The sequence below is a fragment of the Oncorhynchus tshawytscha genome, linkage group LG33 (assembly GCF_018296145.1).
Source record: "Oncorhynchus tshawytscha isolate Ot180627B linkage group LG33, Otsh_v2.0, whole genome shotgun sequence".
Classification (NCBI taxonomy): Eukaryota; Metazoa; Chordata; class Actinopteri; order Salmoniformes; family Salmonidae; genus Oncorhynchus; species Oncorhynchus tshawytscha.
In genome coordinates this window covers 25946068-26018156 of record NC_056461.1, presented here as the reverse complement: position 1 = coordinate 26018156, position 72089 = coordinate 25946068, and the positions used below count along the sequence as shown (strand labels likewise).

At 42.4% G+C, this 72089-nt stretch overlaps 2 protein-coding genes, 1 long non-coding RNA gene and 1 pseudogene across 12 annotated transcripts; 3 read left to right on the top strand and 1 right to left on the bottom strand.

The window, feature by feature from the left end:
- Nucleotides 1-9488, top strand: part of LOC112233452 — a 25986-nt pseudogene extending 16498 nt beyond the window's left edge.
- LOC112231044 (bile salt-activated lipase-like) lies at nt 2611-9488 on the top strand. Its single transcript, XM_024397559.2, has 11 exons — nt 2611-2694; nt 3253-3403; nt 3594-3713; nt 4162-4359; nt 5274-5404; nt 5975-6082; nt 6180-6294; nt 6474-6660; nt 8498-8698; nt 8809-9018; nt 9165-9488. The coding sequence occupies exons 1-11, from the start codon at nt 2623-2625 to the stop codon at nt 9337-9339; spliced, it is 1668 nt and encodes a 555-aa protein (XP_024253327.1). The 5' UTR covers nt 2611-2622; the 3' UTR covers nt 9340-9488.
- A 25027-nt stretch (nt 9489-34515) lies between these two features.
- On the top strand, nt 34516-64487 carry LOC112233464 (glutamate receptor ionotropic, NMDA 1). 10 transcript variants are annotated; one of them, XM_024401110.2, is made up of 23 exons: nt 34516-35212; nt 38836-38970; nt 39316-39492; nt 42436-42498; nt 43203-43300; nt 43560-43681; nt 45107-45281; nt 45390-45534; nt 45769-45855; nt 46987-47125; nt 47683-47810; nt 48431-48595; nt 48737-48855; nt 49223-49335; nt 49587-49735; nt 50002-50159; nt 50672-50833; nt 51098-51207; nt 51569-51714; nt 52019-52075; nt 57068-57094; nt 57883-57996; nt 61360-64487. In XM_024401110.2, the coding sequence occupies exons 1-23, from the start codon at nt 34964-34966 to the stop codon at nt 61426-61428; spliced, it is 2907 nt and encodes a 968-aa protein (XP_024256878.1). In that variant the 5' UTR covers nt 34516-34963; the 3' UTR covers nt 61429-64487. The 10 variants fall into 10 exon arrangements, with proteins under 10 accessions (XP_024256878.1, XP_024256877.1, XP_024256882.1 ...); XM_024401109.2 differs by having other exon boundaries at nt 46987-47137; XM_024401114.2 differs by lacking the exon at nt 42436-42498.
- A 3226-nt stretch (nt 64488-67713) lies between these two features.
- On the bottom strand, nt 67714-71787 carry LOC112230574. Its single transcript, XR_002950356.2, has 3 exons — nt 71532-71787; nt 68652-68698; nt 67714-68534 (listed from the first exon to the last, which is right to left on the bottom strand). It is a non-coding gene; the product is annotated as an uncharacterized LOC112230574 (long non-coding RNA).
- Between the last annotated feature and the right edge of the window lie 302 nt (nt 71788-72089).

Genomic DNA, 72089 nt, shown 5'->3' with positions numbered 1-72089 from the left:
TATCTGGTGCAAAACACAGAGACAGGAACAATCACCCACAAACACACAGTGCAACCCAGGCTACCTAAGTATGATTCTCAATCAGAGACAACTAATGACACCTGCCTCTGATTGAGAACCATACTAGGCCGAAACATAGAAATACCCAAATCATAGAAAAACAAACATAGACTGCCCACCCAACTCACGCCCTGACCATACTAAATAAATACAAAAACAAAGGAAATAAAGGTCAGAACGTGACACCCTGGTTAATTAAAAAATGTCTTCAAGGTCCAGATTTGAACTTGAGGGTAGACTCTAGTATGAATGGTCATCTTGAACCAGTTGAAAATAAACATGTCATATACCAGGGCCCACCATGGAAGCTACAATGACAATGTCCCTCCCATATTTATGTTACTCTGTTCCCAACTGTCTGGGTAGAGGGGACGAAACTGTATGCCTCCCAGTCAAAACAGTTGCCACATATATTATGGCAAAATTTTGTGACGTTTTTGTTAGTTTTGATCTTAAGCAGGTTTCTTTTCATCAGTTCGTGCACACAATTTTTTTTCTTGAAGCAAGTTATTTGTTTTCAACAGGACAACGACCCAACACACCTCCAGGCTGTGTAATGGCTATTTGACCAAGAAGGGGAGTGATGGAGTGCTGCATCAGATGACCTGGACTCCACAATCACCAGACCTTAACCATATTGAGATGGTTTGGGATGAGTTGGACTGCAGAGTGAAGCAAAAGCAGCCAACAAGTGCTCAGCATATGTGGGAACTCCTTCAAGGCTGTTGGAAAAGCATTCGTCATGAAGCTGGTTGAGAGAATGCCAAGAGTATGCAAAGCTGTCATCAAAATAAAGGGTGGCTACTTTGAAGAATCTGAAATATAAAATATATTTTGATTTGTTATCACTTTTTTGGTTACAACATGATTCCATATGTGTTATTTCATAGTTTTCATGTCTTCACTATTGTTCTACAATGTAGAAAATAGTACGAATAAAGACAAACCCTGGAATAAGTAGATGTGTCCACAATGCCCCTTCGTCGGTGATTGTTCAACACTACTACTCCTAGTAGGAGTAGGAACTATGGACGGGGTATGTAAATTAAGTGTTTGCTGTCAGTCAACGAAGGACTTCTAGTCTTGCACATTTTTTCACTTCAGAAATAACATTTACATTTCTTACATTACTCATATCACATGTATTATACTGTATTTTATACCATGTATTGCACCTTGCCTATGCTGCTCGGTCATTGATCATCTTTATACTTATATGTACATATTTTCATTCACCCCTTTAGATTTGTGTGCATTAGGTAGTTGTTGGGGAATTGTTAGATTACTTGTTAGATATTACTGGACTGTCGGAACTAGAAGCACAAGCATTTCTCTACACTCGCATTAACATCTGCAAAGCATGTGTATGTGACAAATAACATTTGATTTGATTTGATTTGAGAAAGTGGAAAGTTTAGAGTTCCTCGGCGTACACATCACAGACAAACTGAAATGGTCCACCCACACAGACAGTGTGGTGAAGAAGGCACAACAGTGCATCTTCAACCTCATGAAGCTGAAGAAATTTGTCTTGTCACCTAAAACCCTCACAACCTTCTATAGATGCACAATTGAGAGCATCCAGTCGGGCTGTTTCACCGCTGTTTCACAACTTATCACCGGTGGCAAACTACCTGCCCTATAGTACACCTACAGTACCTGATGTCACAGGAAGGCCAAAAAGATCATCAAGGACAACAACCACCTGAGCCACTGCCTGTTCACCCCGTTACCATCCAGAAGGCGATGTCAGTACAGGTGCATCGAAGCTGGGACCGAGAGACTGAAAAACAGCTTCTATCTCAAGTCCATCAGACTGTTAAACAGTCATCACTAACACAGAGAGACTGCTGCCTACATACAGACTCAAATCATTGGCCACTTTAATAAATGGATCACTAGTCACTTTATACAATGCACTTTAAAAAATGCCACTTTAGTCATGTTTACATATGTTACATTACTCATCTCATATGTATATACTGTATTTTATACCATCTACTGCATCTTGCCTATGCCGCTCGGTCATCGCTCATCCATATATTTAGATTGACATATTCTTATTCCATCCCTTTAGATCTGTGTGTATTAGGTAGTTGTTGTGGAATTGTTAGATTACTTGTTAGATATTACTGCACTGTCAGAACTAGAAGCACAAGCATTTCGCTACACTCACAATAACATCTGCTAACCATGCGTATGTGACCAATAAAATGTTTAAAAATTAATTATTTTAATCTGGGTTACAACATTCAACCCACATAATGCATAACACATTTAATTTAAAAAATAATAATTTAAAAAAATATATAATTGAAATTGAAAACTGTGAAAAGAATGTCATAATCAAACCAAAACAATCTCAAAAAGCGCTAATCGCTCAGCTCTTGCGAGCACAAAAACGTTCACTTTTGCCTCACCGAGTTCTGCTAGGAGCAGTAAAAGCTTCACCTGCAGGCACCTTTATGGACTTGAACAAAAGTCAACAAACAAAGCTCTGTGATGGTATAATATGGGAGGGGCCTCCTCCTGTATAAAAGGTGTGCTGACAGGTGTCTTTGGATGACCGTTATGAAGACGCTGGGGATTTTGGTTTCTGCTGCCCTGTTCCTGGGGTCCGCCTCTGCTGCCACTGTAAGTCCATTTGAGTTGATTTGGTATATATCATTTGATCTTTACTGTAATTGAATAAATGATTAGCTTTTTTAGTAAAACACATTTTCCAAATATCATATTTGTTAATGTAGCTGTTTAAATGTAGCCATGTTTTTTCTTACTATCTGTGGTTTTGATCAGCTCGTTGAGGTGAAGAAGATACTATAGAAATGTAGTTGGACAAAAAAAAGTCTACTAAGTATAAAATAGTTTCTACTGAGAAGGTAAACAATAGTAAAACACAAAGGCTTAAAACATCAAAGAGTTAAGAACATCTCCTGCGTTTGTACTCACGCTGCAGGTTTTTTCACATCTTTATCCGCAATGGGTTGACAAGCAGTGTGAATTCAACAGCTGAACTTCTTTTTTGCAACAGTTCGTACTAATAAACAACAAAAAAACAATGACACTACATCCATAAAACAGCATTACTGAATAGATTGGTGCCTATTATAAAAACTGTTTCACATTTTACACATGCACATATTACTGAATGTTTAATGAGTTAGTATCTGTCCTTTGGGTGTGGATGTGTAGCTTGGAGTGGTGTACACTGAGGGAGGCATGGTGCAGGGGAAGAACATCAATTCTGATGGACTGTTCCGCACCATGGACGTCTTCAAAGGAATCCCCTTCGCTGACAAGCCCGGCAAGTTTGAGAAGCCCAAGCGTCATCCTGGATGGGATGGTGGGTACCAAAAAACGACATGCCTCAGATGTCTATCCATTCAGCAAGAAATAGCATATTATTTGTACAAAACAATGTAGTAATACTGAAGCAGATTGTCAAATAAATACTGGACAGGCATGTATCAGACCGTACTCTTACTAACACGCATCTCAGTTGACTGACTGCTTCTCCCTGTGTCTCCTTCCAGGTGTTCTCAAGGCCACTAAGTTCAAACCGAGGTGTATGCAGCTGAACCTGCTCCAGTCAGACACCCGTGGCCAAGAGGACTGCCTCTACCTGAACATATGGGTCCCTCAGGGCAGCAGCGGTATGTATTATGTACAAATGTAGGATCTTAATTTGATCACCCAGTTGCAGTAAACTTAAACTTGTAATCCATTAGAGGTTAAAAAAGCTTTTCAAGTTTGTAATTTCCACGTTGAAATTTCAGACTTGATTTTCTCTTTTGAAAATTGTATTTAACCTCAACGAAAATGTCCATTGACTGTAATCCACATAAGAATTTAAATTTGCTGTTGCTGCAGGATTATTTTCCCGCTGAAGCAAACTGGCTCAAATTAAAATCCTACACCTGTTCCTGTGTCTTTACCTGTCACTAGAGTAGGACACCAGATAATAAGGTGTCAGCCCTTGTCTTTCATCCACATATCAAGACATCATACAGTATGACCTGCTGATGTGTAGTAATACTAATAATGATATGACTATATGGTGTAATTCTTCAAATGTATTGAAATATCCCTCCTTTCTTTCAGTCTCCACTGGTCTGCCAGTAATGGTGTGGCTCTATGGAGGTGGTTTCCAGGTTGGTGGCTCTATGGGCGCTAACTTCCTGGATAACTATCTGTATGACGGGGAGGAGATTGCTAACAGAGGCAATGTAATCGTGGTGACCCTGGGTTACCGTGTGGGCACCCTGGGCTTCCTCAGCTCTGGAGATGCCAGCGGACCTGGTAGGTGTCAACCAAGGCTTTGCCTGGCTGGCTGGCTGGCTGGCTGGCTGGCTGGCTAGGTGGGTGGGTAAATGGCCGTGGCACAATCGGTGTCACATCAGCTGATTGACCTTTTCTTCATGTACTGATTCTCAGGTGACTGAATCCACTTTATGAGAATAATGTTTAAGAATACTGTGTTTGTTTAACTTTTAGTAATCAACTGGCTCTTTCAGAAACTTGAGCCATTCTGTTGGAGACCGATGTACAGTATGTTAGTAGGTAGATAGTCTCTCTTAACCCAGAAGTAAAATCTTGAGTAATTTGGTCAGCGTCGTGATTGCTTTAACTTCGTGTCCATACTGTATGCATTAGAAATTGAAACTTCCATCAAAAACAAAGTCTCCAACCTCGCAAAAGGTAACTCAAAAAGAAACTCTACCCATTTGGCCATGGTGTGGAGAGACTTTTTTTTTCCAGTTTTAATGCAAATTTCCTGAATTTCTACACATTTAGCCAAAACTTAATTTATGCCATGTTAATGATATCTGAGTGAGAGCGACAAACAAAATCAATGGGGGCCCCCTGAAGGTCAAGTCCCCTGGGCACATGCCCTGCATGCCTAATCAGTATTCGGCAATGATAGCTGTCTAGACTAACTTACCAATCAATACATTCTTACCTGACATGGCTAATTGAGTGACTGTCAGTAACTGACATAACAAGAAAAAAACTGCTGATGCACAACAATATTTTGAAATCACACCTCATGTAATCTACTACTCAAACTCTCACCAGTAAGATAAGACCCCAGACCCCAGAGTTCCATAAGCGACCACTTATGCCTGGAGCCGGCCCTGACATGCAGAATCTACACATGGTAAATTAGTAGGTAGAGTACTGCTGCTTGCTCACAGAGCTGTCTTCCATGTCAGGTAACTATGGTTTGTGGGACCAGCACGCTGCCATTGCTTGGGTAAACAGGAACATCCGTGCCTTCGGAGGAGACCCCAACAACCTCACCATCTTCGGGGAGTCTGCCGGCGCTGTTAGCTCCAGCTTCCAGGTGTGGGACTAAAAGAGGAGAGTAACAGTTCTAATACAGAGCTCTCAGGGCAAAGATAGTGATGTCAAAATACAAAGAAAGTCTAGTGGAATGATGTTTCTTCAGTCTCAATGTTATAAACTCTTCATTAAAATGTCATGATTATTGAGGGTCTTCCTGCCATAAAGCATACGTTAATTGTCAAAGTGTCTAGTTTCTGTTAACTGTTGTGTCTATGAAGTTAGTTGATAATGTGGTGATACATTTAACAATGAGAACAGTGAGATTTCCGCTTCTTTATTTTGGACCATGATGTCCTGTACGCTACATAGTCAGCTGTTTGTCACAAGTTCCTGAGACCTCGGAGAACTCTGTGTCCTGTGTCTAAAAAGGTTGATGGAAAACACTTGTATTTCAGACCTTTTTAACGTTGAACTTTTTAGATAGTTGGATATGTGTAAGCATTAAGCAGGGTTCTCCTGTTATGATTGGAAGTAAATATAGGTACAGATGTACTATGTACTAATGTACTAATTTGAGTTTGATTGCAATGTACTAATTCGAGTTTGAATGTACTTTACCGCCACACAGACACTCTCTCCCCATAACAAAGGGCTGATCCGCAGGGCAATCTCCCAGAGTGGTGTTGCTCTCTGCCCCTGGGCTATCAACAGGAACCCCCGTGCCTTTGCAGAGAACGTATGTGTACTTCTGTAACAATGAGGTAGAATATGGACTGACAGAGAGGGATATTGGCTGTTAAAGGGATGTCTCATCCCCCTTTCTGTCTCTTTAGGTTGCTGAGAAGGTGGGCTGCCCCAAGGATGATCAGATGATGGCCTGCCTGAAACTCATTGACGCTAATGTTCTCACTCTGGCCGGTACCACGGCCCTGGGTGGTTCTCCCTCCAGTGAGTATTCACTGAGATTAATGTACAGGGCTGTGGCACGGTGTGAGAAAGACACCGAGGAGGATGTGATTTGCATGCGTTGATGCCTGTAATGATACCTGTATAGATGACAATTACACAGTAATTTGGTGATGGCCATGCCCTGCCGATAGCATCAAGAGGTATGTCTGTCTCTCTAGCCCCCATGGTAGACAACCTGGTCCTCTCCCCTGTGATCGATGGGGACTTCCTGCCTGATCACCCAGGTAACCTGTTCCACAACGCCGCTGACATTGATTACCTCGCCGGGGTCAACAGCATGGATGCCCACCTCTTCGCTGGCCAGGACATCCCCAATATCAACAATCCAAGCGCAAACGTCCCCGTGTGAGTGGATATGCTATGGACTGGGAGGAAGAGGGCTGATTGGTTACTTGGGAGGAAGAGGGCACTCTGTTCGGTGTTGGCCATGTGCATGGTGTAGCTTAAATGGGACTGCAGATTTTACAGAACCAACTGAGTCCAACAAGTAGTAGTAGAATCAAATAATAAAGGACAGGGTTATCAGTTCAGCCAGGTCCCTAACACAGTGAGATTCAGAAGGGGTTGATATATCTGTTGGGCCTTATCTCTAGGGTATCCAATCAAAAATGCATATTTTGACCAATGGGTAAAATAATGTGTCAATTTTGTAGAAACTCCTCTAAGAAAACCAATCGACCAATGGTCGAAACCATCATCCGTTCAAAAGTCATTGATGTTTTTACCCTTGTAGGATGGCCAAAATTAGGATGACTAAATCAATGGAGGAAAGAGAAAAAAAAGTTATAAAAAATAAGGAATATTGCACAGCATCGCATTAGCTAGGCTGGGTGCTATGTATGAATGAAAGCTACCTGGCAGGGTCACATTCCTGTTTTATTCGTCATATTTCTTCACGTATCCGTGGGACATAAAACATTATAGAGATACACTACACGACCAAAAGTATGTTGACATCTGCTCGTTGAACATCTTATTTGGGGCGGCAGGGTATCCTAGTGGTTAGAGCGTTAGACTAGTAACCGGAAGGTTGCAAGTTCAAACCCCCGAGCTGACAAATCTGTTATTCTGCCCCTTAACAAGGCAGTTAACCCACTGTTCCTAGGCCATCATTGAAAATTTGCCTAGTTGGTTGCCCTTTTGCTGCTGTAATAGCCGCCGATCAAGTTTTTCCAACTAGATCTCCACAAACCATTTCTGGTTTTTCGGAACCCGCATGGCCGGGATAGTCCAACCTCACTTTGTGCACAGGGGTATTGTCATGCTGAAGCAGGAAGGGGCCTTCTCCAAAATGTTGCCAAAAAGTTGGAAGCACAGAATTATCTAGAATGTCATTGTATAATGTAGTGTTAAGATTTCCCTTCACTGGAACTAAGGGTTTTTGCCCCGAACCATGAAAAACAGACACAGACCATTGTTCCTCATCCACCAAACTTTACAGTTGGCACTATGCATAGAGGCAGGTAGCGTTCTCCTAGCATCCATCAAACCCAGATTCTTCCGTCGGACTGCCAGATGGTGAAGCGTGATTCATCACTCAAGAGAACGGATTTCCAGTGCTCAAGAGTCCAATGGCAGCGAGCTTTACACCACTCCAGACGACGCTTGGCATTGCACATGGGGATCTTAGGTTTGTGTGTGGCTGCTCGGCCATGGAAACCCATTTCAAGAAGCCCCGGATGAACCATTTCTCGTCCTGACATTGCATCTAGAGCCAGTTTGGAACTCAGTAGTGAGTGTTGCAACTAAGGACAGACAGTTTTTACACGCTGCGGGCTGCAGCACTCGGCAGTCCTGTTCTGATTGTGTGGCCTACCACTTCGTGGCTGAGCAGTCGTTGCTCTTAGACGTTTCCACTTCATAATAACAGCACTGACAGTTGAGCGGGGCAGGTCTATCAGGGCATAAATTTGATGAACTGACTAGTTGGAAAGGTGGCATCCTATCTCCATAGACAAACATTGACAATAGAATGGCTGTGCCACAATGGAAGTCACTAAGCTCTTCAGTAAGGCCATTCTACTGTCAATGTTTGTGTATGGAGACTGCATGGTAGCATGCTCGATTTTATACACCTGTCAGCAACTAGTGTGGCTGAAATTGCCAAATCCAGTAATATCAATGGGTGTCCACATACTTTTTTTAATATATAGTGCATCTCTCTTCCTCTTTCTCACTACAGGTCAGACGTGAAACTGCTCTTGAGTTCTTTGACTAAGAAGGGAGAGGCCGCTACAAACAACGCTTTCGCAGAGTACACGGCTGACTGGGGAGATGAGCCTAGCCAGAAGACAATCAAGAAGACCGTTGTTATGATCGAAACTGACTACATCTTCCTGGTTCCTACCCAGGTTGCTCTCTACCTGCATGCCTCTAATGCCCGGTGAGTCTTCCTCATCGTTACTGTAGCACAGCCCTTCTCACCCAGTTTGTTTCCCATCCTAGAAATACATCTGATATCTAATCATTCCTCCTCTCCTTGCTCCACCCCAGATCTGCACGCACCTACTCCTACCTCTTTTCAGAGCCCAGCCGCATGGCCGGGATAGTCCAACCTTACCCCAGCTGGATGGAGGCTGACCATGCTGATGACCTGCAGTATGTGTTCGGCAAGCCCTTCACAACACCCCTGGCATACTGGCCCAGCCACCGTGACGTCTCCAGATACTTGATTGCCTACTGGACCAACTTCGCCAAGACTGGGTAAGAAAGAGCTGCAATGCAATCATGTTTTTGTCTCCCCCACTGGATGGGATTACTGTATAAGGGATGTTATCCTCACGAAAACTATATATATCTAATGTTCTCACCATTATGTTTTTCTTACCATCAACCCCTTCCCACCACAGAGATCCCAACAACGGGGAGTCGAAGGTGCCTGTGACCTGGCCTGCATACACCACCTCTGGGCAAAAGTACCTGGAAATCAATGCCCATATGAACAAGAACTACGTCCATGAGAAGATGAGGGTGCGCTTTGTGAACTGGTGGTCTAACATTTTTCCCAGCCTGCCCTCCGTCTGAGGAAGCTCTCACTGAGCACAGGCTCCCTGATGCATCATTCACAGCTATACAAATTGTTCTTGTCATGTCACAAATGCAAGTATTACCAGATGCATTTCTGATTGTATTTTTTTTATTGACAAATTAAATTAATGCAATTAAGAAGTCTGCCCTGTTTTCTGTTTTTAATACTGTCCAGAGTATTTTGTTTGTATTTATCAAGAAATGATCTTATATGGACATTATGAACTCCTACCAAGTAATATACAAATTTTTATCAAATCCCGATGGTGAAAGAAACAGTATGTTGGTGTAGACCTATTCCTCAACGCTGTATCATCAGAATTTACCTAGAGTTATATATATATACTTTGTATGTGTATATATATATATACATATAAAATATCTGGACACCCCTTGGTGGCATACCACTGCTGGCTTGCTTCTGAAGCTAAGCAGTGTTGGTCCTGGTCAGGTCCTGGATGGGAGACCTGATGCTGCTGGAAGTGTTGTTGGAGGGCCAGTAGGAGGCACTCTTTCCTCTGGTCTAAAAAAAAATATCCCAATGCCCCAGGGCAGTGATTGACACTGCCCTGTGTAGGGTGCTGTCTTTTGGATGGGCTGTTAAACGGGTGTCCTGACTCTCTGAAGTCATTAAAGATCCCATGGCACTCATTGTAAGAGTAGGGGTGTTAACCCTGGTGCCCTGGCTAAATCCCCAATCTTGCCCTCAAACCATCATGGTCACCTAATAATCCCCAGTTTACAATTGGCTCATTCATCCCCCTCTCCCCTGTAACTATTCCCCAGGTTGTTGCTGCAAATGAGAATGTGTTCTCAGTGAACTTACCTGGTAAAATAACAAATAAATATAATTATGTGTAGGCCTACTGCAGCTAGGGCAACATTTCAGATACATGTTATAGCGGGGCACATATCTTTCTTGTGTTTTTATACAAACCAATGGTTGAAGTACACGGCTACATTTCAGAAAAAATTTAACAGTTATAGGACCAATCTACCTTGTGTTATTAGGGATCTAAAGCAATACTAGTTGTTGGATTTGAAATGCCTCCTCAGGCATGTCATCCTAGAGCTGGGCCTGCACACACACACACACACACACACACACACACACACACACACACACACACACACACACACACACTCAAACACATGACTCTAGACAGCTTGATACATTTTTGTTTGTATTTCATTAAATAAATACAAAATTAAAAAAAGATTGTTAAAGGGTAGGCGTCCTTAACGGGACAGCTGTAAATCATGCAGCGCCTTGTGTCACCATCGCAGATTTTAGAGAAACAATAAATGTCGGTACATATAAGTGTCTTATATTGGCAGAAAGCTTAAATTCTTGTTAATATAATTGCACTGTCCAATTTACAGTAGCTATTACTGCGAACAAATGCCATACTATTGTTTGAGGAGAGCTCCTAACAACAAAACACTTTTTTCACTGCAATAGGTTTGATAAATTCACCTCTGAAGGTGAAGTGTGTACTTACATTCTGAAATCTAGATAAAATCCTTTTTCATATCCTACAAAGGTCCATATAGCATGCATGATCAATTTTGTATTTCCACTCGTTCAATTTGCAAAGAAAGGAGTCTGTGGAAATCTAACCCTAAACATTGTTTCAACCAGTCAAATGACGTTTGTATGTATTCCTCAGAGATCCTAGAACATAAACCAGACTTCATTATATCATTGGGAGTGTAGTATATCCTATAGGATACAAATTTGGTCAGAGAGCAACGCTTTCATGGCACACCTATGACGATCTTCATTTGATCGACTGTATCTTTGTCAAATAAGCACCAATTGGGTTAAAACAAAGCTAGCTAGATAGCCAATGAGCTGGGTTTTATGGGAGTATCCGGTAAAACCCTGTATCTGTCGCAAAATGTTGGTACTAACCTTTTGCGACAGCATGCCTCTTCCTTTTGGACAAAAATTATAAGACTATTCAGAGTTATGAAGTTATGAAAACTGATTGTTTTGCAAATGTTGAACTTATAATATGGCTACTAATACTGGAAAAGCTAAATCAAAGTCCAAGTATACAGATTTGACGATATTCTTGCAGAAAAATGTAATATGAATGCAAATGCCTCCTTCACGATTTGCCCAAATGTACCTGTGTGACTTCACACTAAATGTCATGTAGTTAACTCATACTTCAAGTTATCCATATGACACTTTGCAGATACACTGCTGCCATCTTATGGACACCATCGGAATTGCAACCAGAGTGATGGCTAGAACTGGGACCTTTCTCTTGCATTTCAAAAATAGTGGTGGAAAAAAAATGTTTAGTTTTTTCTTTGTATTTTCTTCTACCAGATCTATTGTGTTATATTCTCCTACATACACATTTCCACAAACTTCAAAGTGTTTCCTTTCAAATGGTACCAAGAATATGCATATCCTTCTTTCAGGGCCTGAGCTACAGGCAGTTAGATTTGGTATGTCATTTTAAGCGAAAATTTGAAAAAAAGGGGGCTATCCCTAAGAAGTTTTTTAAAACTATAGGCTACATTTCTGTTTGTGACACTATGCAATGTGTATAACCAAGCTGCTACTTCTCCAGTGCGCAATATTTTCTGTGTTGGAGAGCTTCAGAAAAGCAAACTAAATCAAACTAAGTGAATATTCTATAGTCATAGCTGTTGTGAAATGTCCTACATGGCAGTAGCTCATTTGAATCTGCCGTGAATAAGAGTAAATGCCCATTCTGAGAGCAACACACACACACGCTATAGCAAGAGAGCAGGCAGGGGGTGAACAAGTAGACTGTGTCATTTTCATCGTATTGACATCCCTTTTACAGTAGCCTATCATACAATAACTGTGTAATGCAAATGAATGATAACAGAGTTAAAGTTTGTCTACACACGGTATTGGTCCTACATACAACATTTACAAAAACGTAGGCCTATCTGAAATGCATCACATTGACAACAACTGTCATTTTGCACATAAGAAAGCATTCAATGTTGAAGAGAAGCCCCACGATGACTGGTAGCCCAAGATGCGCTCATTAAAACAGCATACACCTTAACCATCAATTCAGGACCAAGGACAGAAGGTGCTAGGCCCTAGATCTTCTCAATCTTGTTGGTCAGCCGAGTCTGCTTCTCTAAAATGGATAGGTAGAACATTCCATGAAAATAGATGGTGTTAATACACAGTAATTTTGGATGCCAGCTGCCGATAAACCTCATAGAAGAAGGGGCAGGAGCCGTACACCGGTAGACAGTGTCCTTTCCCGCAGTTCTGTTAACGACGGCAAGGGCAGATGGGAGCAAAGGACACTGTGTGCTAGCTTAGCCAGCTAGTCCGGTACACAGCAGGCGGGAGGCTGGGGCGACATTGTGTTCTAGCTAGCTAAATAGCATTCTAGCTAGCTAGCTAGCACACAGTGTCCCTAACTAGCAAACTAGTTAGTTAGCTAAAGGCTCATGTACACTAGCACATGGTACCGTGCGGTGAAACACTGCTTCGCATTCATTTTCAATGGAAGGAAACCGGTGAGAAGCGGAGTAGTCGGTGGGTCATTAGGCAGCGCAAATGTGGTGTGGGAGATAGTGAAAAAGGTCAGCATTTCCCAACTGTATGCAAATCACCAGTAGCAGGGCGATGATATCGAGTGGTTTCCACAACGAATTTGACGCTATGCAACCCAACCATGGAAACTTTCTTCAGAAAAGATGACTGACAAAAATGCTAGGATGGAAGCAAATGTAAGTAATTCTAATATCATAACAAATCATACAACAAATGTACAGTTGAGAGGAATATGTTAGTTAGTGTAGAGACAAATGATTATGCATATTTTTTGTCATAAAGCAAGCTAGCTGACTAGCTAACATTAGCCAGCTAGCTAGCAAGCTTTATGGGCGTTGTGACATGAGTGTGAAATTGTCATTTGTGTTGTTTAATGTTTTAGGGACTCCTGAGAAAACCAGTCACCAGTCAGAGGTCACCAAACGCAACATAACTTCAGCGTGTAAATTAGCAATAAAGATATGTCGGCATCAATTAATTGTCTCTGGCCCCCTCCCAGTTAATGGGAGTGATGAGTCTCCGTCACTCCGTCAACAAGACCAAGCCTGTTCTGCTGAGGAGTGATGGATTCCATCCTAGCTGGAGGGGTGCTCTCATCTTATCCATCAACATTGCCTAGCTCCACTGTCAGCCTGCCTGCCAGCTTAGTGGGGTCTGCCACTAGCACAGTCAATGTAGTCAGCTCAGTTATCCCCATTGGCGACTGTGTCTATGCCTCGATCTAGGTTAGGCAAAACTGAACATGGCAGTCTTCGCCTTAGCAATCTCATTAGAATAAAGACCTCCTCCATTCCTGTCATTGTTGAAAGAGATTGAGATATCTCACATCTCAAAATAGGGCTACTTAATGTTAGATCCCTCACTTCCAAGGAAGTCATAGTAAATTAACTAATCACTGATCATAATCTTGATGTTATTGGCCTGACTGAAACATGACTCAAGCTTGATGAATTTACTGTGTTAAATGAGGCCTCTCCTCCTGGTTACACTAGTGACCATATCCCCTGCGCATCCTGCAAAGGGGGAGGTGTTGCTAACATTTACAACAGCAAATGTAAATTTACCCCCAAAAAATGACTGTGTTTTTGTGTTTTGAGCTTGTAATCATGAAATCTATACAGCCTACTCAATCACTTTTTATAGGTACTTTTTACAGGCCTCCTGAGCTGTATACGGCATTCCTCACTGAGTTCCCTGAATTCCTATTGGACCTTGTAGTCATGGCAGATTTTTTTTTTTAATGGTGACTTCAATATTCACTTTGAAAAGTCCATAGTCTCACTCCGAAAGGCTTTAGGAGCCTTCATCGACTAAGTGTGTTTTGTCCAAACATCTCTCCAGACCTTCTCAATTCCACAGTCATACTAATATCAAATATTAGTTTTGTCCCGTGGAATAAATATTGTGGATCTAAATGTTTTTCCTCATAATCCTGGACTATCAGACCATCATTTTATTACTTTTGCAATCGGAACAAATAATCTGCTCAGACCCCAACCAAGGATCATCAAAAGCTATGCTATAAATTCTGAGACAACCCAAAGATTCCTAGATGCCCTTCCTGACTCCCTCCACCTACCCAATGATGTCGGAGTACAAAAATCAGTTAACCACCTAACTGAGGATCTAAATGTAACCTTGCATAATACCCTAGATGTAGTCGTACCCCTAAAAACAAAAATCCTAAGAAATTAGCTCCCTGGTATACAGAAAATACCCGAGGACTGAAGCAAGCTTTAAGAAAATTGGAGAAAATTGGAACGGAATTGGTGCTCCACCAAACTAGAAGTCTTCTGACAAGCTCTGTACAATATCGAAGAGGCCTCACTGAAGCTCAATCATCCTATTTTTCCAACCTAATTGAGGAGAATAAGAACAATTCAAAATGTATTTTTGATACTGTTGCAAAGCTAACTAAAAAGCAGCATTCCCCAAGAGAGGATGGTTTTCACTTGTGCAGTGACTAATTAATGAACTTCTTTGACAAAAAGATCAGGATCATTAGAAAGCAAATTACAGATTTGTCTTTGAATCTGCATATTTATCCAAAGCTCAGTTGTCCTGAGTCTGCGCAGAACTGCCAGGACCTAGGATCAATGGAGAAAATCAAGTTTTGCAATCCTGTATCTCTTGACACATTCATGAATATAGTCATCATGGCATCTAAACCAACTAAACCAAGCTGCGTACTGGACCCTATTCCAACTAAACTACGGAAAGAACTACTTCCTGTACTTGCCCCCCTATGTTGAAGATAATAAATGGCTCCCTAATCCTCCAAATGTGTACCAAACTCACTAAAAGGGGCAGTAATAAAGCCTCTCTTGAAAAAGCCTAAACTTGACCTGCAAAATGTTTAAAAAACTATCTGCCCATATAAAATCTCCCATTCCTCTAAAATGATTTAGAAAAAGCTGTACCGAAGATAGAGGTATATGAAGAAGAAGAAATAATGTATATGAAACACTTCAGGCTGGTTTTAGACCCTATCATAGCACTGAGACTGCACTCGTGAAGATCAAGGCTCTGGCGTCAGACCAAGGCTCTGCATCTGTCCTCGTACTCCTAAACCTTACTGCTGCTTTTCACACCATAGAGCACCACATTCTGTTGGAGATATTGGAAACCTTAATTGGTCTACATGGACAAGTTCTTGCCTGGTTTAGATCTTATCTGACAGAAAAGATATCAGTTCGTCTTTGTGGATGGACTGTCCTTTGACAAATCAATTGTATGTTTCGGTGTTCCTCAAAGTTCCATGTTAGGACCACTATTGTTTCCACTATATATTCTACCTCTTGAAAAATGTCATTCGGAAACACAATGTTAACTTTCACTGCTATGTGGACAACACACAGCTGTACAATTAATGAAGTCCCAAAATTGCCTACCCTGGAAGCCTTTGTTTCCGACATAAGGAAGTGGATTGTGGCAAATGTTTTACTTTTAAACTGGGACAAAACAGAGATGCTAGTTCTAGGTCCGAAGAAACAAAGAGATCTGCTGTTGGATCTGACTATTAATCTTGATGGTTGTGCAGTCATTTCAAATAAAACTGTGAAGGACCTCAGCGTTACTCTGGACCCTGATCTCTCTTTTGAGGAACATATAAAAATATTTCAAAGACAGCTTTTTTCCATCTTCGTAACATTGCAAAAATCAGAAACGTTTTTTCCAAAAATAATGCAGAAAAACTCATCCATGCTTCTAGATTAGACTACTGCGATGATCTACTCTCCGACTATGAAGAGAAAGCACTAAATAAACTTCAGTTAGTGTTAAACAGGAATGCTAGTGTCACGACTTCCACCAAAGGTGGCTCCTCTCCCTGTTCGGGCGGTGCTCGGCAGCCGTCGTCACTGGCCTACTAGCTGCCACCGATCCATTTTTCCTTTTTGTTTTTGTCTGTCTTATTGTTTACACCTGTGTCTTATTAGTTGATTTCGGTGGGTATATTTACCTATGTTCTGTTATACTCACAGACATGATTCAAACAACAACAAACCAGGGACTGTAGTGACTATGGGACTCCCAATCACAGCCGGATGTGATTCAGCCTGGATACAAACCAGGGACTGTAGTGACTATGGGACTCCCAATCACAGCCGGATTTGATACAGCCTGGATACAAACCAGGGACTGTAGTGACTATGGGACTCCCAATCACAGCCGGATGTGATTCAGCCTGGATACAAACCAGGGACTGTAGTGACTATGGGACTCCCAATCACAGCCGGATGTGATTCAGCCTGGATACAAACCAGGGACTGTAGTGACTAGGAAAGTGTTCCTAATGTTTGGTATACACTGTGTAAATGAAGTTTAAAAGGAGACCAGTAATTGTTAAAGTTTTGGCCACACAGCTCCTTTAAAGAAAAAAAAGATAGTCCTCCATTTTTTTTGTATTGACAGTGTATGCTGCCATACTTGACTCAAATCATGTCAGTGAATGTTAGATAAATCTCCCCCTGTTACGGGATTAATCATTCTTCAGTTCTCCCCAGTACCACTAGTTTACAGGATATTTGGCATTTATATTTCAAAATGTCCTTGTCTAAAATGATTAATGCTCAGTTCTCACTGGCACAGACGCCATTTAAACATTTAGTTTTGATTTCCATTTGGTTGAATTGTCAACTAATGTGAATTCAATGTGAAATCCCCCAAAAAAAAAATGACTGTCATTGGGTGAAAAAAATATGAAATTGCCTTGATGACTTTTTGCATATCCAATCAGTTTTCCTTGTTGATTAATCTGTGCCAGTTATCCAGGCAACAGTAAGAGCCTGTCCCAGAATCTGCTGACCCAAACCAATGTTTGACATGTTCCGTTGTGGTCTATACATTTAGCCCTGAAATCTGTCAGTTCTATTCAGTACACAGTCAGTCTAGGACACTCTTCTCAATCTATCTCAGTCAACTTTTGCAGGCTGTCTAATTCTGTTCTGCAGCGAGTTTATTTACAGTCATGGTGTGCTCTACTTAGCTGCTCTCCTTGGGGTGGCATGTTATTTTGGCATCAATACGTGTCACATATTAGTTTGCAAACAATGTAAAAACAAATACAAAATAATTGAGTTAATTAAGCTGCATACAAACACAGTCTCTTTTTCAAATCGAATCAAATCAAATGTATTTATATAGCCCTTCGTATATCAACTGATATCTCAAAGTGCTGTACAGAAACCCAGCCTAAAACCCCAAACAGCAAGCAATGTAGGTGTAGAAGCACAGTGGCTAGGAAAAACTCCCTAGAAAGGCCAAAACCTAGGAAGAAACCTAGAGAGGAACCAGGCTATGTGGGGTGGCCAGTCCTCTTCTGGCTGTGCCGGGTGGAGATTATAACAGAGCATGGCCAAGATGTTCAAATGTTCATAAATGACCAGCATGGTCCAATAATAATAAGGCAGAACAGTTGAAACTGGAGCAGCAGCACTGCCAGGTGGACTGGGGACAGCAAGGAGTCATCATGTCAGGTAGTCCTGAGGCATGGTCCTAGGGCTCAGGTCCTCAGAGAGAGAGAAAGAAAGAGAGAAAGAGAGAATTAGAGAGAGCACACTTAAATTCACACAGGACACCGAATAGGACAGGAGAAGTACTCCAGATATAACAAACTGACCCTAGCCCCCCGACACATAAACTACTGCAGCATAAATACTGGAGACTGCGTTCTTGAGTAAGGCAGCTCCGAAATGCAGGCGTTTCAGCCTAGCGCTTTCTGTGGTGGTCGGGCAGCCAGCGGAAAATACGGAGCGTAGCGGTTGGTAATTTTCTGTAGTGACTGTGACTTCATTGTGCCATTGCTAGATATGTTCATTTATTTACTTATTTTTAACTGTTGCTTTGTTTAGCCAAAATCGAATTTATTGTGTCAGGTTAAGGTTTATTTTATTTTCAAATATCAGTGTTATCACTCATGGGGAGTTACATTAGAAGTGCCCATCCAAGAAAGCTCAAGGTCATTGGCCACAGACAAAATTACTTCAAATCACGTTATATCTACAGTAGCTTTGATTGGACTGATCATATCAACATCATACTTTCTAAATCTTAGCTAGCAGTCATCCTCATGAATCAAGTCGACAATCTCCTGGCAAATCCTTTTCAATCATTGTCATCAAAAAACAACTGTTAACTCAGAACTGGGAAATCTGACTTCAGTGAGTTCAAAAAACATGCTCAGACTGGGAAAATATATTTTGAACGGTCATCCAACTCTGAATTGTAAGTCGGGAACTCTGAACTCTTCTAAAGCTCCGACCTGAAGATCACTGACATCATCATGTTTAAACTTTTTTTTTTGCAAGCTCCCAGTTGTCTTCAAAGCACCATAAATCCAGAGAATGCCAGATTTTGATGCCAAATTTTTATGACAGAATGTGCCCACAAAGGACCGCTGTGCCACCTTCCTGTTCAAGTGAGCACAGCACAACAAGGTGAGTCCAAAATATACTCTGCTGCATAAATTACATAAATGACATAATATGCCAGGGAGATATGTATACTGTAGCTAAGAAAGTAATACTAAGTGTATGTTGTGAAGTAAGCTGTTAGTAGCCCATGTCCCTCACACTAATAATTTGGTATATTTTCCCCTCTTAATTTTGCCTACTGTTCTGACGTAGTGGTGCACATGTAGCCTGTAACCTGTTTTAGAGAAATATCATCAAATAATTTTGTAATAGCTTTCAATGTCTGCTTATATGCCCCCTTTTTTTGTCCTACGGTTCTGTCTTGGTGTACAGGGAGAACACTGTAAGAATGGCCCATGTTCTGAATTCTGTCACTGTACATTTCAAAAGTACTGAACAAATAGTTATATTGACCACGTCTGTCCTAGCTTGCTCATTAATGTCTTAATCGAAATGACGGATTTCCTCCTATCTGTTTGTCCTCCCCTTATGTCATAGTTTGTACATCTCAATTGTCATTAGAAACCACATTTGTTTAAGCAAGTCTGCCATATCAGCTATGTTTTTTTAAAGGCAGTAAATGAGGCTGAATGAATTGTTTCGCTGCCAGACAAGGCTCCGCTGATAGCCAGGTGTAGCACTGGTAAGGTGTTGGGACTCTGCTGTTGGGACATCTTTATGTAGGCCCTAACAGTTTGTGGTCACTGTTTTTCTCCGTTACAGTGCAATTAATGTAATGTTTAGTGTTGTGTTGTGGCTTTGCTGGCATGCCCCCCCCCAAAAAAAATTAAAAAAAGAATTGTTTGCCCACCAAGGTTTTCTTGCTAAAATTGCCACTGGGTGTGTGCTAGTATGTAAATCCTCAAGACTTTGTCTTATAAATAGAGAGCCAGCTGTGCCTTTTCCTCTCTGTGACGGTCCGCTGTAGGAGATCCCTGAGAATGCAGTAGATTTTGCCCACCTGGCCCACCTGCACACACCAGGCATTGTGACTGGGGTTGACCTGCACTACACCAACAGCAAGACCTTGGAGTTTGTAAGGTATGACTGGAAGCTAAGAGCTTCCTGACTATGTGAACTTACCACTCTGGGCCCTAGTTATACTGTATATACATGTAGAACTTCTTTAAATGGTGCCTTAATGGTGTGTCCTTACAAATATTTGCTGGAGTGTGTGTGTGTGTGTGTGTGTGTGTGTGTGTGTGTGTGTGTGTGTGTATTCAAGGTGCAATGGGAATCTGAGTCTGAGCCCACTAAGCACTGCTCCCAGATGCTGGTGGAACATGCCCTTGCTGTGTTTGGACGCCACTGGCCTCTACTGGATGTGGATGTAGTGGCTCGACAGGTACAGATGATCACTCACAGACAGTGGTGGAAAAAGTACCCAATTTTCATACTTGATTAAAAGTAAAGATACCTTTAATAGAAAATGACTCTAGTAAAATTGAAAGTCACCTAGTAAAATCCTATTGAGTAAAAGTCCAAAACTATTAGGTTTTAAATATCCTTAAGTATCAAAAGTAAAAGTATAAATAAAAATAATTTCAAATTCCTTATATCAAGCAAACCAGACGGCACAATGTTCTTTACATTTTTGTTACGGATAGCCAGGGGCACACTCCAACACAATAATTTGCAAACAAAGCATTTGTATTTAGTGAGTCCGCCAGATCAGATGCAGTAGGGATGGCCAGGGATTGTCTCTTTAAGTGTGTGAATTAGAAAATGTTCCTGTCCTGCTAAGCATTCAAAATGTAATGAGTACTTTTGGGTGTCAGGGAAAATGTATGGAGTAGAAAGTACATTATTTTCTTTAGGAATGTAGTGGAGTAAAAGTAAAAATCGTTAAAAATATATATATAAATAGTAATGTAAAGTACAGAAAACTACTGTAGTAGTACATTCAAGTATTTTTACTCAAGTACTTTACACCACTACTCACAGACAATCAGGCAGACAGACAGGAAGACAGACTGCCCCCAGGGCAGCACTAGATAGTGTTTAGAAAATGATGTCACTGGGGTGATGCATTCAGTCATAAAACACAGCTGAAGTGTGTCAGCCAAGGCCACCCAGTGCAAAGACTGCTCTTGGTTTTAGCCTCTCTGTCAGCTTAGATATATGTCACTGTCTCCAAGGAATAAACTGGCCATTCAGACAGCTTTTCCACCTCTTGTTTTCGCTTGACTGTGCTTTGGACCTGTGTACACGGCTGCTTCCAAACAAGCTGCCTCAGCCAGTATGATGATGCTGAACAAGCCCTTTGGCAGTGTGGAGATGACCTAGAACTCTGTCTTAGGTCATCTGGGGTTGGAGAGTGTGGTCCCTGGGTGCTGTAGAGACAGAACAAGGAATAGTATCCAAACACTCATCATAGAAAGCAATTAGCATTCACCTTAGTTTAGTATCAATAACAGTGTTTTAGTCAGGTGTGAAAAGGAACACAGACAAAACAACCAGAAAAAGAAAAAGGGATCGGGTAGCGGCTAGTAAACCGGCGACGCCGAGCGCCGCCCGAACAGGGAGAGGAGTTACCTTCGGTAGAAGTCGTGACATCCAGAGACAACAGTCCTCGCCTGTGTAACAGTATAACTTTAAACCGTCCCCTCGCCCATACCTGGCGCGAACCAGGGACCCTCTGCACACATCAACAACAGTCACCCACAAAGCATCGTTACCCATCGCTCCACAAAAGCCTCGGCCCTTGTAGAGCAAGGGGAACCACTACTTCAAGGTCTCAAAGCAAGTGACGTCACCGATTGAAACGCTATTTAGCGCGCACCACCGCTGACTAGCTAGCCGTTTCACATCCGTTACACCTGCACTACCAGCACAACACCCTGGACTTCTTATCTCACACACTGGAGGAAGCAGAAGAAATCCAACAGAGGTAATGGCCCAAAAAGACATTCAATCTCCAAAATGCATTAAAACATAAAAAAGAAGAGGACACCCTTGGACTCGGAGAAAATGAACACCAGAAAACAGTTAGTCTTTTGCAGAAACCATTACTTTAATCCAGCCAGTTCCTTCATGGTTAATGAATTGTGGGGCCTTGTAATTCAAAGCAGCATTAATTTAAAAAAAGCATTTGTTATTGTTTTGATAACCGAGCTGTAGCCAAGTGCCCAAAGGGCCTGTTATTCTACCAAAGCCCAAAACTCATTCCCTGCTCAATGTTCGCTACATACTTCAGTGTGAGATTGCCATCATTAAATTAGTTTGTGGTGACCTGAAAATGAGGGGCGTTGTACTAAACAAAGTAATCAGCGGTTGGATCATCTCTAACCAATCAGAGTACCAAAGCAAATGACACATTTTTTTAAACGTTGCTTTGCCCACTTGTGTTCGGTCTCTGGCCTAAGCCATCGGATTCAGGGACCAATCAGAACGGTTAGAATGTGTTTGCGTTCTAGAAATCATTGGGGAGGTACTTAAGAGGTAGTCATGTGCGTAGAATAAACTAGCGTCCGTGGGCGTGGCGTAGAGTTTGGTCGGAGCAAAGCATTTGTGCTCCACATTTTCTCTTAATTGGATTTCCATAGCAAGACAAAGTGCTGGTGGGAGGTTTTTTCTTTTCCCTTTCTTGTTATTTTTCAAACAAAGCAAAACAATTCCCTCAAATCTCTCATCACCGCTGTACAGGTGTAAAAAGTTACCAGACTATCTTTGGGCTGTTCAGTATAGGAAATGAAGACCGGTGGCTGTGATCTTGTAGGATTGAGGACTGCTCCCCTTTCACTTTTCTTTCTTCTGATTTCTTCTGATTGCTCCTGGTGTCTTAAATCCAGTTTATCCCCATCTCAGTCGTACAGGATCCAGCCCATATTACCGGGAAAATCAATCAGATCCAAGCAATATGAATACATATGCCAGAATGCCTAGCCTATATTGTAACTGATAGTAAGACTACATACTGTGTGAATGAACAAAAATGTATTGAAAAAATGTGTGCTGTCTGTACATTGTTATATGATTCCAGCAGGCTTCAGTTTGATCTTTGTATCTCCAGGAACCATGGACCTGTGAGTACCATACAAAATAGGCCAGTGTGAAAACACTCACTCCCTGTAACTGAAACCACGTCATTTATTTTCGGCCTAAGCTCTCAAGGAAGTCCCAAATCAAGCAGTTGTGGCTTGTGAGGACAACACTAAGTGTTCCAAAATGAGTGCTTAAAGCATTCATGTTAGAGTCGATGTCCGCGCACCCGTGGAAATCTAGTTAGCGTAATAAAAAAATCCCCATAAAATCTGTCAGTTTAAGCTAGAGATATCAACTTCTTTGCATTGGGTGCGTCTCAATCCACCGTATACGCCGATGTCACACTTTCACATCTGAAATGTGACAGAGCTGGAGCCGTGTCAGACCACGACACATCCTGAATATCGATCTTCTCATCTGTAGTGTCCGAACGGTTTGGCCTACAAACAATTATGACTCCTATATGGAAAGATGACACTCTGTTTTGCTCTACGATCCCTACAAGCGTCTTGGGAATCGTTTGAAGTCGGCACAGCCGATCTGCCAGCTTCTGTCTCTAGCGTCCAAACAGTTTGACTAAACACTAATATGACCCGTCTGTGGAAAGGTGAGACTCTCTTGAACACGTACATGATGGTTGTTTTGAGGAAAGATGAAAGTCTCTCTAGGACGCCCATAGGCTTCACAAGACTCTGAAGGTCCCCCGGTACCAGTTGAAAAAATGAATATATATAGAGTACCAGTCAAACGTTTGGACATTGTAGAATAATAGTGAAGACATCAAAACTAAGAAATAACACATATGGAATCATGTAGTTACCAAAAAAGTGTCAAATAAATCAAAATATGTTTTATATTTTATGTTCTTCAAAGTAGCCACCCTTTGCCTTGATGACAGCTTTGCACACAGTACTTGTTGGTTGCTTTTCCTTCACTCTGCAGTCCAACTCACCCAAACCATCTCAATTGGGTTGAGGTCAGGTGATTGTGGAGGCCAGGTCATCTGATGCAGCACTCCATCACTCTCTTTCTTGGTCAAATAGTCCTTACACAGCCTGTAGGAGTGTTGGGTCATTGTCCTTTTGAAAAACAAATGAAAGTCCCACTAAGCGCCAACCAGATGGGATGGCGTATCACTGCAGAATGCATTGGTAGCCATGCTGGTTAAGTGTGCCTTGAATTCTAAATAAATCACTGACAGTGTCACCAGCAAAGCACCATCCCACTTCCTCCTCCATGCTTCACGGTGGGAACCACACGTGCAGAGATCATTCGTTCACCTACTCTGCGTTTCACAAAGACACGGTGGTTGGAATGAAAAATCTCAAATTTATTGGTGTCCTTTAGTAGTTTGTTTCTTTGCAGCAATTCGACCATGAAGGCCTGGTTCACGCAGTCTCCTCTGAATAGTTCATGTTGAGATGTGTCTGCTACTTGAACTCTGTGAATCATTTATTTGGGCTGCAATTTCTGAGGCAGGTAATTCTAATGAACTTATCCTCTGCAGCAGAGGTAACTATGGGTCTTCCTTTCCTGTGGCGGTCCTCATGAGAGCCAGTTTCATCATAGCGCTTGATGGTTTTTGAGACTGCACTTGAAGACACTTTCAAAGTTCTTGAAATGTTCTGTATTGACTGACCTTCATGTCTTAAATTAATGATGGACTATAATTTCTCTTTGCCATAATATGGACTTGGTCTTTTACCAAATAGGGCGATCTTCTGTAAACCACCCCTATCTTGTCACAACACAACTGATTGGCTCAAACGTATTAAGAAAGAAAGCAATTCCACTAATTAACTTTTAACCAGGCACACCTGTTAATTGAAATGCATTCCAGGTGACTACCTCATGAAGCTGGTTGAGAGAATGCAAAGCGTGTGCAAGGCTGTCATCAAGGCAAAGAGTGGTTACTTTGAAGAATATAAAATATAAAATATATTTTTGATTTGTTCAACACTTTTTTGGTTACTACATGATTCCATATGTGTCATTTCATAGTTTTGAACTATTATTCTATAATGCTATAACCCTTGAATGAGTATGTGTGTCCAAACATTTGACTCGTACTGTCTATGCACTCAAATGTAGCAAATATTATGTGGCAAAATTGTTTGAGCTACTTCACTTCAGACTCTAAAACATGCTCTGTAATGAGAAAAGCTGTGAGAGTGCTAACATGGTGCTGATGATGCCGTACATTATTTCTGTGTTAGGCCTACTGTATGTGACTGTGTAGGTCTATGTGTGCCAATGGTATGTACTTGCATTGTATGATGCTGTGTTACTTGCTGTACTCTAACAATCCTAAATACAGCCATATTCTGACTGCACTCTGTGACAACAATGCCTTTAGGTTGTACCAAATACATGTTTTTCTGTCTGATCTGTTCTGACGGAAATGTGAGCGTAATGACCCGTGGATGAGTGAATTGATAGCGCTGAATGTGCTTTGTGACTGCATTGATGCTCTGGGTCAGGCATAGTGTGACTGCCTTAACTTATCTCAGTTGGCCCACTATGGCCAACAGTCACATATTCCCCAAAATGGGGAGGTTTGTTTAAAAAAAAACGATCAGCAAAGGTGGAATATCACAATAAAATAACCCACCTTTCTCACATGACATATGAGATTCAAAATATTATTTTGTAATTGAGTTCTGTAGAAATTCAGTGTTTATGTAAATCAGCAGAATAAAGCTACTCTGATCTAATGTGTTTGCTCATGCATTGTAACAGTTGAAGGCGAACTCTTCCAATGCATGATTTAAAATGTTAAATTGAATGGAATGCTTAGTGTACTGCTTGGCCATCGGCATTTCTGGATTGTAGACACTTGTGCTTATTGCTCCTTATCTGTGAAAGTGCTTATTGGGACTGAGGTCACCGAGGAAGAGGCTTTCCTTCTCTGCAATAAACAATCATTACGTGAACACTTCTGCCTACTTTCACATTCAAACTTTGTCCACGTAGAGAGTTGTGACTGACTTTCTTAGCAAATAGATCTGCTTTGTAGATGCCACTGCAATTCTGCTCAGCCTAATCTTAAATGTGATACAGGATGCTGTTTAGTTTTATCTAACGAAATATGGATGGAGCGGTGGGTGACCATGAAACAGGGCAAGCAGGGAGTGAGGTGACACTTGAGGAAAATGATTATGCTGTTGTTGGAGCGAGGTGTCCTGCAGTGTTAAGTACGGTTGAGGAAACTGAGAAGGTAGAGGGAGCAGGGAGAGGAGCGCTCGGTGAAAAAAAGCCCCTGCTTCCACAACAGCATGTCCTGGGAGAGGTCAGGCAAATTCACTGACCAGTCACGCAAACAGGGCAAGCAGATGGGGATGACCAAAATACATCTGTTCAACAAGAGCTCCATTCTGACAACACAGAGCAGCCTTAAAGCAAAGGGACAAGTGTCGGGAGTCAAAGCAATAGTGACAACCTAGGGGACAAAGAGCACTCCATCTGCAGTGAACTGTACGACTCAGGCACACCATCGGATGGCTTTGTTGAACTGTGACCACACGTTGTGCCATCGCTGTCTGGCCAGCATCTAAAGCGTGCAGCAGATCCTAGCCGGATGTAGCGCCCCTTTATGTCGATAGAAAACTCCCCTACGTCACTAGGAGGTCAAGAGGATTCAGGAGGATACAATACACCACCAGGCCAGTAGCTCTAATCCTGGACTCATCCCAGACCATCTGCCTGAGCCTGAGAACATGCCAGCTCCACAACTCTGCTTCGCCATGGAACCGAGGCTGCAGTCTTGCATGGACTCGACATTGCTGTGTGGATGCTGCCTGTGTACCCTTCTCGTCTGAGTCATATGCAACGCCACTGTACATGATGCTACCTGACATTCCTTGTGCTTCTCTTCCTGATAGAGCTGAGCTGGCTGCTGGTTGTCTTCCTTCCTGTTATTGTGTTGTTATTCACTCTAGTGAAGTAGATGGTTGGTTAATCTATGCATATTCATCTCCTCTAACATCTACTGTATTTCATTATTAATAATAGTGTTGTCTGTCTTTGAAAAATTAAATACTTACCTGATATGTTTTAGTTATAAAAAAATCATAATTGAACCATGTGTTTCTCTCATATTGCTCAATAACGAAGGAATCCTCCATGGACCTTGGCTTAAAATTAGACCGGGATTTAGTGTTTATCAAATGCCACCCATCTTTCACACAGAAAGGATGCAAATTAACAGCACACTTCTTGAAACATGGCGACACCACCTCTAATATATTAGCCAAATATTTCAATGTGTCTTGCAGTGTCTGGGCCCTCAGCTTTTCCTCTGACCTACTTTAGCAGTTTGGATGTCTGCTATTGTGTATTCCTCCTGTTTATTTCTAACTACTGTAGTCCCGCTTGTTCTATTTTCATGATATGCACTTGGATGCTTTCAATAAGCCTTAGTAGTAAACCCTGGTTTGAGATGCATGATTGATCAGACATTTAAATTGCCTCAATTACTCGAAAGTTTACCATATTTGAATGTATATATTCAAATGTGTGTATATATGTGGCTTATATAAGTAAGTAAGCCACCTCTTTTCCAGGATGTTTACACTGAGTGTACAAAACATTAGGAACAGCTTCCTAATATTGAGTTGCACCCACTTTTGCCCTCAGAACAGCCTCATTCATCGGAGCATGAATTGAGGCGTACAAGGTGTCATCGGAGTACAAGGTGTCATCGGAGCATGAATTGAGGCGTACAAGGTGTCATCGGAGTACAAAGGTGTCATCGGAGTACAAGGTGTCAAAAGCGTCCCACGCTGGCCCATGACTCCAATGCTCCCCACAGTTGTGTCAAGATGGCTGGCAGTGGATCTCTACTCCAAATAGCTTATTCCTTCTCATACCACAGATACTCAATTGGATTGAGATCTGGTGACGGGGCAGGCCACTGCAGTAAGCTAAATTCATTGTCATGTTTGTGGAACCATTCCTGGACAATCCTAGCTTTGTAGCATTGGCACCATCCTGCTAGATGCACTGCTGCCATGAAGGGATGCACCTGTTTGACAATGAGATAATGTGATAGAAAAATTAAATACTTACCTGATATGTTTGATATTAATAGTAAACGATATATATTTAACTAAGAGTAAGACTGGCCTGCTACGGCTGAGTTTCATGGTGTCCACTCTAGCTTCCTGCAGCTAGTCTGGATGTCAAGGACCGGGGTTTTACTAGAGATAGCTTGAAGCTGACAATTGATTAATGTCTCTGTTATAAAAAAAATATAAAAAACAGCCACATTCCAGTCTAACATTAGTGGTGAATGTGAGACATATGTCTCTGGTCTGATTGAGCCTGCATTCCATGGGCAAAGATATGGTACATGTTTAGCTGGGATAAAGATAGCCTGGAGGAGCAGAACAAAGGCATCAGTATTCCTAATTATCCTGGCATCTGGGAAACTAAGACAAGGTGGGGTTAGAAATAACACCAGAGGCAGATGAAACTAAGGAGATGAACCCAGAGTGGCTTATGATGTCCCTAGTCTGCATGGGAAGTGTGGAGCCAGCCATGACAGCATTTTTAGGTCTAATTTATATACAACTCTGCATTTCTGTAAGAGTTAAGCACTCGGTCCGACAGTCACGACTGTTTGATTGACGGCTTCATTATTGCAATAACTAATCAATATTAAATAAAGATAATTGTTTGAAGAAATGACCAAGTCTCTCTCAGTACTGAATTTCAAACACAATATCCTGTGGCATTCAAAAATTGCTCAAATTTTGTCAAGGGGCCTAATGTTTGCCATGAAAACACACCCCACACCATCACACCACCATCAGACTGCAATGTTGACACACGGCATAATGGATGAATGTACTCATGGGATTTTCTCCATACCCTAATCATCCCATCAACGTGAAACAGCAGGAACCAGGATTCATCAGTCGAGGCCATGCTTTTTCAATTCTCCATTGTCCAGTGTTTTCGTTCCTTAGCCCACTGCAACCACAGTTTCTTGTTATTTGATGAAAGAAGTGGAACTCTGTAAGGTCGTTGGCTGCAATACCCCATTCGTTTCAAGGTACGATGAGTCGTGAATTATTTCATGTGTCTTCGGGCACCAATGTTGTTCATGGGTCCTTCGTCCTCTTTCTTCAATGACCCATTTTCCACCACTGGTCTGCCGTTGGCTGGATGTCCTTCGTCCTCTTTCTTCAATGACCCATTTTCCACCACTGGTCTGCCGTTGGCTGGATGTCCTTCGTCCTCTTTCTTCAATGACCCATTTTCCACCACTGGTCTACCGTTGGCTGGATGTCCTTCGTCCTCTTTCTTCAATGACCCATTTTCCACCACTGGTCTACCGTTGGCTGGATGTCCTTCGTCCTCTTTCTTCAATGACCCATTTTCCACCACTGGTCTACCGTTGGCTGGATGTCCTTCATCCTCTTTCTTCAATGACCCATTTTCCACCACTGGTCTACCGTTGGCTGGATGTCCTTCGTCCTCTTTCTTCAATGACCCATTTTCCACCACTGGTCTACCGTTGGCTGGATGTCCTTCGTCCTCTTTCTTCAATGACCCATTTTCCACCACTGGTCTACCGTTGGCTGGATGTCCTTCGTCCTCTTTCTTCAATGACCCATTTTCCACCACTGGTCTACCGTTGGCTGGATGTCCTTCGTCCTCTTTCTTCAATGACCCATTTTACACCACTGGTCTACCGTTGGCTGGATGTCCTTCGTCCTCTTTCTTCAATGACCCATTTTCCACCACTGGTCTGCCGTTGGCTGGATGTCCTTCGTCCTCTTTCTTCAATGACCCATTTTCCACCACTGGTCTACCGTTGGCTGGATGTCCTTCGTCCTCTTTCTTCAATGACCCATTTTCCACCACTGGTCTACCGTTGGCTGGATGTCCGTTGGGTGGTGGACCATTCTTGATACACACAGGAAACTGTTGAGGGTGAAAAACCCAGCAGAGTTGCAGTTCTTGACGCACTCAAACCGGTGCACCTGGTACCTTAAAGGCACTTAAATATTTTGTCTTGCCCATTCACCCTCTGAATTGCACACCTCCTCAATCCATGGTTCAATTGTCTCAAGGCTTAAAAATCCTTCTTTAACCTGTCTTCTCCCCTTCATCTACACTGAGTGAAGCGGACTAAAAAGGTGACATCATCCAGGGATCATAGCGTTCACCTGGATTCACCTGGTTAGTCTATGTCATGGAAAGAGCAGGTGTTCTTAATGTTTTGTACACTCTGTGTACATCTAAGTGAATGTTGAATACTGCAGCTGGCAATTGGGACATGGCCAAAGAAAACGAGGGAGAGCTGCTCATCCATAATTGATGCAAGGACCGCTCTCTACACAAGAAACGCATCATACATGCATCTTTAGAAGGCACGGTTAGAAAACCTGCCTGTATGAATAACAATACTCTATTTGTGCGAACATATTGACAGCAGAAGAATGCTTCACGCACACCTCTCAATCAACCAATGTGGCTAAACAGTCACAGCACTTGATGAATACATACGCATGTAGATGAAATTAGCAATGCAATGTGACGCTGGTGAAATACTGTGTTTTACTGGTTCCGCTCCTGGAGGCGTACCTGTTTTCTGCTACTTTTGATTCACATTGCAACATGTAACTAAAGGTAATGGTTGGCATATAAATAGATTGCTGCCAGGCTATGTGTTAGTGTGTAGGAGGGGAGGGAGAGATTGAGAGAGACATACACACACACACACACACACGCACATAGGTCCCTTAACCCTCTTACCTTCCACTGTGTAGGTGGTGTGTATGTATGCATGTACTTGTCTCTGTGTGGGTCGATGATTGTGTGTGTATGTGTGAACTCTAGAGCGAGTGTATGTGTGAACTCTAGAGCGTGTGTGTGTGTGTGTGTCATTGCTGTGCATGAGAATCTTGAGTCTTTGTTCTCTGCCAGTGCACATCGTTATATAATGTCTGCATTGCAGGCTGGCCGAGCTGTATTGATGTTTGAGTGGAGGGAGGAGGGACACTAATGGCTACAGGAATCCAGCAAACAAGAGTCCTTGTCGCTGTTGGCCATCCCTCAGAGTGGCTCTCATTAGGCAGTGTTTAACACATACACACACAGTGCCACAGTCTTACAGCTGTCCCACAGCCATACAGTATATAGTAATACATCTCTATGGATCTGAGCTATCTGAAAACCAGTCATGCTGTTAAAATGTTCTATTCTTGACACCCGTGTTTTAAAATATTACTTTATATCACATACAGTAAAATATAGGTTATTTAAACCAATCGAGAAGCATGAGGGAGGTGTTTAAAATGTTGGCATTGATCTAAATATAATTTAATACTAAATAAATCTATTGAATAAATCTATAATAATACTCTTTTTTTTTCATTACTGCGGAAACACACACTTCATAAGCGGGCTATATGTTTCCTATGCCTACTAAAGATGTATCGTGTCTAGCCTATCTACATGTTTCCTATGACAGGTAGGACAGTCAGCATCTATGGATAACAGAATGACTGGTTTGCCAGTTTGAATCCTGGGTCCGACGGAAAATCTGGTGGGAGGTGAGCTTGCAACTGGAGGGTTGCTGGTATCAAATCCTAGATGCCAGTGCCCGTCATTGTTCCTTTGAGCAAGGAAATTAACCCCCCCATAACAACAGCTCCCCCGGGCGCCCAGTGTGTCTTTTCGGGAGGGGTTGGGTTAAAAGCGAAAGTGAAATTTCAGTGGGACCTTGTGTGCAATTGACCAATCAAGTGATCTTAATATCTTATTCTATATGCCGACTAAAAATATAAAATCTCTATACATGTGCCTCTCGTAGAGAGACATCTCTACCATTCCCAAGCTGTAAAAGCCAGTTGCTTTTTGCCATAATTGCATGGGATTTGTGCAAGCAGTTTGGCTGCTACGTAATACCATATTTAGGTATTCTATATCACATGCACTTTTAGGGGCCTTAACAAAACAGACCAAAGGACATGGCAAATAGTCAACCATTACAGTTTTGTGACTTGCTGCCATTTCAATCTATCCCCTATACACATTTAATTGTTGGGGCACTACTACCACATATCAATGAAATTGGTACAGTACTCTCCATCACGGGTGGCATAAATGTTCCCTCTTACAAGATACGCCTCAAAATATGTTCATGAGCCTGAAACAACAATACCATGCAACCACTAGCGGTCAAAATGACTCTTGCATTTGAAAATCTATGACATTTACATTGTAAACACACAACAGGGCTCACAGATTACTTCCTGCTAAATAAAATATTTATCAACTATTGATTAAAGGAGATAAAACAGATGAGATTTAACAATGAATCGTCTGGTTTATAAACAAACCATCACTTTTACAGCCCTTGTTGACCTTGTAGCCTAACTTCCCTAGATGAAACATGATTTTACTTGGAAATGTGTGGGGTTTAATGTGGACAGAACAGTGTAAAAAAAAGTTGATTCAATGAACAATTCTAAGGCAACCAGCTACAATCGGATTGTGAGTTTGGGTAGCAAAAATGTTGTTGCGTGTGATTTTTTTTAAAATAGCAAACTCACAATCCTATTGCAGCTGATTGCCTTTCAACTGTACATTGAATTATCTTCTTTTTTTTTTTTTTACTTTTTCTTTTACAGTGAACTAGGATAGGCTTTAGGCCTATCTTCCAATAGAGCCCCACAGGAGGTGTCATAATACCCATAAAACCTAGCGGTCAAACATGGAAATGGTTCCAATCATTTTTCCACCATTCCTTTTTCCCATAGGGAATTTTAGAAACACTTCAAATAAGGGCTGTGTTTCTTGTAGTCTTACCCTGGCGTGACGTTTTGATAACCATGTAAATCTCTCTCTGACAAGGTGACATTTATTAATATATTCGGCTCTATTTACTCTCAGATTCGAAAATGCTAATTAGCATCAAAGAAGACGTCATGCAAGACCACAAATCCCTGCAAGCTCCTGCACGTCATCTCTAGCTGACACCTTTGCTAACGGGTATGGTATCAATTTAAAACTTGCACAACACAGTTCCCAGAATTGTCAATTTAAGTATATTCAGCCAATTTATTCATTACCAAATTTAGCTAACATTAGGTAGTTAATCCAGAGATTCTTACCTTAACCTCGATTCGACAGTCTCATCCAGATCATGGTATTTGTAGTTCTTTATGGTAGCCACATTAACATTTCATTTTTGAGGGGGGGGGTAAATATCAGCAAATATATTAATAAAAGTCATCTTGTTATTAAAATGTTACCCTGTGGTAAGCCTACATGAAACACAGCCCTTATTTTAAGTGTTTCTAAAATCCCCTATGGGAAAAATGAATGGTGGAAAAACGATTGGAACCAATTCCTTGTTTGACCGTTAGGTTTTATGGGTATTATGACTCATACTGTGGTACTCTATTGCAATGACATTAAGTCTAAATAAACCTAGGCTACTCTGCTTTGTCAATACTCCAGTGTGATGTGCTTCAAAGTAATTGATTTGATGTTCAATAGCCTACATGTTATTTGATGTTAGGCATTATGAATGTTCAGAAACTTAACACTGTGGAGAGAGAGGCTTGTTTCCTAGGTAACCAGGATGGTTGAACATTTTCCCCCTGCTTAGCAAGATGGATGCCCTTGTGCCTCCTGTGGTTACTTGGACACCTTGCTCCCGTTCTCCATTCAGGGACATCTCAAATGACATTACCCGCCCCCACAATCAAACAAAACATCTAACCAGCACACATATCTGTCAATACAAATAAGGTAAAATGACACATTCATGTGACACTTTTGGAAGAAGTCGAGCTTCAATATTTCATTGTACACCAGACTGGGCAATGCTTTAAGATGCAACTCTATAAATTATTCAGACGTTTTTATATTTGTATATCCCCATGTCAGTGCTCGCAGTAGCCTAGACAAGCAGCATACTGTGCTTACGTTGGAGGTTTTGCATGATTGAAGAGGTTGAAATATGGATGACATGGTTACATAATTGATTGGCTGTTTGAAAGTAAAGGAGAGGGAGGGGATGTAAGCCTACAAGTAATTGGTGGTCCTGGTTGGTCTGAGTCTATGAAATGATGGGGATTTACAGCAGGAGCCAGTTCAACTGAGACCGGAGACACATCCCCAGCCAAATAAACAAGCAGGCTTCCAACTGGGCACACACATCAATTCAACATCTTTTGCACGGTGGTTCAATGTCATTTCATTGAGATGGTTGTGTGGCCAGTGGGTTGGGTCCATCTACTCCGTGCATTATAGGAGTACTGTTTGAGAAAAAATCTCACATATTGGAATCGTTGGGTCACTGGATTATTGAGGTGTCAATTTTCATTGCAATGGCAGCAACCATCTGCAATATTTATTTATCTTACCTAAAGTAACCTACAATATTCACGCTTTAAGAAATCATTCGTTTTTCATCACATATGATGTTTTTTTAATGAGATCAATTATTGTTGTTCTCACACACCAATTGTGTCTTGCTTTTCTTTGATGCCCTATTCATAATCTAAACTCCCTACTACCATTCCTGTCATATAGTGAATAACATTGTTGTTGAGATGTTGAAAATACTTTTTGTTGATGATTAGCTTCCTTTGATTCATTTCCTGTGACATTCTAACATTCTAGAAGAAGAACGCCAACGCGAAATCATGGAAAGATCGCGGAGGCGCGCACCACTGCGCGTGCACAGCTGTCAGCACCAAGGACAGCCGCTCAGCCCCGAGCATAGCGTCAGTATTATCACCTCACAGAACAGCCCGCGCCGAGCCCACAGAGGACCGGTAGAGCAATAATACTGTGCACAAAGGGAGCCGCATACGCCGCGAAATATGCTCTAACTCGTTTATATCGACATTGGAAGAAAGACAATGGGAGACATAGGCAAAGGAAGATAATAATCTTTGAAGAAATGCTTCTGAAACAGCGGAGATAGTCCAACAACGGATAAGGTCCTGACCATGCACATTCCTCCGCATTGCACTTAAATCAAATGTGCAGATTTTCCACACTGTCCAGCGGGACGGTGGTTCAAGTCGTGGTAACCGGGTGAACAGTGCAGTCCAGAATCCGGGAAAGCCCACCTGCCAACACGAGGGAGAGACGGATCTGGGGTCCACTGTGCGTTTTGGTCGTTTACACGATGCGTTTGTTTCTGCTGGCGGTGTTCCTCTCGTGCTCCTGTGCGCGGGCTGGCTGCGAGCCGAAGATAGTGAACATCGGAGCCGTCCTGAGCCAGAAGAGGTACGAGCAAGTCTTTAAGGATGCAGTGACCCAGGCGAACCAGATATACGGGAGAGATAAATTCAAGTTGACCGCCATCTCCGTAACGCACAAACCCAACGCTATCCAGATGGCTCTCTCCGTCTGCGAGGACCTCATCTCCAACCAGGTATCTCAGGAGTGCGCCAGCGTGCCAGCATTGGTGTTAAATGATAATAGCCTAATAACATGAATCATTAGCACATATATAGCCCATCTATTCAATGTCAATCATATGAATCCAAATCATTTAGAGGGCTCAGAGAATTGTCCAACATTTGTATGAAGCCTATGGCCACTATTGGGGGGGAAATTAATCATCCTCTTTAGTGTGTTGCATCTTCCCGTTTCTGCTTCAAGGGAACTGACTGATGTGAGTAATTGGGCAGATGAGGTCGATATATTGTGACGATCACTTTATTTGCAATGAACAAACCAGTAAGCATCTCATTCTAGACTATAATCTCAGTGCCTGCGAAACTATGTGCCACCTGTTTCCTGCCTGATCTCATAGATCAAACATAACAGTAAATCCGGGACACTCAAATTAGTATGATATGTAACGTTTGGTATGTGTAACAGTGTTGCTTCCATCCATCTCTTTGCCCCAACCTGGGCTCGAACCAGGGACCTGTAGGTATAAAAAAAAATATATATATATATATAAAAATATTGGAATAAACATTTAATTTGGCCTTACTGCTATTAGCGCATAGAAACGCATTGAATAACATATTTATACATGGCAAAACAGGTAGTCAAAAAATGATTCAAAAGGAAGTATGTTTTAAAGTGAATCCCATATGAAAAAAATTTGAATCCAATTGTATTAATCACAGGTGTAGACCTTACAGTGAAATGCTTACTTATGAGCCCCTAACCTACAGTGCAGTTTCAAAAAATACAGATAAGAATAAGAGATAAAAGTAACAAGTAATTAAAGACCAGCAGTAAACAATAAAATAACAATATATACAGGGGTGTGCCTGTACAGAGTCAATGTGCGGGGGCACCGGTTAGTTGAGGTGGTATGTACATGTAGGTAGAGTTAATTAAAATGACTATGCATAGATGGCAACAGAGAGTGGCAGTGGTGTGGAGGGGCGCAATGTGAATAGTCTGGGTAGCCATTTTACTAGATGTTCAGGAGTCTTATGGCTTGGGGGTAGAAGCTGTTTAGAAGCCTCTTGGACCTAAACTTGGCGCTCCGGTACCTCTTGCCGTGTGGTAGCAGCGAGAACAGTCTATGACTAGGGTGGCTGGTGTCTTTGACAATTTTTAGGGCCTTCCTCTGACACCGCCTGGTATAGAGGTCCTGGACGGCAGGAAGCTTGGCCCCCGTGATGTACTGGGCCTTTCACACTACCCTCTGTAGTGCCTTGCGGTCGGAGGCTGAGCATTTGCCATATGATGCAACCAGTCAGGATGCTCTCGATGGTGCAGCTGTAGAACCTTTGAGGATCTGAGGACCCATGCCAAATCTTTTCAGTCTCCTGAGGGGGAATAGGTTTTGTCCTGCCCGCTTCACAACTGTCATGGTGTGCTTGGACCATGTTGGTTTGTTGGTGATGTGGACACCAAGGAACTTGAAGCTCTCAACCTGCAGCATGTTAGCTAATCCTTCCCCTTTAACCTAACTCCTAACCGTAACCTTAACCCCAAACCTAACAGTTTATATGGTTAAAAATGGGACTGTATATTAGGGAAAAAGTCTGTTTCTTGCAAATATACACTGTTACTCTAATATACAATATTTCTTCAAGCCTAGGCTATGATAACAATACAATGAAACTGCAGCCAAGCCTTTAAGAGATCCATCACATATGGTAATACAGATGGAAGCTGAAGTGAAATTCTACCTATTTATGTTGGATATCCATAGGTTGCTGTTGCACAAACAGTAGCCAATATAATGAGTAACTACCAAACCAGAACTTGAGGCCAAACATTAAAAGTAAAATGGGCAGTGAGCCTGTGGCTAAATCTCTATCCCCATCTCTGTAGTCTATTACCCAGACAAAGCTATGTGTTCAAGGGTTAATATAAGTCTTATATAAAAGTTATTCTTCATCATTTAGAACTGGACAATCAATATACCCTTTAAAAGCCATGGACGGACTGTTTTTTATCTACGGGCCAAAAACACACAGATTTGTGGGGGATGAGAGGCCAACTCACTTCAGTGTACACAGCTGCAGATCCACTGAACTGCAAACAAACTAACTAACCAAGAGAGAAATGAGTGATGCATCTTTAAATGAGTTTTACTCCAGTTTCTATTTTCACAGCTCGTGCCGTGTGACGAAATGTTGCCTAAAAGGAGGCCAACATGGCCACGTACGCAATGGGCACGTCCATCAAAGCATCACAGGGGTAGCAGCTGGGGTGCATGCCTTGGTTCATTTGCCGTTATGTCACCGAGAAGGGCGTTTAGTTTGTATTATGGAAAATTGTATGATTTAATCATTAGAAATGGGTAGTTATAACTGGTTTATGTTATTACTAGATCAATAATGAGACACACAAGTGTATGGAAGGCAATGGTTTTTGGCTCTAGACTCGAAAAATTACTGTGTTTTTCACTTCAAGTGCGATTATTTTTTAGGTCACAATATCTTTTGTGTATACGACTGGTGCAATTTAAACCTAACAATAAAAACAACATTAATAAGTTATGCATTGCGATGTTACCCCTTTGAGATTTGTTTCAACACTGAAACACATTGCTAAAACCCTCGTCCATCCCATTCACATCAAGCATTACATTGCTTCTGAAAGCAGCAATATCATGTAGTGAAGAGAACTGAGGCGTGAACCACCCCTCCCCCATCCCTTTCTTCTCTCTCTCTCTCTCACACACACACACACACACACACACACACACACACACACACACACACACACACACACACACGCACACACACACACACACACACACACACACACACACACACACACACACACACACACACACACACACACACACACACACACACACACACACACACACACACACACACACAGGTCTCTCCCTAATTCCTCCACTCAATTCCAATGTCCCCGGTCCTCTTCATTGAAATGATTGTTGTAATTGATAGAGATGGTTATGTGCTGACATATCTTTGCTCCCTACGTTCCACAATATCTGAGTCCCATCCTATCATCTCAGAGGGGATGAGAAAGGTGCCAATGTTCTACATGTACCTTTACTTGTCAAATGCATGGAACAGTGCCTACTAACTGCCTAGATGGAGACCTAACCATGTGAGAGACTCAATGAGATGGTCTTGGCTCTGTGGTCATGTTAGTCACTCGAGAGAGGGTCCATGACAGATGGTATGGTAGATGCCTGGAAGCGCTCTTCGGATGAAAGAGGCCCAACCATACGGGCTGCACACACTAACCATCATGCCTGCATATCATGCCAGTTTTGTCTTCCCCCTCAGTTGGATCAGTTTTCCATTTCTAAAGAATCCTATTAATCTAAGAATCGATATACAGTTAGTAGAGCTGCATTGAGGAGCATCTATCTACTTCATCCAGGATAAGTGTCATTCAGCTTTGAGCCAAATGAATAACCATCTACCATGCAGCAATTATGCTAATGAAAAGTGAGGATGGTTTAAAAGAGGAAAGAGCTGATTTGACATTTCCATGTCGCAGTGAGGAATCAATAGTCCATACACTTTATTATCCTTTCACCTCTCTTTACAGGTGCGTGTTTTCCTTTAATCCCCGTACTTGTGTCTGCAGGTGTATGCCATCCTGGTGAGTCATCCTCCCCAGTCCAACGACCACCTCACCCCCACGCCTGTGTCCTACACCGCAGGCTTCTACCGCATCCCTGTTGTGGGCCTCACCACACGCATGTCCATCTACTCCGACAAGGTGAGAAATTACCGAGAGAAAGAGAAAGAGAGAGAGAGAGAGAGGGAGGGAGAGGGACAGAGGGAGAGGGAGGGAGAGAGGGGGGGAGAGCTGAATGATGGAGCAGACCATGGGGATCTAAACAAATAAGAGAGACATACATTCTACTCCACTTCTTCTCTAGCTACCAAAATAGCTGTGGACGAATTACATTCTGCTCCAAATGTCCTGCAAGGACAAGACATTTCTGTTTGATTGTGAACAACTGCAAAGGCCTCATGAATATGTAAGAAAGAACATAAAAACTGTGAATAACAAGCAAATAATTTCCTCGCACTCCTTCTTCTTATTTTGCTTTCTCCCCAGAGTATCCACTTGTCTTTTCTGCGGACTGTCCCCCCGTACTCCCACCAGGCTCACGTGTGGTTCGACATGATGCGAGAGTTTCGATGGAACCACATCATCCTGATCGTCAGCGATGACCACGAGGGGCGGGCCGCGCAGAAAAGACTGGAGACCCTACTGGAGGAGAGGGAAACAAAGGTGAGACGCTCGGGCTCGCCGGACCCCCAGTGTGTGTGGGTGTGTGTGTGTGTGTGTACTCTCTGTTTAACTCTCAAAGGTCTTCTATGTATATAACTGTTTTCCTTTCTGTTGTGTGAACACATCTCTCACTGACCATTGTGTGAACATTGGCTAACATCAAAATGCTAGAGACATCTACAGCGTCTAATGTGTTCTGATCTGAGTACATCTTTTACTCATCTCATGTTGCTTTTCACCATAGTCAAATTCTCCTGGGTCAATCCACAACGGGAGCCAAATAGCGGACTTTAACCTGGGGCTTTGCAAAATATCAATGACTCCCAAACAGAATGATGGTCCATAGATCCTTGATGAATATTTGTGCTGTGGTACATGTATGTTGTTTGGAAGGGATGCAGTTCACAAATCCAGTGTAATGCTCACTTGGAGACTTGTAATGTGATGGATGGTTGACATACAGCAGTATATCAGATGGTCATCGTGTCCTGTGCTAAGACACTAAGACGGTGAAATACATATCTTTGGTTTTATTGTGTCCTTGTCAAATGATGGACTGAGACCATACAAGTGAAATGACAGGCATGTGACAAACTATCCATAAGCATTACTTTAGCCCAGAGTCACCTCTGAGGTTGTGTAGCCTAAAGCCTAAAAGCCTAAAACACAGCAGGGATGAACACATGTGTCAAACTCATTCCACGGAGGGCCCAGTGTCTGTGGGTTTTCGCTCCACCCCTGTACTTGATTGATTAATTAAGGTCAGTAATTAGTAAGGAACTCCCCTCACCTGGTTATTTTGTTCTTAATGTGAAAAAAACCTGCTGACACTCGGCCCCCCCGGGGAATGAGTTTGACACCCCTGCCCTAAAAGATCATGTTCACTAAAGGAAAAGAGAAGGACCCATTTACACATTGTTAAAAAGACAGGATGTGGTTAAGACTTTTCGACACTGCGCTGTTTGTTCCCCTCAAGGGCTCCTTCCTGTAATTGTGTGACGGAGTGAAATGAGTCCTGATTTGAAGAGTAATTTAATCAGAGGCTGATGAAACGGTTCATGTGACAGACACATGCTCACGATAATCCACACCGAAGGGAGAGGTGAAATGTCAAACATGTTGTGGTTCATCAGTCACACTCAAACATGATCAAGATTGATTAGGAGTTACTAAGTATACTTTTTTGTCAATAGATCATCTTGTTATAAAGGATTTTGACTTTATTGGATTATACAATGACTTTACCTGTGTTGAAGTGGAGTTTTCTATGGTAAATACCTACATTAGATTATATAATAGTTGGTTAACCGCTAGCTACATGTTTCTTCCTTCTTGGAATCCATCTTGTCTGACCTTGGCTCTCTCTCTCTCTCTCTCTCTCTCTCTCTCTCTCTCTCTCTCTCTCTCTCTCTCTCTCTCTCTCTCTCTCACTCTCACTCTCTCTTTTAAATAATGCCATAAGCAACAATTGGATAGATTTACAGTTACCAGAATTAATCTATCAATGTCACAGAATCCTTGGGATGGTAGACAGTGTGATGTGATGCTGTAAGGAAGTATCTGTGTTATTTATCAGTGGTTTTAAGAAATTACTCAGCCAGCCAGTTTGGCAAATGCTGAGTTTGCCACATTTGGGGAGTTTGTGTCATTTCCTCATTTAATATAAATATTCTATTTATTCACATTTCATATTCCGTATCGCGCAGATTATTCACACTGTAATTGCAGGTTTATGTGCTGCGCTGCTGTGACAAGTCACAGGGACAGTAGTTATATGGGGTTCTAACCCACAGCCGGTAGCGAGAATCTTCTACCTGTAGTGGAATCAGTCAGAATAGTGACATGAGCGACACAACATACAATATTCATGCTTGACTGAAGTAGCAAAAATAGAGCACCCAAAGAACTCTTTTGGGAAAACGAAGCCAGTCATCTAGACAGGTTTTTTTTTACCAAGGCATTGCAGTGCCACACAGAGACAGCTGCAAGATGGTGGAGGGCTAGAGAAAGAAATGGACAAAAATAGATTTGGGTTTGGGGACTCAATACATGATTTGATTATTTATATTCTAAATGAAGACTGTAGTCCCATTCACTCCAGTTCGATTAATACTTGTTTTGTAATGCCATGATTTATGATTGTGCACTGACCGTGAAACACTACGACACAATAGCATGCAACATTTGGAAGGGGAGCAGTGTTTTACAGAGCAGCAGTGACTACAATAACTTCAGATTACATTTGAGGCATAACAGATCTGTAATCCTTTCAATGGAGTGAGCGTGAATACAATTGAGGAGAATGGGATTTACTTTGGATTTGCTTGTCAGGCAGTATAATGAACGAATGCGGCAGAGTCACTGTAGCATTTGGGATGTGGAGGACGCAGATCCTGAGCGCTCTGCCTGCCTGCGGTCTGAGCTGAAAGGTCGGGCATCAGGGGAGGCAGGTCTGTCAAGCAGAAGATGTTGTGTTTCACTGCAAAATGGCTCCCTGACTAAGGCAAAGCAGGAGACTGCCTTGCGGCTCCTTTCACAATATGCAGGAACTGAGTGGAATTCAAAATGGAGAGAGCCTGAGGGCCATTAGTTTGCAGAATCAGACTGTTTACCTGTTGGGATTGCTGACACAGACATTTTAGCCCTCTCAATCTCACTGTTGTATAGAGAGTATGACTGTTTCTTGACCAATGCTGGACAATGGTTTGAGGGTCTTGAGTAGTATTTGAAAGATTGTGAATGAGGTCATATGACATAGCATTAAATATGATTGCTAGTTGTCAGTGGCTGTCTTTGATTTACTTTGCAAGCCCCAGTGTTATGGATCCCAATTTGAAGCAGAAAAGTGAAGATTTGTTGGAATGCTTTACTGCGATCCATTTTCAACAGTTTTTTAATATTCTTCTGTGTCTGCATATTTTCTCTGTGCACATTACTCATCAGAATAAAAAAAGGAACTATGAAAACCTCGACCAACTGTCCTATGACAACAAGCGAGGACCAAAGGTATATTTGCATGGTCAATGCACGCCGCCCACCAACTTTCCAAACGTAGCAACTAGAAACCAGCCCAAGCAGTCACCAGCCGACCCAGAAATGCCCCTATCTTGGTAGCACGTGTTTCTTTTTACTTTGAGACATTATCCCTATAATTTCACTGAACAATGATTTTGTTATGGAAAGACTATAAACATTAACAAATGAACAGCGCTCCGTTTCAACCATTTTCATTTTTTCATTCAAATAAAGGAATGCATGTTCTCAGAAGAAGAAAAAAAGAGATTGCAAGTCTATTCCTTTGTGGAGATCCGGTAGTGTGGGACAAACCCTTTCCCAGATTACTACCCCCTCCTGTTTTGTAGCACCTCCCTAGTTTTCAATAGTTTTTTTGTTGGGGGGAAAAGTTTCCCCGTCATTCCTCTTTACCTGTTTTTAGTTACTGGTTGCATTGACCTTCTTCTCCCCCCTACCTAACATGCACGTCCTTCTTTGGAGCCTTGATAACCCTCAGTTTGCATGCGAAAAATGCAAACGTTTTCCCCCTCCAATTTTTTTTTAGTTGAGCCGATTTCCCTGGATCGCTTTCCTTTTTTTCCTCTCTCCCTTTTTCAACAAAATCTGCCAAATCGAGCACAACAGGTAAAGAGTCAGCATGGTTTCTGAGGTCGGGGTAAGTAGTTGGCTTGACTTATTTTGTGCCCCAATCACAGGCAGAGAAAGTCCTCCAGTTCAGCCAGGAGACTAACTTAACTGCGCTGCTTCTAGAGGCCAAAGAGCTGGAGGCTCGCGTCATCATCCTCTCCGCCAGGTGAGACCCTCTTACAGCACCTCCCACTTGTCCCATCAGGCCCCTCTCATCAAAAAGCCCCTCCCATAAGTACATTTTCACTATTCCTATTTAGACCACAACATGATTTACAATGACTTACATTTTACACTTCAAAGTGGTATAGTTTACACCTCTATTGCTAAATTCTGGCATAATGTCACACAGTAGTGATTTACTGCAATGATTTAAATTAAAGATAAGTAACCATGTCTATGTCACTGAACATCTCTTTTTTCAGTGAAGAGGACGCTGCTGCAGTTTACAAGGCTGCCCGTTTCCTCAACATGACGGGCTCGGGTTACGTGTGGCTGGTGGGAGAGCGGGAGATGTCGGGTAAAGCCCTGAGTGAGGCACCAGATGGTACGTACCGTACGCTGCTACCCAGCAGCCACTTGGAAAACACTTCAGAATGCTGGCCTTTTTCTGGGGTCACCTTTCATCTCACCTCTACGAATAGGGCGAAAACCCATAATAACGAGAATGCCTCGTTATTAACAATGTATTATGTATGATTATTTGTTGAGTGTTAAGCATTTAAACGTTTAAGCATTTTTTTTATGTTTAAAGGTTTTAAATGAGTCACAGAAATGTACACTATAATCTCATAAACAAATGTTAACACAGTGTTACGTCCTGTGTCTCCGAACCTATTTATTTATAGTCAGAACTATTGATAGGTTAACTCGTACATGTATGTTTCCTAAAAATATGTTGGGTTATCCAAAATTTCGCTTGCTGCCTTTATAATGCCATTCTGATATATTAATAGCTTGGTTATCATGAGTTTATAAAGGGTGTTTTGCAACCCCCACATTGAAGTGTAACTGAAATAGAATGGTAAGCTACAACTGTCCTTTCTTATGTCCCGGAGTCTGCACAAGTCTCACGTAATATGTCACTTTGTGGTCACAAACATAAGCGTAAACCCCTAGGCACTCCAACACCCCTGACTCCCATTGTCTAACTTTAGGTCGCGTCACTCCTACGTGATGCTCGTCCCTCAGTGCAGACGATTAGTAGCGCTATCTAACGTAAGGCAATGCCCCGATCCCTGCAGATAATTCTTTGTCAGTCATGTCCATGTCTCAGCATCTGTTGCTGTCTTAAACTCACCTCTGTGGCTTCATTCAGGAGTCTGCAAGACTACTGGACCAGTTGCAATAAGAAAACTTAGCTGAAGTTGGATTGTTAATGTAATTTGTATATTAATTCTCTAATCTAGTTGATGTATGTTTGTTTGGTCCCACACATACACTATAGCTTTCTGCTTGTGGTATTTTCCAACCTAACCCCTATAAAGTGGGTGATAGAATTGAATCGATCCAACTTCAAGGGACTCTTTTTCCCCCCATGCTGGGCAAAGTTCACTAACAACCTCAAAATATTGATCTAGCTATTACTCTCTGATCATGTTGCCTCTTCTTCTCGGAAAGGAATAAAAAAATAACATCCGAAATCAATTTCCATCAAGATGAAGTTCATGCTTCAAAGACTTCCAGTGCTTGTTCCAGTGCTTGTTTATTCCAGTGCTTGTTCCAGTGCTTGTTTATTCCAGTGCTTGTTCCAGTGCTTGTTTATTCCAGTGCTGGATGATCCAAATTCATTTCACAAATAGAGCAACAGGATGGTGCTGGATCAAAAACTTGCGGTTGGACCTTTCCTCGTGATGGCTGAACAAGAGGTTCCTATAAGTTTTTAGTGTGTGTATTGCAAAAGGATCCGGATGGTTGGTAGTCTAGCAGGTCACTGATTTACTTTGTTCTGCTGTTGGTGTGATGTGAGCAGGTCTCATTGGCCTCCAGCTCATCAACGGCAAGAACGAGTCGGCCCACATCAATGACGCAGTGGCCGTGGTGGCCCAGTCCATCCAGGAGCTGTTTGAGAAGGAGAACATTACTGAGCCGCCCAGAGGCTGCGTGGGAAACACCAACATCTGGAAGACCGGGCCCCTCTTCAAAAGGTACATTTGTATAATTTAGGAAGACACCAACACACAAACACTTTCTCACTCTGCCTATTCCCCTACACTCTCACACTCAGATCTACTTCAATTTCTCCTCTTGCTCAGGGTTCTGATGTCATCAAAGTACCCAGAGGGCCTCACTGGACGAGTGGAGTTCAATGACGATGGCGACAGGAAGTACGCTCACTACAGCATTCTCAACTACCAGAAGAGTCGACTCATTCAAGTTGGGATTTACAATGGAACACAGGTAACTTCATGGCAACAGTGATTATTTCTGTTTTTACTGTGATCTTCCTGTCTATTGCTATTACACCTCTATGAAGAAGTAAGCATGGTAGTTAGAAAGCAGGTTTTATTAGCTAGATGCTGAGCTGTTGCTAAAGCAGCTGACTCTTCAGTATTGGACTCCCCTGTGCTTGGCTCTCATCAGCTCCACACACTATGTCAGCACTCCTCTAATCATGGTGTCATGACCATGTAGGTGGTGATGAATAATCAGAGGAAGATCATCTGGCCGGGAGGAGAGACAGAGAAACCGCGGGGCTTTCAGATGTCCACGAGACTAAAGGTATCACATTTTACCCTCTTCAAACAATGATATTCCATATATACAGTATATATATATATATATATACTGAACAAAAATATCAATGGAACATGTAAAGTCTTGGTTCCATTTTTCATGAGATTAAATTAAAGATCCCAGAAACTTTCCATATACACAAAAAGCTTATTTTTCAAAAATGTCGTGCATGAATTTGTTTACATCCTTGTTAGTGAGCGTTTCTCCTTTGCCAAGATAATCCATCCACCTGACAGGTGTGGCATATCAAGAAGCTGATTAAACAGCATGATCATTACACAGGTGCACCTTGTGCTGAGGACAATACAAAGCCACTCTAAAATGTGCAGTTTTGTCACACAACACAATGCCACAGATGTCTCAAGTTTTGAGGGAGCGTGTAATAGGCATGCTGACTGCAGGAATGTCCACCAGAGCTGTTGCCAAAGAATGTAATGTTAATTTCTCTACCATAAGCCGCCTCCAACGTCATTTTAGAGAATTTGGCAGTACGTCCAACCGGGCCTCACAACCGAAGACCAACTATGCCAGCCCAGGACCTCGACATTCTTCACCTGCAGGATCATCTGAGACCAGCCACCTGGACAGCTGATCAAACATCAGTATTTCTGTCTGTAGTAAAGCCCTTTTGTAGGAAAAAACTCATTCTGATTGGCTGGGCCTGGCTCCCAAGTGGGTGTGCCTATGCCCTCCCAGGCCCACCCATGGCTGCACCCCTGCCCAGTCATGGGAAATCCATAGATTAGGGCCTAATGAATTTATTTCAATTGACTGATTTCCTTATATGAACTGTAACTCAGTAAAATCATTGAAATTGTAACATGGTGCATTATATATATTTTTTGTTCAGTGTATATATATATATTATAAGTTAAACAACGCTTTATATCTTACAGAATCTTCAATGGAATGGGCCTGCAAAGGATTCTACTATTCTTTCTCTCTCATTCTCTCTCATTTTCTCTCTCCATTTCTACCATGTGTGTGTGTGTGTGTTTTATGTGTTCCTTGTGGAGGGGTTGTTGTCTGGAGGGCTGGTGATGTAGAGCTCCCTCAGGGTCAGTGTGAGCTAAAGCCCACTGTGTGATAAACAGCATTCTCTCCCGTCTGTTATAGATAGTGACCATACACCAGGAGCCCTTTGTGTATGTGAAACCCACTGAGCAGGATGGAACCTGCAAGGAGGAAAAAACCTTAAATGGAGTGGCAGATATTAAAAAGGTGATCTGCACTGGACCAAATGAGACCATCCCAGGTAACACAACAGGGACGTTTATGATATCACTGTGCTTTTACTACGCCCGCTAAGTACCAACTGGAGATGCATACATATATATGCAGTAGGTATCTATATATGTATGCATGTTGCTGATTGTGCCTTTGTGTGATTGTTGGCATGTGTGTGTGTGTGTGTGTGTGTGTGTGTGTGTGTGTGTGTGTGTGTGTGTGTGTGTGTGTGTGTGTGTGTGTGTGTGTGTGTGTGTGTGTGTGTGTGTGTGTGTGTGTGTGTGTGTGTGTGTGTGTGTGTGTATGTACAGTGAGTGTACATTGTGAATACTGTATGCTAGAGTGTTTGCTTAAATGTTTTTGCAAACAGTGTGGGCATGTTCCAGCCTGTTTTAAGCAAAGAGTGTAAGTGTGTGAAGTCTGGTTGCAGTGAACATATGTGCAGTGTGTTACTGTATTATTAAGTGAATGGGTGATTTTGGTTGAATAGTGTGTGGGCAAGTGATGTCTGGTGTTATAAAAAAAGATTTAAAAAATGTTGATTGATTGATTGTAACTTGCAACCCTCTGCTGGTTTGGTTACAGGACGTCCAATTGTACCTCAATGTTGTTATGGATTCTGTATTGACCTACTTATCAAGTTGGCTGGAACCATGAACTTTACCTATGAAGTACACCTGGTGGCTGATGGGAAATTTGGAACACAGGAGCGGGTCAGTTCCTATAAAAACTCAGACTTCTCTCTAGATAGAAAACCTTACTGGCCAAAAATGATTTGACCAACAATTGTCTATTTGCATATATTTATATTACATTCTATTAAGTAAGTTATGAAGCAAACTACACAAATCTTATCTCTGAGATGTGCTTTTTGCAGTTGTAACGTTTTGAAAATTACACAGAATCCTCTTATGTTACTGCACTCACAAAAACTGTTTTCACTAACTAAATCACTAACTAAAATAAGTCCTTTAGCCGAGAGAGCCATGGAAAACCTAGGGTCCCACCACATTGGGGACTTTAGTTCCGTATTGGAGGGACAAGGTGGTGGTGAGACCCACGCTGATCTGTCAGGATTTACTGAACAAGCAAGATGGGCTGAATGGAGCTTCTCTGGAGAGCCAAGCTCAGTTACCACATCTCTGAGCCAGAGAATACCATTCAGACCATACTGCTCATTTTCATTTGGGTTAAAGGCACTCAGGTTTTCGCCTTTGGCTACTCACCAGAGTCAAGAGAGGGCTTACTTGTTGTTTCTGATATAGGACAATTCATTCTGAAATTCATTGTCAGGTTGGTTTGGTTATTAACCTTTTACATCCATCTACCACAGGTGAACAACAGCAACAAGAAAGAGTGGAATGGCATGATGGGAGAGCTCCTGGGGGGTCTGGCAGATATGATCGTTGCCCCGCTGACGATAAACAACGAACGAGCCCAGTACATCGAATTCTCCAAACCGTTTAAGTACCAAGGCCTAACCATCCTTGTTAAAAAGGTATGTCCCCGAATTCCTCCCAAAACCTATGAGACAAATTGAAAGTTCATACAGACTATACCTGATTTAGTCCTCATTGCAGATGGGATGGTTGTAGACTGTAAGTGGTCTGTGAATGACTGTCGGTGCTGTGTGTTACAGGAAATCCCTCGCAGTACACTGGACTCGTTCATGCAGCCGTTTCAGAGCACACTGTGGCTGCTGGTGGGTCTTTCGGTGCATGTGGTGGCGGTGATGCTTTACCTACTAGACCGGTTCAGGTACAAGGGGATCCATGTGTCCGTCTGTCTATATGTGTGTATATGTGTGTGTGTGTGTGGGTGGGTGCGTACGTGTGGGTGCATTCGTGCACACGTGTTTTTGTGTGTGTGTGTGTGACATACTCTACCTCTGCTTATGCTCCAGACCTCTCCAGATGCTTCACAGTGGATGAGGGGACAGAGGTGAAGACTGGCTCCAATCATTCCACTGCTCTGCTCATCTGGCCTTCTCTTTCTGTTTTCTTTCTGTGCTCTAGCTCGCTCTTACGTAGCCACTTACACAGACTTCCTCCCTGTCTGGTGTTGCCAGGGTTTTCTCCTCTGTCTTCTCGTGTATGTCTCACTTCACATCTTGCTCTCTCTCTAGCCCGTTTGGGAGGTTTAAAGTAAACAGTGAAGAAGAAGAAGAAGACGCCCTCACCTTGTCGTCAGCCATGTGGTTCTCCTGGGGAGTGTTGCTTAACTCCGGTATTGGAGAAGGTAGGAGAATTACTGTCACTAAATAACCACTAAAGAACAGTACAGTTGTTAGTATACTAGCTAGTTAGTGTACTATTTCTGCAAATACTACCAGTTTGTGATACTGATATTAACTGTGGAAATATTAGTGTTGCATGTCGATAAATAATGTCATATTTGGGAGATGCTACACATACATCAATATATTGAGCCACATTTGATGTCCCATAGAGTGAACATAATGTAACGTTTTATGGGCTTTTCTTATCTAGGCGCGCCGCGCAGCTTCTCAGCGAGAATCTTGGGCATGGTGTGGGCCGGCTTTGCCATGATCATAGTGGCATCGTATACTGCCAACCTGGCTGCCTTCCTGGTGCTGGACCGGCCTGAGGAGCGCATCACCGGCATCAACGACCCGAGGGTGGGCATCAAGAAATAGTCCTGCTTTAAATACATACAGAGAATCTTTGAGTACACCTCCACCTCGATAACTTGTGGATAGTAGGTTACATACTACCAAAAATGTACATGTTTAGCGAGGTGCAAAAATGATTGGGGGTGTAAATGCTGTAAAGTAAGTGGTTGTGTAGCGTCAAAAGTGTTCATTTTTACAGAATTCCACAATTGGTCAACTCTATGTGAATGCTGAATGTAATGTTCCCTCCAACCATTCCTATCCTTCAACAGCTGAGGAACCCATCAGACAAGTTCATCTATGCCACAGTGAAGCAGAGCTCTGTGGACATCTACTTCCGGCGGCAGGTGGAGCTTAGCACCATGTACCGCCACATGGAGAAGCACAACTACGAGAGTGCCGCTGAGGCTATCCAGGCCGTGCGCGACAAGTGAGTCCCGGCCGGGCCGGCCTGGCCTGGGCGTGTCGGCCGGAGCTGGTCAGATAGTCAGGTTAGGGAGAGAGAGAGAGAGGGTCAGTCAGTCAGACCTGGGGGTTGTGGACCTCTGGAACAGTGAGACCCAGCAGGTCTTACTGCAGCACTCCTTCTGGTCCAGGCCCATCATCCAGCCAAGACAGATCCAGGCTCAGACTTAGAACAGGGCTGCATGAACTGTGTCAGTAGCACTGACACCAGTCTATAGTTGAGCTAACATTGAGTTGAGGAGCACCCTTTTCCAGGTTTTATCCAAGACGAGCTTCTTTGAGGTGGGGAATCCAATGGGGGACGCGCCGTCGTCCGTCCGGCATTGGATTTCATTTTTCAAGCGGCGGTAGACATGGCTGGTAACGCTGACTCACACGCTTTGTGTGGCCAAAGGGGAGCCGTAAATGTGTGTTGTGACAATCACTGTACTGTTGCACCGTAACCCCCTCCTCCCCCCTGCCTCCCTCCGCCAACAGCAAGCTGCATGCTTTCATCTGGGACTCTGCGGTGCTGGAGTTTGAAGCCTCGCAGAAGTGCGACCTGGTGACCACGGGAGAGCTGTTTTTCCGTTCGGGCTTTGGCATAGGCATGCGCAAGGACAGCCCCTGGAAACAGAATGTGTCCCTGGCCATTCTCAGGTCTGTCCCAGCCCAAGCAGCATTGTGTGTATGTTGTTCTTTTTATTTTCCTTTTTTGACCATCCGACACACCGCTGTGTCAGCTCTCTTCTCTCTCTGTATCTCCTCATTCCTGCCCTTTGTCTGTCTTTTAGTCTGTCAGTCAGTCTGTGTTTGTTTGTGTCGTCTGTGTTAGTGACATTCTGGGATTTCTCTTCTGGAGTGTATGGCTTGGCTTTTTGTTAACTGTCTTACCTCTCTGCCCACTCCCCCCCACCCCTGCAGTTCCCATGAGAATGGCTTCATGGAAGATCTAGATAAAACCTGGGTGAGATACCAGGAGTGTGACTCACGGAGCAATGCCCCAGCCACACTCACCTTTGAGAACATGGCAGGTAGGGTTCCTCTTTTGGGTTTTAAGAAACCTAAAAGTGATTGGACAAAAACTACAGTGGTAAGGTACTGTAGCCTTTTTTTTTGTCCAATACTTTTTTTTCTCGTTGTTACGTGAAGTGTGTACTGTTAAAGTAATTTGTTGTGGGTTACTGTAGTTCTAGTTGTTATAGTTGTGATCCTAATATCAACTTGCAAGGTTTGCAGCGGACGGCGTGAAGTGGAAGCAGGTCGACGAAAGGACAGCAACCGTTGACCTATTAGACTAGATTCACACAGACACAGTCATGGTCAGTGGGTTGCGGTCAGTGTCAGACGGCGACTCACCACCCATCCCTGTGTCTGTCTGTCTCTGTCTGACAGGAGTGTTCATGCTGGTGGCTGGAGGCATAGCAGCAGGGATCTTCCTCATCTTTATTGAGATCGCCTACAAGCGACACAAAGACGCCCGAAGGAAGCAGATGCAGCTGGCCTTTGCGGCCGTCAACGTCTGGAGGAAGAACCTGCAGGTATGGCATCTCTTTCCCCCCGTAAGCACTGGCACCCGGGGGGAGGGAGGGCAGAGATGGGCTGAGACACGCCCAGCATAGCCCTTCCTGCAGGTTCCTCCAATACAGGTGTACGACCAATCTTTTTTTTTGTGTCACTGTTAGCATCCTGTCTGACCTTGTTGCCAACTGGTGACAGTCACTCACGGATTGCTGTGTCACAATCAGTGATGAAGTTGTTCCCAAGGCATTACCATGAGCCACCGTGGGTCCATCCTCCAGTCCCTTAGACCAATGGCCCCTATGTCTCCTCTCTGTGCTGCAGGACAGTAAGGAGGCCTCTGGAAGCCAAGCTGTGGGCGCATCGATGACCCCATCGTTAGTATGTAACATAGACAAGAAACATTTCCACCACACGTCACCCTTCGCTTTTCGAATAAGAGTTAAGCTAAACTAAAAGTAGCTCTAACATGAGAACATTTGAAACTAAAATATGCATTCCACGTTCATGGCATGAGCCAGTTAAGCCTTAACGCTTACTTTAGCACGTATGCAACGCAAGAACACAATTAGCTACGCAAAATGGCCCTTCTGCGTACTTGCTTTGTAAAAATATGCAAAAGTGTGCAGCCCAAAATGTATAATGCATTGCAACTACGCAGAACGGCCATTTTGCGTAGCTAATTGCGTTGTTGCATTGCGTACCTGCATAGGGTATAAATTTGACTTTGTATGCTGCTACTATAACGCTTTTAGGCTTTGTAAGGTCAGATGATGAGGACATGCAGGGGAATAAGGTAGTCGATGAAAGTAATTTAAATAAGGAGAATCTCACATAACTATGAGATTCATAGATAAATCTCATGCTTTTTAATAGCTGTAACAGTGTGTTGTTACACTGTCATTTCTGACCCCGACTCTCCTATGCTTGACGTCTATACTTGTCCAGTATTTACATCACTCCATCCCCCAGTATCCCCACCCCCTACAGTGTTTATGGACCCTAAACATGAGAGTCCTCTCAGAGAAAGCCTGCGTGTCAGTGACTTATTTCAGAACGGTGGTCACCTAAAGATAATCAGGCAAAAACCATTCCAGCTACAGCTGAGTTATGTGCTCGCGCCTCAGTGCGTCTAGTCACTGAAGAACATGATTTGCCCTTAACTCCAATATCTTCCGCTGTGAAGCGTTGGTGCCCCCTCCCCCCAACTCCCTCATTCGCCTTTCCGCATCATCCCGCCCCACCCCTACCTACCCTACCTCCCACCCTGCGCTGACCTACCATCCTCAGCAGGAGGAGCGTGGTGTGGGGGTACATGGGAGGGAGGTGACGGGGGCACACGAGCTGAGACGGGCAATGGACACTGTGAGCCTGTGATGTGGCTCTGGCAGCCAGCCTGGCCCCATGCTGGCTCTTTGTTAAGCACTCACAAAAGGTCAGTGGTGCACCGGTTGTATTGACAGCAGGGCTGGAGGAAGGTACGGTAAGATCACAGTCTCCAGTGCGTGTCAGCAAATCAATGTCCTTCCGAGACTGTCTGTCATCTACCTTACTACCAGATGTAACTGTTGTCCATGTCTTCATGTCTGTGTACATGTATAGGCACATACAGTAGACAAATGCATGCAGTCGCCCGCTGAGAAAGGAAAAGGTCTGTGTAATATCTGTGTTAAAGACAAGGTTATGTTGACACAGTTTATTAATAATTCCAGCACTACTGAACAAAGATGTCTTCATCCATGCAAATCGTACACAGCATTATTCTCAATAGGGCCTAGAGCTAATATGGGGTTCACATGCTTTAAACAAATGACAATGTTCTGCTCTTATTCCTTAACTGGGGTATCATGCTTGGAGTAGCAGAAGCGAGCAAATCATTGAATCTCATACAGTATGAAATGAACATTATTCAAATTAATTGTCTCTCGATGCCATCAATGTGATTACTTACAGAGGAAGTATAATTCATACATTATTTCCCACTATTCAGTATACACTATTATCATAACAACAGGGTTCGGTGACAGTTTATGTGAACTTTTCCTTTCTCTGTGGGTATTTCCAGCTAGGTGTCCAGCATCATTTTTACTGCTTGTGTGTTTGTATTTTTATATTTTTGTTTGTTTTTATACTTATGTGCATAATGCAACATGTTTGTACATCTATGCCTTCCAACACAGGTACCTCCAGAGGACGTGCAATTCTGAATAACCTGTTTGAGTCCCTCTTATCGTTCACTATGTTGCTGCTCTGAACTGCTTACAACTTAGTATCTTCTCCAGTAATTAACCGACCCATTCCAGCTAGGTCTTATACACAGTGTAAGGGGATAAAGAATATGTACTAAATTCCATTTGGAATTTCAATTCACTTCCTAAATTGATTCAACTGAATTATAATGTACCCCAACTCTCAGCACCTTTGTTTGCTTGTATCTACTGAAAAAGCATTGTGAACTGAATCTGTCCCCCTCCCAAGTTTAAGAGAAGCTACGGTATCTAGCCGTTAGTTTTCTCTGTTGTAGCAGGTCTTATTCAGAAGTGCACTGCCTAAAAGTGGAGGAGATATTAGGAGTGAGATCAACGAAATGTCAACGAGAACTAATGCACTCTAGTGGCTGTTGTTTCCTATTGGAGACAGGAAGCTGCGGCACATGCGTCCAGTGGGAAGCTTCCTCCATTGGACCAGCATGCTTTGCATGACCGGAACTTTGCAAACACAGCACTTCACAAGCGGTCGGTGTCGATTGATGTCACGTGAGACCTGGATATTCTACGCTGAAAAGTACAACAAGAAAAAACAATTTTGACGAGAAACAGAAAAATACAAAAGAATATAAAAAAACAATGCTTTGAGTTGCTTGGGCAATGAGCATTATTTTTTCAATCTAAATGTCTCTATGCCTCATCTTTACCTCACTGATGGAGTTTTAACATGAGGTGACTTTGACAATTGACTAACGTCTAGATGTCATCTTCCAACAGGAAATCCATTTTATTTACTTTTTTCTCACTGGTGACTTGTCCATCACTCCTCAGCCAATCAGCTCCACCCATCTTCCACACCACCCAATAGAACATCACCCCTTAATGCTGTGGCATTAAGATAATGGGGATGGTTTGGGTGGTGGCTCAAACAGAGGCCCAGTCATGTGATTTGATGACAGGGGATGTTCTGTGGGTCCAGTGCTGGCCTGGGTTGACTGTCATGCTTTATGTTTTTTTGTCTCCTTCTCTACCCCTTCCCTTACCGTCCCTGCCAAGCTCTTCCCATCCTTCCGTACCCCTTTCTGCATGTTCTCAGATTAAATTCACACCACACTGCCCCCCAAGTGCCTTCTCAACTCCTAACTCACCTTACTCTCTAAATCTCTTACCCATCCACTCCTAGGGCCTCCCCATTCCCTATGACTAATTCACCTTACTCTACATCTCTTCCCATTTATCTAGGCCTAGGACCTCCCTAACTCCTACATCTCTTAATATGTATCTAGGCCTAGGACCTCCCTAACTCCCACTTTCTACATCTCTTACCACTTATTTAGGCCTAGGACCTCCCTAACTCCTACTCTCTACATCTCTTACCATTTATCTAGGCCTCCCTAACTCCCACTCTCTACATCTCTTACCATTTATCTAGGCCTAGGACCTCCCTAACTCCTACATCTCTTAATATGTATCTAGGCCTAGGACCTCCCTAACTCTTACATCTCTTAATATGTATCTAGGCCTAGGACCTCCCTAACTCCTACTCTCTACATCTCTTACCATTTATCTAGGTCTATTATCTAGGCCTAGGACCTCCCTAACTCCTACATCTCTTAATATGTATCTAGGCCTAGGACCTCCCTAACTCCTACTCTCTACATCTCTTACCATTTATCTAGGTCTATTATCTAGGCCTAGGACCTCCCTAACTCCTACATCTCTTACCATTTATCTAGGTCTATTATCTAGGCCTAGGACCTCCCTAACTCCTACTTTCTACATCTCTTACCATTTATCTAGGTCTATTATCTAGGCCTAGGACCTCCCTAACTCCTACTCTCTACATCTCTTACCATTTATCTAGGCCTCCCTAACTCCTACTCTCTACATCTCTTACCATTTATCTAGGTCTATTATCTAGGCCTAGGACCTCCCTAACTCCTACTTTCTACATCTCTTACCATTTATCTAGGTCTATTATCTAGGCCTAGGACCTCCCTAACTCCTACTTTCTACATCTCTTACCATTTATCTAGGTCTATTATCTAGGCCTAGGACCTCCCTAACTCCTACTTTCTACATCTCTTACCATTTATCTAGGTCTATTATCTAGGCCTAGGACCTCCCTAACTCCTACTCTCTACATCTCTTACCATTTATCTAGGTTTTATCTAGGCCTAGGACCTCCCTAACTCCTACTTTCTACATCTCTTACCATTTATCTAGGTCTATTATCTAGGCCTAGGACCTCCCTAACTCCTACTTTCATCTCTTACCATTTATCTAGGCCTCCCTAAATCCTACTTTACATCTCTTACCATTTATCTAGGTCTATTATCTAGGCCTAGGACCTCCCTAACTCCTACTTTCTACATCTCTTACCATTTATCTAGGTCTATTATCTAGGCCTAGGACCTCCCTAACTCCTACTCTCTACATCTCTTACCATTTATCTAGGTCTATTATCTAGGCCTAGGACCTCCCTAACTCCTACTCTCTACATCTCTTACCATTTATCTAGGTCTATTATCTAGGCCTAGGACCTCCCTAACTCCTACTTTCTACATCTCTTACCATTTATCTAGGTCTATTATCTAGGCCTAGGACCTCCCTAACTCCTACTCTCTACATCTCTTACCATTTCACCTAGCTAACCATCCCCATCCAGACCTCACAACAACTTGGCCACAACCTCTCATGCCGCCTATCACCAAAACCTTCCCACACCCCTAACCAGCTCGCCAAAATCACTCATATTTCTAAATTCCACCCCCAATCCCTGCTCTAACTCCAGTTAGTAGTATACTGTATATAGTACATATATTATTCCATATACTACCACCCCAACACCATCTATTTCACTCCCTAGGGAATTTCCATTATACCCAGCCACAGGTATAATGACTCAAGGAGCTTAAATTATATACTATTATTTGTTGTTGTTTATCTTATGTTGGTATGCATTTTAGTGGCTCCCCTGCCTTATAGAGCACCTTTTTATGACTGCTTGGCTTGCGATGTGGTTGTTTCCTTTGCTAGCTTTTCTATTGGCTCGTTTGGTTCCCTTGGCTTTGCTTCTGGATCTTAAAGTAATAACTATCTAATAGCAAGAAGATGGATGTTTATTTATTTTTCTTTTCTCCCCCCCCCTCCTCCCCCCATGCAGCCCTCTTCCTCTCTAGAGACTCAGGATGTAAGAATACCTTAATATGAGCTTTTGCACATGAACACTGCCACGTACCTATAGAGAGTAGCTGTGGGGCACTTTGATGGCATGAGGGAGGGAAGAAACACAGTTGATGTGTGAACATGTTGTAAGGATATGGTTAAACATGGGTTTGGGAAGATGTTTGAACCTCCAATGAATACAGTTGATTCTGTTGACTGTGACATCATAGTCATAGTATACTGCCCATTTAGTTGTTCCTCAGTCCTGGCTAATGTTTATTTTCTCTCTGAAAGGTTGTGTGTCTTGGGGTGAAGGGGTGGAGGTAGGGTGGAAGTGATTATTTGATGTGTGGGTGTGTGTGTGGGTAAGAGTGAGTGTGTGAGTAGGATGTGGTAGATGATTAAAGCAGCATATTACAGGTGTCACCTACACATGCTCCTCAAACCATTCCAATACATTTCTAGGGGCATGGGGGTGTTTGGATGTGTCAATGCTTGGCTAGGTATTTTCCATAATGTCCAGTCCCACTATGATGAAATGGCTGCTAGTGTAAAAACATTCCTATGGGATTGGCCAGACTACAGTGCCAGACAGTCCCACCACTAAAAGAGGTGCAAAACTCCTGTTGCCTCCAATATCCAATGGAGACAACTTTGTGTCAGGAAACTCACTCTCATACCACTTCAGATAGTGAAATGGAAGAGGGAGGGAGGGTGTGGAGAGAGGGTGAGTGGGTGAATGGGTGAGACTGAGACCAAGGTATCACTCCACCCCAAGAATATGAATAATTGTTCTACATATATTTATTTTAGGATAGGAAAAGTGGTAGAGCAGAGCCCCCCGACCCCAAAAAGAAAGCCTCTTTTAGGTCCATCAGTACCTCCCTGGCCTCCAGCATCAAGAGACGTAGGTCATCCAAAGACACGGTAAGGAGATGAAGAAGGGAACAACATCTTCCCTTACTCTTCCTACTCTTCTCTCTCTTTTCTTTTTCTCTACCTCTGTCTCCTCTTCTCTCTCAATCTTCCTCTTTTTCCTCTGTCTTTTCTACCGCCATTCCCATCTCTTAATTGTGAGAGAGACCCATTTCTCTCACCCATCCTACATGGCTCAGCAGCCATGGCCACATGTCTGTCAGTCCACCATCGATCAGCCATCCAACCAGATGCCATTTGTAACCTGATGCCCCCTACAGGATGCTAGGCAGCAGGGCAGGGCAGAGCAGGGCAGGGACTTGAGCTGGTGTGCTGGCAGTGGGGAGAGCAAATGCAGGGCCCGGCTGGGCTGGCTTCATGGGATTAGTGGGTGTAGTACTGGAAGAGAGGGCAATTCAGCAGTCTGTCTTGCTTGTTTGGGCTGCTCTTCCTCCCTGCCAATGATCTGGATGTGGTTTTGACCAATTTGTCTCTTGGTGACTTTGTAGTGTGTGTATGTGTGTGTATTTGTGTTAGTCTCCTGTTTCTTTGATTGCCTGATCCTGTTCAATCCATCTTTTATACACTTAAATCCTGCACTTCCGTTTTGTTTGTTTGTTGGTTTTGATTTCAAAGCATGTGCCAACGTTATGCCATTTGCCAAAGTCAGTCAACCGTTCTGAAAACAAACTAACATATTTTTTTTTACCAACAGACCATCTATTTCAGGATTTTCTTCGTGGAGTTATATTATTAGATCTACTGTCTACTTTTGATTTGTCATGTTTACTTTGTGATGTTTGCAATCATATTGTCTGACAAAAGGATTTTCTGTGTCAATTTTGCATGCCTTTTAAGGTCTATTTCTAGGTTGTTAACGCAGGTGGTTCTATTGTGTCTTCCTCTGTTTGTTGCCTTTCTCGGCTTGAGATTCTTTGAAACATCACGCTTCTATTGTGTCCGCAGCTTAGACCCACTATAAAAAGAACTCAGGCCTTATTCACCTCTGTTTCTATTGGAGCCTTGCTGCAGCACAATAAGAGTGGGATGCTCTCTCATTTTCTCCACAGTCCAGTTGGAAGGGCCTGCTCTTTGCTGGTGGGGAGACTCCTTCACAGTGGTTAATCCAGTGAATTGCAACGTTCTCTGTCCTGCTGTTCACCCTAACATAGCTGGCTGATGTCCAAAATCTGAGTTAACCAGCTATGCTCAATCCGGATTTAGCTGAGAGTTGCACAGTAGATATCAAAGCTTTTTGCTTTTCCTTAATTACGTATTGGCCAAATCGAACATGGAAAAAAGGTCTCTGTTGGTCTGTCTTTGTTTGATTTTCTATTTTTTTCTTGATCTTATATCTATTGTCTCTGACATTTAGAGTGATGTTATTCCTTTGATCCAAATCAAAACTACAAATCTGCCATCCGCCACCTACTATCACCTGGAGGTGTTTCTATAGAATTGGTCAACTATTGGAGTGGAGAAGATGGAATGACTGTTGCTGTTGTGGGAGGTTTGGGATGGTGGTTTGGGAGTTATCGTGCTCTTACACAAATCTATGGTGAAAAAGAGAAACCACACAAGTTACAACTAGATTATAACCAAATATGTACCATCCTCAATCTTTGACCATTATTTTGATTTTATATAAGTGTTCTTCTTTTATATTAATGGTTATCAATGGACTTTTGAGTGTCAGTGTCCCTCACCCACATGCCACACTGCTCCTCTCTCCCTCTACAAGCATGTGAATTACTGTTATTGTTGTCAGTAGTGGTACTAGCAGTAATACTAGTAGTTGAGGTAGATGTAGTAGTATCAGTAAGAGATAGTATTTTAGTACTAGTAATTGTAATAATACAGAATACAGAATAATACAGAAGTGGTAGTGGCCATACTGTAAGTATTGACGTATTGAAGGGTCTCTCTTTTGCTGGTCCACCTTCGGCCAGTAGGGGGTGCTCTAAGTGATGCCACTAACAGCAGGCCCCTGAAGTAGGCCCACGTGGACGTCTAAACAGAGGTTGTAGCCTGTGGTGATGCAACGTTTAGATCTAAGTGTTAGGTCTTTTGTCATTATTAGTCAAACATCTGTGTTTTTTTTTAAATATCTGTAATACCCTATGATGATGTTGACCCTTGACTTAGCATGGTAGTTGCATCATAACTTATAAAATGCAATATGGGTCAATGCTTGAAGAAAAACATCAACACAGCTTAAAACGAGACAATCATCAACATCTAAAATAATAATAATAATTTGCGGATTTGCGAAATTGACACACGAAATAGATTTCGTCAGGAATTAAAAAATTTATTTTTGTGAAGATAGAATGGATGGAGGTACACGGTGGATTATGATTGGCTTGTACTGAAGTGACCCTGTTCATCAAGCCATTTTCTTTAAGTCTTTTCACAGTGTGAAAAGGTGATGTTAATCAGGTTTTTCCAACTTTTACACTGTAAATCGGAATCAATGGCAAAGTAAGTTGGATTTCGATTTGACATGTTGGAAACAACGCCGATGAAAACAGTATGTCTTGTAGACAGCATGATTCAGCACAGTGGTATGGTATGGAATTATAGGAAGGCAACAAACTTTACAAAAACACTCCCTTATATTTTGCGAGATCAGTTCATGACCATATTTGCAATGAATAAGGAACAATCCACAGCAATTGCAGTGGTTAGTGATATTGCTACTGCGTCAATTGCTAAAGGAACCATCCTTACCATTGTTAAGTATGTTCCCTGACATTAAGCCCAAGGCAGATTACACAATCAATGACACTAAGTTACGCAATCCCAAAGTCACAGTTGCCATAGTAACTGAGCACCTGCATGGAGCTGGGTATGTTGCTACCCAGCACTGTAGATACCCATTAAAATCAACAACTCTGCTCCTCTGGAGTACAGTGAAATATGGCCTGGAAGTAAGAGTCCAACTGCACAGCACTTTGAACCAGCTGAGAGGCTCAAGCATAAACCATATTTTTCTCTCAGCTTAGCTGCGGAAAATTAAACAATGTCTACATACAAATGAGTGGTCTTATTTTTTGGCTGATTCAACTGTGTTCTACGCTCTGGGCCTTACCTCCACACCACTGTAGTAATATGATAACCCTCCTCAGACAGAGCAACCAACACATGTATTCCCATGGTTGTATTGTACTAATCTGAGAAACCCACAATGGAACCAAAATGTTTCCACCTTTCCTAACTACACTGCCTTTGGGGGGGGTTATAAAACACCTCTGCTTCAACGATTTCGACTGAAATGGAGCATAGATGTTCTCTTCTATATCAGACTTCTGTTTAGGGCTTTTGTAGGGGACTGACCGTGGCTCAGTTTTTCTCATGTTCTCTCCATCTCTGCAGCAGTACCCACCCACCGACATCACGGGCCAGCTCAACCTGTCCGACCCGTCTGTCAGCACGGTGGTGTGAGAGGGACAGAAGGAGAGAGAAACATTCACTCCTTGGAGAGAGAGAGAGAGAGAGAGGGTGGGTGGACAAAGAGAGGCTTCCCCCAGCTCACTGCATTATTGGATCCATCACTGCTGAAGCTTTTTGTCCCATTGGCTTTACAGTGGAGCCATGGAGATAACCCTACATTGAAGAAAGGACTGATCTGATCATGGCACTTGTTACAGCTGGATCTAGCCTGGCATTAGTCAGCTCTAGGGTTCTGAGCTTACTTACACATACTGTGTTTTTTTCTGTTTTCTCTAGTCACGCTCAATTTATGCTTAAAACAGTCCTATCTTTGTCTAATTTTACTTACTGCAGTGCAGACATTGTGGTGTTGGATACAACTACTATTTAATATATCTACATAATCAATGTTGCTGTTTAAAAAGTCCTGTTTAGTTATATGACTTAAGTAGAAAAACAAGTGGACTTAAGCACTGTACATATCATTTAACTGACAAGAACTGACTGTAACACACATTATTATTTCACAGTATGAAAGGTACACTGCTAAATATCAACGTTTAAAAAATACATGTCTTTTAACTCCACATATTTAAATAAAATATGTCTTTGATAAGTTGGACATGTTTTAATAGTGAGAACATAAACTTCTGTGCCAATATAATGTTTTGAAGCAACGATACTAGAGATGGAAGCATGCATGTATTGTAAATGCATACCCACTGGGCACAGACATCAGTTCAACGTCTAGTTTGAACTTACATTTTGTTTTCAACTCATGTAAATTGAACGTAAAATCTACAAAACATTTCACCATGTCATTGGATATAGATAAACATTTGGGTGGAAAAAAACAGTGCCCTGACGGTGAGTCCAATCAGTTTTCCACATTGATTCAACGTCATCGCATAGATTTTTGGCATTGAAATAACATGGAAATAACGTTGATCCAACCAGTTTTTGCCTAATGGGTAGATGCACATGAGTATTTATTTAATTAATTATTTGTCCCCATGGTGTTAATACTTATACTGCTATTCCAATCACATACGTTTTCGGAGATACAAAAATTGTGATCTTTGTTCAGATTTGATTCTTTGCCCCTAAATAATGAATTGAATAACTGTCCAGGCAGTATTATCCCTTAGCGCCCCTTGAAAACGTTCTGCCTGTGACGTAATGTTCACATTTACCTGTATTTGGTCCAATGAGGTCTTTACACCTTTGGTATTGAGAAAGTGGCAATACTATATTCTTATTTGAAGGGAATTTTCAGTCACTAATCCAGTTCGAAACTATAGGAAATGTGTTATTTGTTATCACTCTCTGAAAGTACACTATCAATGTTTCTTAATCCTGGTCATTGGGACCCAAATGGGTGCACATTTTTGTTTTTGCCCTAGCACTACACACCTGATTCTACTAATCAAAGGTTTGATAATTAGTGATTAGTAGAATCAGGTATGTAATGCTAGGGCAAAATCTAAAATGCCTACCCATTGGTCGTATTCCCCTGCTCAGATGTTGCTGACACATGCGAGATCTTACACAGCCTGGATAGGTATTTTACATATTAGCTTACCACATCATATGTAATAGCAATCTGGTACCAGACTCCACAGTCGATGACATGACACGCAACCATTGGTTGATGCATGCAATGTCTGGGAAGGGGAACATGACCTTTGTTATCGGCCATATGTTTGGGAACACCCTCTCCCTTGCTTTCATTAGTCTTTCTCATCTCCAGTTTCAAGGGGTTGCATCAAAGAGCCAGGTTTTTCACCCAACCAGCACTTGGTATTTCATGCAAAAACCTCCTACCTGTGCACAACAGTCTATCTTCCATTTGCACTTTGATATGTCTTACATGGAAGGAACCCGAGTGAATTGATAATTCAGCTTAACTTGCAGTCTTTGTGCTGTGAGGTTGTGTACATATCTTGGATAGAAGCGAAAACAGGCCGTTTCCCAGGCTCTGGAGTTGAGAAACAACTGTGGCATGTTGAAAGAAAGACTATTGCACAGTTCTGGCATGGCACTGCAGAGCACTTTAAAGGGATACTTCAGGATTTTGGTAAGGAGGCCCTTTATATACTTCACCAGAGTTATCTACTTTGCCAAGTCATGGATACCATTTTTATGTCTCTAGTATGAAGCAAGTTAGAGGTAGTTTCACAAGTCAATGCTAACTAGCGTGCTAGAAGGGACCCATAGACTTCCAGTCATTGCACTAACACTAGTTAGCAATTGCGCTACCGGTAGTTAGCAACTTCATTCAAACTGCACGCAGAGACATACACATTTTATCCACAAGTTCATCTGACTGGGGAAGAAGATAAAGGGCCTCATTGCCAAAATCCCAAAGTATCCCGTTAACCTGAGGGCTTCCCCATACTGTTCCCATCAACAAGGCTGATTGAGATATTATTATGCATTCAGCAGGCAAGTACATAAAAATATATATGAATAGTAGTAGAAAAAGGCTCACAACAGAGATTATGGTGTAATTGTTATAATTTGAGTATCTCATACAAACACACATTTCTTTATTTGTTTGGTGGCCAAGTTTTTTATGAAACATGTAGATTGTAGTACTTCGCTGGAGAAAAAAACACATATTTGTCTATTTAAAGCACTAAAACAGCATTTAGTTTCTGAATGTGAAATTTGATCATTTAAAAAGTTATTTCTGGTCATGTTCTCATTCTGGCCTATGCATGCTTATGTGTGTTTAGCAGTATTCTTGTTTGGTTCTTGAATGCCTATTGATTATTGGCCATGCAGATCTTGTTTCGTTTTCTGAAACGCATACTATGAATGCAATGTAAATAGAATATTGCACTTGTCGTAATACTGCTGAAGAGAATGTCATTTTCTCACACACACACACACACACACACACACACACACACACACACACATCACCACCCTCAATGACACACACACATGCACTGTACACATTTTAAAGTTTTATCTCCTCAATTATAAAGATTATACAGAAAATGATTTTCAATCAAATAATATTGTTTGTATAGATGCACTTGTAAATAAAATGTACCTATTGCCAAGTGTAATTATAGATGCTTTCATTTATGCGCATATACAACGTAGCCTACACACATTTCAATCTAGCTTGGGACACAACATCTGAAGTCTGTATTGGTTGGCCTCCCTGAGTTGTGCATCATTTTGGCGGGTGGCGATGGTAAATAACCCTACCACAATATAGCCGGCAACAAGGCATATGTACCAGTAACTGCCAAAATTAAAGGAAACACCAACATAAAGTGTCTTAATAGGGCGTTGGGCCACCACGAGCCAGAACAGCTTCAATGAACCTTGGCATAGATTCTACAAGTGTCTGGAACTATTGAAGGGATGTAACACCATTCGTCCATGTGAAATTCCATCATTTGGTGTTTTGTTTATGCTGGTGGCACCGCTCCAGAATCTCCCATAAGCGTTCAATTGGGTTGAGATCTGGTGACTGAGAAGGCCATGGCATATGGTTTACATAGTTTTCATGCTCATCAAACCATTCAGTGACCGCTTGTACCCTGTGGATGGAGGCTTTGTCCTCCCACGGGGGCACAGCCATGGGAGCTGAAATAATGGCCTCCCCAGCATTTTTATACATGACACTAAGCATGACGGGATGTGTATTGCTTAATTAACTCAGGAACCACACCTGTGTGGAAGCACCTGCTTTCAATATAGGCCTACTTTGTAGCCTATCCCTAGAGCAGAATTGGGTACGCAAATTGGAGCCCTTTATTACGGCGAACAAACACACGGCACTAAGAAAACTAAACAAACACGGGTTGACTTAACCCGGCGCAAACCAGTCTGACGTGCACATACACGTAACAACAAACAATACCACACACAGACATGGGGGGGAACAGAAGATAATATACACAGAGTAATGAGGGGATGTAAACCAGGTGTGCGGGAAAACAAGACAAAACAAATGGAAATGTGGACCGGCGATGGCTAGAAGACCGGTGACGTCGACCGCCGAACGCCGCCCGAACAAGGAGAGGGACCGACTTCGGCGGGAGTCGTGACATATGGTCCAAAAAAGTTGGATTCAGACGTTTATTTGATAGTGAGGGACACATTTCTTCACTTTACGTCTGGTAAGTACAATTCCTAGAGATTATACATTGAGCAGTCAGAGCATTAGGAACACCTCCTTGCCCTCAGAACAGCCTCAATTGGTCAGGGTGTCTCAATCTATGTCATGGAAAGAGCATGAAAAAGCGAAAACCTACAGGATGGTAGCTCTCCAGGAACCCTGCAATACATACAGTATATTATGAAGGCACACAACTTTCACTGGGGACGGAGACTGTTTCAGGCAGCTGGATTTAGGACCACCCGGACACCACAGAGAGGGCGGAAAGGCTGTGTGAAGGCAAAGCTTCTGAAAGGCTGGCTGGACCAGCACGGGAGAGTTGAACAGAGGCAGCTGCAGAGCAAGCAGAGCAGCAACTGGCTACTCTTTAGTTGACTGATGTAGCTGACAAGGTAACTGCTGTATAACGTAAAAGAAACAAAACTAAACTAGTGTTTTTTCCCAGTGCTGAGCTAATATTGTAATTGACATGCAACGTTAGCTAATATTTCATCCCCTCTTAACTGGGGTGAATGAATTAGATAGCTACTGTAGCTACCACAGTCAGTTCAGCTCTAGCCTCTAGAAACTAGTTTTTCAACCACTCCACAAATTTCTTGTTAACAATCTATAGTTTTGGCAAGTCGGTTAGGACATCTACTTTGTGCACGACACAAGTAATTCTTCCAACAATTGTTTACAGACAGAGTGAATTAGAAGTGAAATAATCTATCACAATTCCACTGGGTCAGAAGTTTAAATTCACTAGGTTGACTGTGCCTTTAATCAGCTTGGAAAATTCCAGAAAATGATGTCATGGCTTTAGAAGCTTCTGAAAGGCTAATTGACATCATTTGAGTCAATTGGAGGTGTACCTGTGGATGTATTTCAAGGCCTACCTTCAAACTCAATGCCTCTTTGCTTGACATCATGGTAAAATCAAAAGAAATCAGCCAAGACCTTAGAATGAAAATTGTAGACCTCCACATGTCTAGTTCATCCTTGGGAGCAATTTCCAAATGCCTGAAGGTACCACGTTCATCTGTACAAACAATAGTACACAAGTATAAACACCATGGGACCACACAGTCGTCATACCACTCAGGAAGGAGATGCGTTCTGTCTCCTAGAGATGAACATATTTTGGTGCAAAAAGTTCAAATCAATCCCATAACAACAGCAAAGGACCTTGTGAGGATGCTGGAGGAAACAGGTACAAAAGTATCTATGTCCACAGTAAAACGAGTCCTATATCAACATAACCTGAAAGGCCACTCAGCAAGGAAGAAGCCACTGCTCCAAAACCGCTATAAAAAAGCCAGACTATGGTTTGCAACTGCACATAGGGACAAAGATCGTACTTTTTGGAGAAAAGTCCTCTGGTCTGATGAAACAAAAATTGAACTGTTTGGCCATAATGACCATCTTATTGTTTGGAGGAAAAAGGGGGAGGCTTTAAGCCGAAGAACACCATCCCAACCGTGAAGCAAGAGGGAGGCAGCATCATGTTGTGGGGGTGCTTTGCTGAAGGAGGGACTGGTGCACTTCACAAAATAGATGGCTTCATAAGGAAGGAAAATTATGTGGATATATTGAAGCAACGTCTCAAGACATCAGTCAGAAAGTTAAAGCTTGGTCGCAAATGGGTCTTCCAAATGGACAATGACCCCAAGCATACTTCCAAAGTTGTGGCAAAATGCTTAAGGACAACAAAGTCAAAGTATTGGAGTGGCCATCACAAAGCCCTGACCTCAAACCTATAGAAAATTTGTGGGCAGAACTGAAAAAGCATGTGCGAGCAAGGAGGCCTACAACCTGACTCAGTTACACCAGCTCTGACCAGGAAGAATGGGTCAAAATTCACCCAACTTATTGTGGGAAGATTGTGGAAGGCTACCTGAAATGTTTGTCCCAAGTTAAACAATTTAAAGGCAACGCTACCAAATACTAATTGAGTGCATGTAAACTTCTGACCCACTGGGAATGTGATGAAATAAATAAGATGAAATACATCATTCGCTCTACTATTATTCTAACATTTCACGTTCTTAAAATAAAGTGGTGATCCTAACTGACATAAGGCAGGGATTTTTTACTAGGATTAAATATCAGGAATTGTGAAAAACTGAGTTTAAATGTATTTGACTAAGGTGAATGCAAATTTCCGACTTCAACTGTTGCTATGTGAGATGGCTATTATTACTATCTAACAGCTGTTTGTATGGAAATGTTTTGTAGACTTTTTGTCCCATTTCAACAGAAGTAAATTAATTTAGCTAGCTTTCGCCACTTGATGTATTGTTAGAGAGAGCTGGCCAAAACTAGGTAGGGATTATTTTTGCCTCATTCACACCAGACCTGAATCAAATGATGAAACCAGCGGGCAAACGATTGAAGACCTATAATTCTGACATTTCTTTTGTGCAATGTGAGTTTTTATTAGAGTCAGGATAGCAATATAATGTTATCGATTTGTCAGTTTCCCTAGCTAATTGCCTACTTTTAACACTAACACAGTAATAAACAGCTCTACAGGCTTCACCGTCAGTACACAATACTATGATCATCATGTCTTAAAAGGATCAGATGGTGACATGTGTCCCAGTAAGGGTCAGACAGCCAGTCTACAGAGCTCAGGCGAATTTTGCAGAATACTAACAATAACAATATCAGTGAATGATACAAAGTTCCATCTTGAGTTGATAGTTGGACCTACAGTAGCTACAGGACAGCTTATTACAGTCTGGGATCTGGTTCAATTACTGAACCATTGATTATATTCTTGGAAAATATAATGTATAAATGTTCACCAAGTAAATCTTTGTCATGCCTCATCTTAGGAGGATCAGATTGTGACGGGTCTCAGCAGGGTCAAGCAGCCAGGGAAGTCCAATCTGTGATGGTGACAGGGGTCTCAGCAGGGTCAAGCAGCCAGGGAAGTCCAATCTGTGATGGTGACAGGGGTCTCAGCAGGGTCAAGCAGCCAGGGAAGTCCAATCTGTGATGGAGCAGAGGTGAATTTTTGCAGATACAACACTTTATTCTCTTTGTGCAGCAACACTGGGCAACCCAGATGGTTCAAAGATTTAAACTATTGTATAGCAGTCTGACAAACCTCCAAAGTTGATTTCAAACTGTAACAAGTGTTGATAGAGGCTTTTCCTGATGACACAAAGCATGTAAAATCAAAATGTGAGGAAGACATGGTAGAAGCTATTGATGATAAATTGATACAGATATGTTTGAATGCCCAGTCATGTTCATAATGTTCAAAATCTCAGATACACAGGGCATTCGGAAAGTGCTCAGACCCCTTGACCTTTTCCACATTATGTTACATTACAGCCTTGTTCTAAGATTTATACAATAATCTTTTCCCCTCATCAATCTACACACAATACCCCGTAATGACTTACCGAAAACAGGTTTTTAGATTGTTTTGCAAATGCATTAAAAATGCTCTTGGCTGCAGAAATACTTTATTTACATAAGTTTTCAGACCCTTTGCTATGAGACTCGAAATTGAGCTCAGGTGCATTCTTTTTCCACTGATCATACTTGAGATGTTTCTACAAGTTGATTGGAGTCCACATGTGCTAAATTCAATTGATTGGATATGATTTGGAAAGGCACACACCTGTCTATATAAGGTTCCACACAGTTGACAACGCATATCAGAGCAAAAACCATGCCATGAGGTCGAAGGAATTGTGCGTACAACAGGATTGTGTCGAAGCACAGATTTGGGGAAGGGTACTAAAATATTTCTGCAGCATTGAAGGTCCCCAAGAACACAGTGGCCTCCATCATTCTTAAATGAAAGAAGTTTGGAACAACCAAGAATCTTCCTAGAGCTGGCCAAACTGAGAAATTGGGGGAGAAGGGCCTTGGTCAGGAGGTGACCAAGAACCCGATGGTCACTCTGACGGAGCTCCAGAGTTCCTCTGTGGTGATGGTAGGACCTTCCAGATCGACAACAATCTCTGCATCACTCCACCAATCAGGACAGACGGAAGCTACTCTTCAGTAAAAGGCACATGACAGCCCGCTTGGAGTTTGTCAAAAGGCACCTAAAGGACACTCAACCCCTGAGAAACAAGATTTTCTGGTCTGATGAAACCAAGATTGAACTATTTGACCTGAATGCCATGTGTCACGTCTGGAGGAAACCTGGCACCATCCCTATGGTGAAGCATGGTGGTGTCAGCATCATACTGTGGGGATGTTTTTCAATGGCAGGGACTGGGAGACTAGTCAGGATCGAGGGAAAGATGAAAAGAGTAAAGAACAGAGAGATCCTTGATGAAAACCTGTTCCAGAGTGCTCCTGGACCTCAGACTAGGGCGAAGGTTCACTTTCCAACAGAACATCGACCCTAAGCACACAGCCAAGAGAACGTAGGAATGGCTTCGGGACAAGTCTCTGAATGTCCTTGAGTGGCCCAGCCAGAGCCCGGACTTGAACCCAATCGAACATCTCTGGAGAGGCCTGAAAATAGCTGTGCAGCGACAATCCCCATCCAACCTGACAGACCCTGAGAGGATCTGCAGAAAAGAATGGGAGAAACTCCCCAAATACAGGTGTGCCAAGCTTTTAGTGTCATACCCAAGAAGACTTGGGGCTGTAATCACTGCCAAAGGTGTTTCAACAAAGTACTCAGTAAAGAGTCTGAATACTTATGTAAATGTGATATTTCAGTTTTTTTTTTTACATTTCTAAAAACGTTTTTTTACTTTGTCATTATTGGGTATTGTGTGTAGATTGATGGGGGGGGGGACAATTTAATACATTTTAAAATAAGGCTGTAACATAACAAAATGTGGAAAAAGTCAAGGGGTCTGAATACTTTCTGAATTCAGTGTACATTCCTGCAGTTTGAGACCATCAATAGAATGTACTATATGCAAGTGTAACTGAATAACATTGACTCAGAAACTGCCTCTGGAAGCAACATCAGGACACGAACTGTTCATCAGGAGCTTCATGAAATGGGTTTCCATGGCCGAGCAGCCGCACACAAGCCTAAGACCACCATGCGCAATGCCAAGCTTCTTCTGGAGTGGTGTAAAGCTCGCCGCCATTGGACTCTGGAGCAGTGGAAACGTTATCTGGAGTGATGAATCGCGCTTCACCATCTGACAGTCCGACGGACAAATCTGGGTTTGGCGGATGCCAGGAGAACGCTGCCTGCCACAATGCATAGTGCCAGCTCTAAAGTTTGGTGGAGGAGGAATAATGGCCTGGGGCTGTTTTTCATGGTTCGGGCTAGGCCCCTTAGTTCTAGTGAATGGAAATCTTAACACTACAGCATACAATGACATTCTAGACGATTCTGTGCTTCCAACTTTGTGGCAACAGTTTGGGGAAGGCCCTTTCCTGTTTCAGCATGACAATGTCCCTGTGCACAAAGCAAGGTTCATAAAGAAATGGTTTGTTGAGATCGGTGTGGAAGAACTTGACTGGCCTGCACAGAGCTCTGACCTCAACCCCATCAAACACCTTTGGGATGAATTGGAATGCCGGCTTTGAGCCAGGCCTAATTGCCAACATCAGTGCCCAACATCACTAATGCTCTTGTGGCTGAATGGAAGCAAGACCCGCAGCAATGATCCAACATCTGGTAGAAAGCCTTCCCAGCATGGAGGATGTGCTGTTTCTCTGTGTTAATTTACATGAGTAGTTGTATGTTTTTTTTTTTATTGTTGTTTTTTAAACTTTTGTTTTTAAACCTTTCCCTTGGGAATAAAGAAAAAAAAAGGTGGAGAAAAATGTGTTTTGGGAGAGAGTTTAGGTATTGACTAGACTGTTGGGGGTGCAGGTGGCTCAGGCTAGCTCGGCGGTCTGGCAGAAATTTTATATAGAGGATGTCTTAAAGAATGTGTTCGATTGTTAGGCTATTAGTTAAAAGTGCAACACTATATTGATTATTGAATTACTTTTCATCTAGTTCAGTCTTATCAATCACTTAAAAACATATTTAACAATGATCTCTTACCTAGCTTGATGACTGGGTGCATTTTTTCTTAATTTGAGTTGTTCTGAATAGAGAGGGCTAGAAGGGCCATTGGTTATATTGGATTGTGTAGAAATGCAGGAAATTTGCTTTAGATGCCAGACCCCTCGCAAAGTTATGTTCCCACCACTTCTAAAACCAAAGTTGGGCCCCTTATATTAAGGTATTTTAATGTTGCGTGAACCCCATCCAAACCGCACGCAGGCAAGCTAAATCAAGCTCTTTCGTTTTCAGTGGCTGGAGGTGGGTTCAGTGTTGCCAGCTCCTCAGTAAGGAAAGTAGCTATTGGCTGTCCTAAAAGTCACTAGAAATCGCTAAATGATGTCCTCACCTAATTTGCATAATTGGCCATGTGCATGTAATTGTGATGGACGCTGTAGGTGAGAGGAATAACGTCGTGGGAGGGACAAAAAGTGAGTGAAAAACACCCTAAATATGTTTAGAACTACAAATGAACTTTCTTCTGTCAGTTCTTTTTTTTAATGTCACAATTCCAACCCTCCTCCTCTATCCGGGCTTGGGACCGGCAAAAGTGACCCA

Coding starts and splice junctions, on each gene's coding strand:
- LOC112231044 (XM_024397559.2), top strand. CDS start 2,623: ATGACCGTTATGAAGACGCTGGGGATTTTGGTTTCTGCTGCCCTGTTC. Junction 4,360..5,273: donor TGGAGATGCCAGCGGACCTG/GTAGGTGTCAAC, acceptor CTTCCATGTCAG/GTAACTATGGTTTGTGGGAC. Junction 9,019..9,164: donor ACCAACTTCGCCAAGACTGG/GTAAGAAAGAGC, acceptor TTCCCACCACAG/AGATCCCAACAACGGGGAGT.
- LOC112233464 (XM_024401109.2), top strand. CDS start 34,964: ATGCGTTTGTTTCTGCTGGCGGTGTTCCTCTCGTGCTCCTGTGCGCGG. Junction 39,493..42,435: donor TGGAGGAGAGGGAAACAAAG/GTGAGACGCTCG, acceptor ATTACTCATCAG/AATAAAAAAAGGAACTATGA. Junction 50,160..50,671: donor ATCCAGGCCGTGCGCGACAA/GTGAGTCCCGGC, acceptor CTCCGCCAACAG/CAAGCTGCATGCTTTCATCT.